Source organism: Gossypium raimondii, chromosome 6, assembly GCF_025698545.1.
Source record: "Gossypium raimondii isolate GPD5lz chromosome 6, ASM2569854v1, whole genome shotgun sequence".
NCBI classification, from domain to species: domain Eukaryota; kingdom Viridiplantae; phylum Streptophyta; class Magnoliopsida; order Malvales; family Malvaceae; genus Gossypium; species Gossypium raimondii.
The window spans coordinates 55839823-55904069 of NC_068570.1; the positions used below are offsets into that span (position 1 = coordinate 55839823).

General features: G+C 32.3%; 4 protein-coding genes and 1 pseudogene across 7 annotated transcripts; 1 reads left to right on the forward strand and 4 right to left on the reverse strand.

Annotated features, from left to right (window-relative positions):
• Nucleotides 1-13372: 13372 nt before the first annotated feature.
• On the reverse strand, nucleotides 13373-17081 carry LOC105784717 (serine/threonine-protein kinase ATM). Its single transcript, XM_012610644.2, has 2 exons — nucleotides 16891-17081; nucleotides 13373-16777 (listed from the first exon to the last, which is right to left on the reverse strand). Exon 2 carries the CDS (start codon nucleotides 16755-16757, stop codon nucleotides 13653-13655), a length of 3105 nt encoding a protein of 1034 aa, XP_012466098.1. The 5' UTR covers nucleotides 16758-16777; nucleotides 16891-17081; the 3' UTR covers nucleotides 13373-13652.
• A 2511-nt stretch (nucleotides 17082-19592) lies between these two features.
• On the reverse strand, nucleotides 19593-22082 carry LOC105784713 (protein FIZZY-RELATED 2-like; annotated as a pseudogene).
• An 8710-nt stretch (nucleotides 22083-30792) lies between these two features.
• LOC105784718 (uncharacterized) lies at nucleotides 30793-35140 on the forward strand. Of its 3 annotated transcripts, none has more exons than XR_001130653.2 (7): nucleotides 30793-30948; nucleotides 31437-33128; nucleotides 33306-33456; nucleotides 33548-33692; nucleotides 33789-34034; nucleotides 34293-34700; nucleotides 34781-35140. XR_001130653.2 is itself a non-coding variant. In XM_012610646.2 (7 exons), the coding sequence occupies exons 3-7, from the start codon at nucleotides 31460-31462 to the stop codon at nucleotides 34551-34553; spliced, it is 2472 nt and encodes an 823-aa protein (XP_012466100.1). In that variant the 5' UTR covers nucleotides 30817-30948; nucleotides 31214-31245; nucleotides 31437-31459; the 3' UTR covers nucleotides 34554-35140. The 3 variants fall into 3 exon arrangements, 2 of the variants coding, with proteins under 2 accessions (XP_012466099.1, XP_012466100.1); XM_012610646.2 differs by adding an exon at nucleotides 31214-31245 and having other exon boundaries at nucleotides 30817-30948; nucleotides 34293-35140; XM_012610645.2 differs by having other exon boundaries at nucleotides 34293-35140.
• Nucleotides 35141-36815: 1675 nt separating this feature from the next.
• Nucleotides 36816-44856, reverse strand: LOC105784719 (mitochondrial arginine transporter BAC2). Of its 2 annotated transcripts, XM_012610647.2 has the most exons (8): nucleotides 44727-44856; nucleotides 43293-43389; nucleotides 42911-43033; nucleotides 42715-42790; nucleotides 41475-41570; nucleotides 39851-40367; nucleotides 37862-37997; nucleotides 36816-37315 (listed from the first exon to the last, which is right to left on the reverse strand). In XM_012610647.2, the coding sequence occupies exons 3-8, from the start codon at nucleotides 43025-43027 to the stop codon at nucleotides 37118-37120; spliced, it is 1140 nt and encodes a 379-aa protein (XP_012466101.1). In that variant the 5' UTR covers nucleotides 43028-43033; nucleotides 43293-43389; nucleotides 44727-44856; the 3' UTR covers nucleotides 36816-37117. The 2 variants fall into 2 exon arrangements, with proteins under 2 accessions (XP_012466101.1, XP_012466102.1); XM_012610648.2 differs by lacking the exon at nucleotides 43293-43389 and having other exon boundaries at nucleotides 44727-44850.
• A 1639-nt stretch (nucleotides 44857-46495) lies between these two features.
• LOC105784716 (putative disease resistance RPP13-like protein 1) lies at nucleotides 46496-52305 on the reverse strand. Its single transcript, XM_012610643.2, has 3 exons — nucleotides 52151-52305; nucleotides 47055-51516; nucleotides 46496-46982 (listed from the first exon to the last, which is right to left on the reverse strand). The coding sequence occupies exon 2, from the start codon at nucleotides 51501-51503 to the stop codon at nucleotides 47127-47129; it is 4377 nt and encodes a 1458-aa protein (XP_012466097.1). The 5' UTR covers nucleotides 51504-51516; nucleotides 52151-52305; the 3' UTR covers nucleotides 46496-46982; nucleotides 47055-47126.
• Between the last annotated feature and the right edge of the window lie 11942 nt (nucleotides 52306-64247).

The window sequence follows — 64247 nt, forward strand, 5'->3', positions numbered from 1 at the left end:
GATAAGAGTACATCATCAATAGAAGCTCATATGAGCTAGTCCTCTCGAATACGGCAATAGAAGCTCGAAAGCTGAACAGGAAGCTCGTAAGAGCTGAACAGAAGCTCGTAAGAGTTGATCCACCCGGTCACGCCAAACAGAAAGTAAAACACAAGAGTTCGCATCAAATGCTGAACCCTGATTTACTTGGATAAAATGCATATATCTCCCTCTAATACCATCATACACCAAATTACAAATGTACTCAAATCTCGCGTTTAATTCAAATCGAATATCCAATCCAATATTATAATTCCAACAATAATTCATTTCCAACAATAGAATAAATGAATAATACTATTCATCAATTTATAAAAATTTTAAATTTTAACCGTACAACTTACCTAGATTGAATTGTAGTAATTGTAGAAGTCCAAGGACTATTCTGCTATTTTTTCTTTTCACAGTATCTATGGGATCTTGATCTAAAATATAAAATTATTTATTTATAAGCATATATTCCATTTCCAATTCATTTTACAATTAATACCCTTTTATTTTTGAATTTACACAATTACCTCAAACTTTTACAATTTTTGCAATTTAATCCCTTAATTAGTTAATATATCAAATTAACTAATTTTCTCAATCAATAATCTATCCAAATACTCTAGGCCTTCATAAAGCCCTAATAAACCCAAAATTAACTATCAAACCCTAATATTTTAAACTTTTCACAATTTAATCTTACAATCAATATTTAACAAAATCACTATAAAATCATCACACAACATAATCAAAGCTCTAAATCCATGTTATTCATAAAAAATCTAATATTTATCAATGTAAACTTACAAAATTTTTAATAAAATCAAAAACGAAGGTATGGTTTAGTTGGACCTAATTGCAACAATATCAAAAACATAAAATTTACAAGAAACGGGTAAGAATTGAACTCACATGAAGCAAAAATGTGAAGCTTAAAGAGCTCTCTCCTATGTAAGTTTAAGCCAAAATTGAAGACGAATTCCATAAAAACTTTTAGAATTTCAATTTGTATATTTTATTTTCACCTAAATTACTATTCTGCCATTCAATGGCTTTATTTTATTAATTTCTCTTCATATGCCACCTCATCACTTTAATTTAGGTATATTTATTACTTAAGTCCTTCTTTATTTATTAATCAAGCCATTTAATCACTTGATTATTATAATTAGCAAGTTTTACACCTTTTCAATTTAGTCCTTTTAATTAATTAACTATCGAAACGTTACAATTTTTCAGCAAAACTTTAATACTAACTTAATGACACTCTGTAAATATTTTTAAAAAATATTTATGGCTCAGTTTATAGAAACGTGGTCCCGATACCTCACTTTCTAAAACCACTTGACTTAGGGTCTTACCACTCGAACTTAATAAATTATTATAAAACATAAATTACCAATTCAAAAACCTTTTTAAAATCATATTTGACCTGTAAATATTTAATAATAATATTTATGAACTTACTCACTGAATTTGGTGGTCTCGAACCACTGTTTCCGACACCATTGAAAAGTTTAGGCTGTTATAGTTCTAATAATGATGATAAGCTAACTGATTAGATGCCCTATCATCTTGGCAGATTTATACTTTACAACTAGCCCTAAGTTGCTAGTTCACCTTGTTTTAGTCTTCTGAAAATTTTAAATTAGTAGATAGTTTCTAACGAACCATATCCTTCTTTACTTCTGGAAGGCCTGTCTATCGAAGGTAGCCCTTGGAGGACCTCTTCTTCTGTTAACCCCTGTGGTTTGTCCTGCGATCACCTAGTCCTGGTCAAACATCCTTTCTCACTATAGACGTCTTGCAATATGCTTCTAACGCAATGGTTCCATCCCAACACGACAGATGAAATGTATGGGTCTTCGAGTGCCACCACATCATCGTGAACTCAAACACACCTTAAAGCCAGCATATTGTTTCCTTCAAACACAAATAGGTCTTTTCGGGTCAAAAAATTTCAACTCTCAACAAAAAAAAAATTTATAAGAGAATTTTTAATGGTTGAAGGGTGGTGGCCGAGAAAGTTTAGGGAGTAGTAGGAGCAACCCCCCTCCCATTTATTTAAGAAACTGGGTAGGCAAGAATTGAAAAAAAAATGTAGTAGGTAAATATGAAATTATCTCGGGATTCCTAGGTTTTGGAAAGTTTCCATTGGTGGGGGTGGAGGTTGAATATAAGAGGGGGAAATGCGCCCTACAGAATGCGTTTTCAGCTAAGGTGGTAGAAATGTTCACTGAAAGTGTGCCCTATAGGACGCGTTTTCAGCAAATATGGCTACCACGCAGAATGAAAGCACATCCTACAGGGTGCGCTTTTAGTGAACATTTTTGCCACCTCAACTGAAAACACGTAACACGTCTGATAACAATCTAGAATAATATATTTTTATGTATTAATTATGTATTTATTCTGAGTATGATCCGACTAATTTAAGCTATTTATGACCTTTTATCTCATAGGGACTAAATTTGAGGTAAAAGTAAAATTAAGGGCCAAAAGTGTGAATTTAGAGATAAAATGGGCCAATGTCCCACACAAAGAAAAGTTGGTGCCAAAAGTGCAAGCATGGAGGACACAAGGGTTGAAATGCAAAAAGAAGAGATTTTGTTCTATCAAACTCTATTTTAATTATATTAGGATATTTAATATTAAGATAATTATTAAGGATTATCTAATTTTAAGATTTTATTTTATTTATCTTTATTTATCTTCAATTAAATGTATTTATCTTTTGGGGGTTTAAGTAAGATTAGACTATCTCCCCTAGCACTATAAATAAGGGGTGAGTAACTCAAAAGAGATGGATCTTTTTCTGTAAACACTCTCTCCCCAAAATTCTAAGCTTTTGTTTTTCTCATACTTCCTTTCAATAAAATTTCTATTTCTATTTTATTTATTTTATTTTCCACCACAACCATGAGCCACTAAACCCATCTAGCCGAAGGTTGTCGATATTCCCCAAAAAGGGTTTTTAAGGCTTAGAGTCCTTACTTAGCCTCCTCGCTGAGTATTCATCGTTTCTCTACACTACGGGGCTGACGCTTCTGTATATATCCCTTAAGAAGTAAGCTTTTCAACGTATGCAAAGGCGGCCGCTTTGTATGTTTTGGGAAGGTTGCGCAGTCGATTCGTTAGCCTACTACGTCAAATGTTGGCGAGTCCAAGAAATAAAATGGCATGGGATTCGCAATTGAGAAGCGTTGATCTAGCATAAGACGATCCCACAGAAGTGATTGTTGGCTAGAGTCAGGTTCCACTAAATTGTAAGTCTAAATCCTTGGAGCTGGTGGTCGTATGCGTCCTCTTCCACTGTAACTGGCTTATTCGGTTTGGGAAGGATTATCTAAAAGTCGAGGATTGAACCCAAGGTAGAACGAGACAATTGGAGGCTGGAACATCCCATAAGACTTTTCTTTCTCTCAACTCTATTTTTAATTTCTCAAATTTTCGATTTAATATTCTTAGTTTTTATTTTTTTTGTTTCCAGATCCAAACCTTTAATTATGTTATTTTCTTATTTTTTTGGGAACACAGATTTTCTCGGGCAAGATTCTATCTGGGATTTCAAGGAACAAGACATTGTGCAAATCCAGTCTTTGAGGACTTGACCCTACTTCCGTTTTACTAGTCTTTTTTATTATTTATTAGAGATAGGATATTTTTGGTGCTTTTACCGACCGCAACAAATTTTGGCGCCGTTGCCGGGGACTGGCAACGTACTAATATTATTTTTTTATTTTTTATGACCGGATCTGCTCTAGGTACTCTTGCATTCGATTCAGAAATTGAGAAGACTACTAAAGCCAATCGCAGGGAGACAAAGTTACAAAAAAAGTAGTCAACGGTGGTTGGAACTCAAAGTAACCCACCGCCAGAAATCGAAGTCGACGACCAAGCTGAGTCCAGGGTTAACGAAAACCCTACTCGAACACTTGAAAGTGAAAAGTAAAAGTCGACTCACCAGAAGAAGTGCTTTATGCTAGGGTTAACGAAAACCCGAATCTAGCACACCAACCAATGGCTCAAACGATTCGGCAACTGGTCGAAGCTCCAATAGAACAATCGCCATTTTGCATCGCGTATCCTACTGTGGATACCAATTTTAGTTGAAGTCAGGTTTAATCCAGTTACTGCAAATTTTTCGTGGGTTGCAAAAATGAAAATCCCCACAAGCATCTAAAAGAGTTTCATATGGTTTATCTTAGCATGAAACCACAGGGGGTAACTGAGGATCAGATTAAATTGCGTGCTTTCCCTTTCTCCCTAGCAGATTCCGCTAAGGAATGGTTATTTTATTTACACCCTGGATCTATTACAACTTGGGCTGATCTATCTCGTTTGTTTCTGAACAAGTTTTTTCCAGCTTCTTGAGCAGTTGAGCTAAGAAGAGAGATCGTTGGAATAAGGTAAAAAGAAGCTGAGTCCCTTTACAATTATTGGGAGTGGTTTAAGAAGTTGTATGCAAGTTGCCCACAACATGATATAACGGAGCAATCTCTCCTCCAATACTTTTACGAAGGTTTGAAGCCCATCGAGATGAATATGGTAGACGCCACTAGTGGAGGAGCATTGGTCAACATGATTCCCCAACAAGCGAGAGTTTTGATCTCCACGATGGCTGCAAATTCTCAGCAGTTTCGAGCCAATACTGAACCCCCTAGAAGGGTTCACCAGCTAAATAATTCAAACTTAAAGGATAAAGTTGATAGACTTACTAATATGATGAACTCTTTTATTGCAAAAAAAGCGAAGATAGCCCGGTTATGCGAAATATGTGCTACACCTGATCATGCAACTGATGCATGTCCCAGTTTGTATGATGATACCATGGCTCATATGGATGCTGTGGGAAATTTCCCTGGACTGCCACAAAGGCAATACGACTCCTATGCTAATACCTACAACCCAGGGTGGAGGGACCATCCTAACTTAAGTTATGGGGTCAATCCACGAAATAACCAGCCATACCAAAAATCGGTTTCCGCAATAGACGCAAGGTTCAGGTAATTTTCTAGAAACCATGGTCAATAAGTTAGCAACTAATATTCTTGATTTTCAACAGCAAACTCTTAATTTCCAAAAAGAGACGAAGGATTTCCAATAAAAAACTAATACGTCTATCAGAGAGTTGACCACATCGATCGAGAAATTGACCTCTCAAGGGAAACTGTCATCACAAACAGAACCAAACTCTAGAAAAAAATGCGAATGCAGTGACGTTGCGAAGCGAAAAGGTACTGAAACTGATTCCTGACAGGAATCTTGGCCAAGAAATCTGTAACAGCCTAATTTTCAGTGGTGTTGGAAACAGTGATTTGAGATCACTAAATCTGACTAGTGAGTCTTAAAAATTAATAAATTAATAATTATGGGTCAAGTGTGAATTTAGAAGAATTTTTGAATGAGTGAATTTTGTGATTTAGTGAATTTTTGCGATTTAAATAGAATTTAATAGGCAAATTGGGTCTAAAACGAGGTTTCGAGACCTCAAATTCATAAGCAAGCCATAAATATTTTTAAAAATATTTATGGAGTGTCATTGAATTAGTATAAAAGTTTCGTTAGGAAATTATAACGTTTGGATAGTCAATTAATTAAAAAGGACTAAATTGAGAATAGTGCAAAATTTGTTAAAATTGTGATTAAATAGCTTAAGTGACTAATAAGGAGGGATTTAAAAGGAAATTAGGCTTAAATTTTATGGGCTGGACAGTTGGGGTAAGAAAAATCAGCCAAAAAGTAGGGAGAAATAAGGGCAAAATTGGAAACTTTACAAATTAAATAAATAAAACAAAGACAAAAGTGAAAAATCTAGAGATCTCTTCATAATTTATCAGAAAAAATGCCATAGGAGGTCTGAAACAAGCTGGTTTCTCATATTTTTATACCATGTGAGTTCAATTCTTGCTTTTTCTTTGAAATTTTTATGTTTTGTGACTTTTACAACTAGGTCCAACTATTGAATTCATTAGTTTTTGATTCCATGGTAATTTTGCAAGTTACCATGAATAAGTTCTGGAATTTTATGATGAATTATTATAGATTTTAAGTTCTAATTTCATTATATTATGATTTTATTAAGTGATTTTAATAGAAAATGATTTTTGGGACCTAATTGTGAAAAAGTTAGGAAATGGGGTTTTGTACTGAAATTATGAATATAAAAGGCTGATTAGTAGTCTAAAATGGTTGGATAAGGTGTTAATTGATAAAAATTAGATCAATTGAAGGGTTGATTAAGTAGGGACCAAATTGTAAAAATTGTAAATTTTGGGGGTAAAAGTGTAATTTCAAAAATTGGAAGGCATAAATTATGAAGTAAATTAGTATTGAATTAAATGCTAATGAATGGAAAATTTTATATTATAGATCGGGAATCCGAAGATAAACGCGGAAAAGTATCGAACTAGTTTCTGAACTTTTACAACTCCTGCAAATTGGCTCAGGTAAGTTCATATGGCTGAATTTTTATGATTAATTGTTAATGTGGAAATGATATATTGTGTAAATTCGTATATTGTTGCTGAATTATGATTATGGTAAAAATGAGAATAAGATGAGATTGTTAGTTCAAATTAAGGGATACGCAGGATTGAGTACACATGTTTGGCAACCAATGACGAATTGACGGATAAGTCCATGGTGAATTCATGGAAAAATGTGAAAAGTAGGTATGGTGTTTCAGTAAAGAAAACCATACCGAGTTGTGAAAAGTAGGTATGGTGTTTCAGTAAAGAAAACCATACTGAGTTGTGAAAAGTAGGTATGGTATTTCAATGAAGAAAACCATACTGAGTTATAGCAATGTGAAATGTTCAAGCAAATCGTGGCACCGGGCAAATGATGTACTCAAACCCGTAAGACGACCATTAATTTGACAGGTATTTGTAAGTGCAATTGAGGCTAAATGTCGGAATATAAGTTGACAACTGATATCGAGCTCGATTGGATAGATTCACCGTTTGAGATTGTGGTCGACATGAAATGTGAATTTTTAATTGTCTACTAATATTGTTAGTGAAATTGTGGTAAGATTTTATTATGAGCCTATGAACTTACTAAGCTTCCTATAAGCTTACTTGTGTGTTTACTGTTTCTTGTAGATTGACGTAAATATACGTTCGGAGGATTGGATCTACATCAAGAATCACACTATCCAGATTTACTCTGGTAGATTTTGTTAAACAACTTTTTTTGGATTTATATGGCATGTATGGGGAATGGAAGTAAAAAGTAATAGAATGAATGTCTAAGTATGAAAAGTAAATTTGAATATTATAGTTGTGTTAGACATTGAAATATACATGTTTTTAGTTTGAAATGGTTGTTTGGTTGAACTTCATTAGTATTTAAACGAAGTAGATGAAATACTAGAATCGGTTGTGATTTGAAATTTGCAGGGAAGGTTAGATAATTATAAAGGGGTTATATTGAATTTTTTTTTTAAATTTGCAATGGAACAGTTTTGGATAGATTCATTGATGTAACTTTGAAAAATCATAAAAATGGTGGAATTTGAATTAGAAGCTGAGTGAGATACTAAATTAAATCTGAATGAGTCTAATTTCACATGAAAGAAATATAGTACGAAAAAAAGTTATATATTTTTAGATATTTGAATTTTAGTGAGACAGGGTGAGAATGATTTTGAGGTCCCCTGTTCTGATTTTAGAAATTCATTAAAAATTTCACAGAAGGAATTATGAGTTATAATTTATATGTATAGATTCCTTGATGAGTCTATTTTCAGGAGAAATAAGTGGAAACACCATATGAAGTCTGTACAAAGAGATAATTGAATTTTAGTGACAAGAGGTCAGGATGGTCAGTCACTGAAACATGGGAGACTTTAACTAATAAACTGTACTAATTGGATAAACCAAAAATTCTGAAAAATTTATGGTGAAAATATATATGAGTCTAGTTTCAGGAAAAATTTATGGATCTAAATTTCGAGTCTTGTAATTCGAGTTATAATTAAATAAGTGACTACTACGCAGGTGGACAGATTTGCTATAAATAGTGAAACAAATTTTCAAGCCAAGTTTTTATGCTCCAAATTAGTAAGATAAGCTAAGTAATGCCTCATGCTCGACTCCGAAACGGTCTCGGGTAAGGGGTGTTACAAAATCGCCCAGGAAAAACCTGAGAAAGACGAACAGGTCCGACCGAAGCCTCCATTGCCTAAAATTCAACATCTATTTCCAGAACAATTCAACTAGTGTCGAAGAGGTAAAGAGGACAAGGAAATCCTTTAAACATTTAGGAATGTCGAGATTAACATTCCACTGTTGGATGCCATCAAGCAAATACCACGGTATGCTAAATTTCTTAAAGAGCTTTGCACCAACAAGCGAAAATTAACTGGTAATGAAAGGTTGAATGTTATTGAGAATGTATCCGTAGTGTTACAGTGGAAATTACTAGTAAAATGTAGGGATAGGGGCATGTTTGCAATACCATGCAAAATAGGTCATCTGGGAATTAAGAAGGCTATGTGTGATCTAGGGACTTCTATAAATGTAATGTCATATTCTATTTATGAATCACTTAACGCGGGTTTTTTAACAAAAATAGGTGTTATCATTCAATTGGCGGATAGAAATATTGTGCATCCAGAAGGAGTCCTTGAGGATGTTCTGGTAAAAGTTAACGAGCTTATTTTTCCTACAGATTTTTATGTGATCAAAATGGAGGAGGATAGCACTCCTGGATCTTCAGATCTCCTGTTAGGTCGGCCATTTCTTAGTACAACTAATACTAAAATCGACGTTTGAAGTGGAACTCTCACGATGGAGTTTGATGGGGAGATCGTAAAGTTTAATATCTACAACGCCATTAGCCATCCAAGCGAAATCTTGAGTGTAAATCGTATCGACATAATTGAATCTTTAGTGGAAGAAAATTTTGAGTCAATTTATGGAGATAATTATGAACTTGATAAATTTGAATTTGTTAATGAGTTATTATCTCCAAATACTAAACTGTTACCTTCTGTTATACAGGCACCAGAGTTGGAGTTAGAACCCGCAGGAAGACAAGGAAATTAAACATCCAAAAGTTAGAAGAAATTCGCAATGATGCCTACGAGAATGCTCGTATTTATAAAGATAAGACAAAGTTGTTTCACGATAAGAGAATAGCTCAGAAGCATTTTTCGGTAGGACAAAAAGTTTTACTTTATAACTCCGTGTTAAAGTTATTCCCAGGTCGATCACAATGGCAATGACCTTTTATTGTTACTGAAGTGTTCACACATGGAGCGATTGAAATAGAGAGTGAAGATTCTGGAAAGTTGTTCGTAGTCAATGGCCAGCGGTTGAAGCCATTTTATGAGAATTTTCAAGCCCACACGGTTGAGAAAATCCATTTGGAACCACCATATAACCAATAAAGGCATCGAGCTAACGACGTTAAACAAGCACTTGCTGGGAGGCAACCCAATTTTTATTTTTATTTTTATTTTTATTTTTATTTTTATTTTATTTTCTTTACTTTATTTATTACTTTATTTTATTTTATTATTTATTACTTATTTGGATATTAATAAAAAATTTTTCTTTTGCTTAGATAAAACAAAGCGAAAATGCGAAGAAAACCGTTGAGCAACGCTTAGAGCGCATTGAGGCCCGACTTGAAACCTTTGGCCAACAACTGACCAAGCTCACTGCCATCATATATGATCGACAGTAACAACACGGGGAGTTTTTCTAAACTTTTATACCTAGTTATTTCTTTTCGTTGAGGACAATGTGCTTTCAGTAGGGAGGAGGTACTCTTCGTTATTACTGTAATTTTTTACTGTGATTATTTTTGGCTAGTGTTACTGCTTGAGGCTCCATTTTGTCCATATTTATTTAGAATCTCCTTCCTCTTTTCATGCCCAAGATTTTTACCAATAATTGCCTACTGTTTGACCTACAAGCATGATTCTTGTTTTCTGAGGAAATTACGGATTTTCCATAATTGATGCCATCTCCACTGTTTTATTCTTATTAGGCTAAAAATAATTATGATTCATAAAGTTAACTTTATCTTGCTTTTCGTAAAATTAATCAAGTTTAATACAAAGTGGACACTTAATATGTTTGCATGCTAAAATATGTTCATGACTATTAAGGTAATTACTGAAACTTATTTTTGACACTTGATTGTTTTTTGTCTCTAAAGTCCTCATAAAAAAAAGTTATTATTAAAATGTCGTTTAATGTTTCCGTGGTTATGAGTGCAGTTTAAAAATATGACTGACTGAGTAACCGGGGTAGGGTACTTGGGTTGTCATCCTATTTCACGTCAAAAGGTTGTGTGACGTGTTAGGTAAAACTTCGCTAACCGGAATTAATTTTTAAGAACATGTTGGGCTGAGTAACCAGGGTGAGGTGCTTGGTTGTCATCTCTCTTCGCGTCAAAAGATTCGATGTGTTCTTAAGAAAAAATTATAATAAATTAAGAGTCTGCCGGGCTGAGTAACCGGGATGGGGTGCTTGGTTGTCATCTCTCTTCGCGTAAAAAAGCTCAGTATATTCCTAAAGCATAAAAAATATAAATAATAAATAAATAAAAATCAAAATAAATTAAAAAGAAAAAGAATATAATTTGGGGACTAAAGGAGGAAACAAATAGGGTGTCTTGGTAGGTTTGGTAATTTACCTAATTGTCATTAAATAATTCAAATCGATTCTATTTTTTGTGTGTATTAATTGGAAAACTTTTTCTATTTTACTTAAAGCAAGCTTAGGGTTCTCTTTATTTTTCATATGTATTTTTTACTGATTTTTATAAAACTTTGGAGTGGTATTTCTTTTATGGTAAAATCTAACTTTCACAGTAGATAGGAACTATACTTGAGGGCAAACATGGGTTAAGTAGGGGGAATTTGATAACACTCTAGAATAACATGCTATAGGGTGCGTTTTCCCCTCCTATTTTCAACCCCGCCCCAACCCTTGAAAACTTTCCAAAACTCGAGAATCTTGGGATAATTTTTCAGACATTCTGGGAATCCGATATAATTTCATATTTGTTTGTTACATTTTTTTTATTTTAAACGCTTCTAACAAAACGCGTTTTTTAAAAAAACCACTCAAACTTATCATGTACAATCTTTTCGAACCATCTGAAGTTATGTTTGATAGGTGAAGGTAGTATTTGGTATAAAACGAGTGCCCATTCTGTTCGAGACCTTCCATAATGAAATTTCGAGTAGACTATCAGTATAAGGAAATTTGCATAAGGATAATATTGTTTACATTAAAGAGCTTAATTTCAAAAATTGACCCAACACACTAAATTAGATTAAATAATTACGTGGTTGTTGTTATCGGATAATTAGTACTCTTCTTTTCTATCTAATGTTTTCATTTTAAACATGTGAAACAGGTTATTTGGTTGAAAATGAGTGGACGAGTTAAAGTCATTTTTATTACGACGGTGAAATTTGTAACACCGGTATTGGTGTCGTTTTTGCATTAGCCTAAACAATAGAATTGGTTTTCAATCGAATCATACAATTACCGAAGCTCGAGTCAAGAATTAGGAGGAAAGTAGGGAGTTCAAGCCGGAGGAGAATTCGAGTTTGAAATATAGATATCTAGCGTTAGTGGACCCCATTATTTATACCATGCCCATGACTGTAAAAGGAGTATGCAACCACCAATTTTAATTTTTTTTATGGTTCTGTCACCTAGCACATCACTCAGTATAACGTGGCCAACACAACTAATCGTCAACTGAGTCGGCTTGCTTCTTGCAAGTCGACGAGCTGTAATAGCCACCTTAAATGTACCAAATTTAGAAGTTTATTGGACATTAGAACACTCCCGATTAACCTCAGGATGAATGCTCGGGCGTGTTGTTCTCTTTCAAGGGCACTTGAGGTGTCGTCGAGATAATCGAAATTATCTTCCAACCATTTAATCTTTATTCGGCTACCAGAAAACTTGTCTAGCACCTTGCCTAATAGTTGCTCACAAATACCACTCCAACCGCCAATGATCACTAATCTTGTAACGACTGACCTATCCACTGGTAAACCGAGTTGTAAAGCTACGTCCTCGAGTGTGATTGTACGCTCACTGCATGGAAGATGAAATGTGCGTACCTTGGGTCTCCTTCTTTCCACCAACGTGTTAATAAGTGTGAGACTCAAGCTACACCCCCTAGCATACGAGACACGTGCAAAAATCCCACCTTTTGCAAGTATCAATTACATGCAATGCCCTCGATGATAGATTGTGTATATATGTCTCTAAAATCTGATCTTCAGCCTAAATATAATAAAAACTAAAAAAAATTGTAAATTTAATAATGTTAACAACTTAATAATGAATTAGATTAAAATTAAAAAAGTTAAGAATATTTTCTTACCATTTGCAATTGGACATCAGAAATGTGGTTACCATCAAAACGAATAAGAGTATTTACTATTATAGAAATCAATTAAAATGAATAAACTAGAAATTTAAAACAATAAGAATTTTAGAGAAATTTAATGAAAAATTGAGATGAGAGAATTCCGAATTGAGATAATTGAGAAAATTGGATTTGGATGCAAAATGGAGAAAATGGTTTGGTTTATATAGCAAATAAACTAGTAGTTTTGTAGTCATTGGAGTTTTTGACCGTTGGGAATTTTACCATTGCAAAAATGTGCTCTGTAGGACGCGCTTTCAGCCACATAAACAGAAAATGCATCCAACAGGACGTGATCTCTCCAGAATCGGCCTATTTCCCTAAATGTCCCAAAAACGGCCTAAAAATCTTCTTTTTTTAATATTTTTATAAAATTTAGCCGAAACTTGTCATTGCTTAAAAAAGCCATTTAAAACTATATGAAAATAAATTAAAATATTTACTCTTTTAAATTAAGAAAATCTTCTAAATCGGTTATAGTGTGAATTAAAAATCTCATAACTTAGTATATTAATTAAAACATAATTGCATGTATATTTTATAAAAAAACTTAAAATATACATCATAAAAAATTTGAAAATATCAATTAACCTAAAAACCAATGTTGTCTAGACTAATCGGTTGGATTCAAATCAACTAGATATCTATTTGGTGAGGTATAAAACCAATTGTCCCGTGAATTAGACTAAAATACAGATTGAACCTATTTTTAATAATTTGAACAGATCGAACCAAGAATAAATAGTCTAATCAATTCAAGTACTGATCTAATTTCTAAAATATTAAAAGAAGCACAGAAGCAGTAAGAAAAGTTGAACGTGAAATGGTCCCGAATGGCAAAACAAGCACCAATATTTCCCTGCATACACACATTCAGCTTTGCCAGGCAAAACAAACATCAAGGTTTTTTTTATGTGAAAATGGCACCAAGTTGAAGTTGAAGTTCAAGGTTTGTTATTAAGAACAACCATCATTTCAAAGAGAGACAAAAGTTATTGAAAGAAACTAAGAAGAGATGCACATCATTGCCACCGCTTAATGCTCTCCCCACATACAAATTAACCACAAACATTCTCAGCTCCTTTAAGAGCTAACAGAGAGAGAGCACTACAGATAGGTAGCTACCTTGAAGACAAATGAGTCTCTACTTTTAGGAAACTACATCACAGAACATACATAGAAGAAGCAGCCTCCCCAAGTTACACTTCTAACTAGGAAGAGGATCCAGGACAATGGCTGACCTTCTTCAGTAGTCCTTTTATCTCGCTCTCCAGCTTTGCCTTCATCTCCGGAGACAGATTATCCCCCGATTTCTCAAGCATTGATGTCATCATCTCTAGATTCTTCTTTATAACGTCAATGGGAGGTGCGTCACTGAGGCGAGGCATTGCACCGGTAAGCTTTGCAGGCAGCCGGAATCCCTCCATGTGTTGATGAGTGGTTAGAATATTGTTATTCTGAAGCTGATAATTCGTAAGGGTTGCACCGAAAGGATTGCTCTCCTCTAAACTCCGCAATGCTTTTGCAGCATCTTCGTTACGCATAAAAACAACATGGGCATTACTAGAATCTTTAAGTATCTGAACCTCTGATTCCTTCAAGGGCCCAAACCTGGAAAATGTGGCAACCAAAACTTCTTTTGAAGGCATGGAAGCACCAGGGGTGAATGTCAAGAGGAGAGTGGTTGCAAGGAGTTTTCCACTTGTCCCTGCTCCATTATAATCTATAATCATACTCGGAGTGCCTAAACTAATCTCGCCTTTCCTCCTCCTCCGCCTCTTCCGTGCAGGTTTTCCTGTAGGTGGGACACTGTTTGCCTCCTGTGAATCTTTTGTCGATGTGTTGGGTTCCGTGCTAGTTCCATTTAGGTCTGGTATGTTTGAAGTGAGCACAGGGTTCGGACTGCTGGATGGCGCTCTTGGCTTCCTTCCTCTCTTCTTCCGACCTGATTTGCTTTCAGATAGAAATGAAACCATGTTTGGACTTGTCAGAGGTGCAATAGGTCCACTAGAATCAGGCAGGCTATCATTCAACCATTCTCTGTTACTTTGTTCAGCAATTGTTTCAACAGAATGTGGGCCAGTCCCTTGAAAATCTAACATAAACGATCTGGAGCTCGCATTATCTAATAAGCCTGGATTTATAGCACCATTTCCATTTAAATCAGGTATGTTAGTAGCTTCTTTGGTCTCCTGATGCGTTTGTTTCCCATTAGGTGCTTCAGAGGCCATTGCCTGCGACTCTTTTGCTGATAAGTTACATGCCGCTAAGTTAATATTCCCATCTAACATGCCAGAAGGAGATTTAGCGTTTGATGTTGCAGAGTTTGTAAGCTTCTTTTTCTTCTGCATTTTATTCCTAGGAGAAGTGAGGGGCGAGGAAGTAGGCTTCGTTTGATGTGGATCATTCCCCAACAAGCAAAGATCAGTAACGATAGCCTCTTTCTGATTAGCCATATTCTTGCAGTGCATCTCATAAATGGACTCATCATGATATGACGAGATTCTGAATCTAGAAAAGAACCACTCAGTCAGACCAAAGGTTTTACTTTCGGTTTGAAACAGGCAATCAACAGCTAGCAAATGTAACTCAGAAAGCAGATCAGCAGAAGATGTATTGCTGAGCTCCGGATAAGCAGTTACATCATTTCCCTTTATAAATTTCCTATACCATGTTTTCTGGAACCTCTTTGCACTTCTTTTGTCAGATGAAGGAGACCCGATAAATTCCTTAACCTCCTCATGAGAAACTTTCGAAGTTTTAGAATCTTCCGTTACAGGTAAAACTTTACCTTCCAAGTTAACATAAGGATATGATAAATACCTGCTCTTCTTTCGTTCCCTCAACTCATAGCCCGTTTCATTTCTTAATTCACTGTCATCATCACCATTTTCCACAGAAAGACATGTTCCCTGATCAGGCCCTTCAAACAGAGTGCTGCTATTACTCAGCTCATAATGAACTTTCCTCTTTCTCTTCCTCGAAGTCAAAGCCTGGTTGCTTGAGAAAACCCCTTCTCCAGCAATGATGTCTTCACAGCTCCCCGGTAAAGCCCCCCAGTTCTCACCTGACACCCTCGCTGTAACCCCATTAGGATTGTGCTGTAACATCTCATTCTTCATTACATCGGATTGTTCCAGCAAGAACTTATATGAGATGCTGTTTCCTTCAGCTAAACCAGCATTGTTATCCCTTTCACCCATTGAAGCGCTGCCTGCATTGTCTGCATCATATGTCGTTTCCCACAGTTGCTGCAAGGGCAACTGGCAATGTCCTATGGAACAGTAAAATGCTGACAAATAGTTCTGTAGGGCAACGAATTCAAGCATATCAGGCTTTGAAACAACCTGTGCAAAACTCTTGAGTTGACAAAGAAACTTTACAGGCTCAAACTGAGTAGCAGAAAACTCCCCCAGTCGACCAGATTTGCGCTCGGGCATGGAAGCTCCTTCCTTAGTCGAAGAACCATAAGATAAGAACTTATCTTCTTTCAAAATGCATGAACATGTCATCTCCATCTTCAGGCACTTACCAAAATCCTCCACAGCCTTCTCAACTGCACCAAGAAAGCTACGAGCTTTATTCCGTCCAATCATTTGACGGAAGTTCAAATGGAAAGGCTTCAACTGAGATGAGCAGCACCAAGCAACACGGCTACTACCAAAGTACCCAACCAGCAACCAGTTTTTCTCCTCACCAGCCAAAGCATACTCCGGCACTTTTGAAGGATCAAAGATCTTTCCTGGCCACCAACTCTGACTTTTGGTTCTTATCCAAACAATATCACCGACATAAAACTTATATTCCTGCCCATCAACCATTAACTCCTCCTTACCCGTCATTAACCCAGTACTGTTTACTTCATTTAAAGTACTCGAAAAGTCTACATAAAGCGAAATGTTGTCTCCGGAAACTTGTACACTCTTAACTAAACCAACTCCATTAATCCCCGTTCGATCATCTTCCTTAGTCCCCTCATCCTTAATAGGTTCTACAACTGCATTATCCCCAATTCCAGTGTCCACTCTCACTTCCAACCTCTCCTGTTGATCCTCTTTAACATTATCAACTCCATCACCCACTAAATAACCTTCTTCAGTCTCAATGATATTGACACCATTCTCTTTTACATCCATGGCTAAGCTATCTCCACCAAAAGCATTACCATTTTCTTGAAGCTGAACATCCAAAATGGAGCCTAACCCATTACTACTTTCAATCAAAGTGAGCAAATCAGGAGGTTCATAAGCTTCCTCTAGGAGATCCAAATCTGGGTTTTTTGCTTCTAGGGTTTCTGGGGTTTTAGGGTTCTCCATTATCACTATTCTCTAAGTATCTGATAAAGAAAATAATTCAAAAGCCATTCATGCAAATAAAAATTACTAAAACATATTAAATATATAAAAAAAAAAAGGAAAAACCCAGAATTAAAACAGAGATTATAAGTACCTGGGAAGTCAAAAAGGAACATCTGGGCATTCATACTGAGAGCTGAGTTGACGACGAGTCAAAATGATTCATTTAGCCGAGTTGAAAAAGAAGCTTTGGGCTTTTCTTTTGTGTGGAGTGGGGAAAGGGAGATTTAGAAAATTTAAAAAAAAATTAAAAAAAGAAAGAGAACAAAAAAATAATTGAGAAAGAGAAAGTACATTATGAAATTACTGTCTCAAATACAGAAAAAAAGACAAAAAAGAACAGATTTTAATTGTTTTATAAGCCATTTCTGATTTTAAAGATTTTTCCTTCTTCTCTTGAAAAGGAAACAAAACAAAGCTTTTAAAGTCGGGTTTCAATTATTTGTGGATACCTATTTCATAATTCAATCCATCTCACGAGTTGGTCTCACGAGTTAACATCTAGTAAGTAGAAAAATAATTTATTTTACCAAAATAAATGATCGATTAACTTAAAAGGTTTAAAAAAAATTTAATTATGGATTCTCCAAGTTGATTTTATATACTTTCATATAATTTTTTCACTCGCAAAATGAATGTCATATCATCTAATTTTATATAAATTATTAAAAATTTATATATTCCTCATTTTAATTCTTTAAATACTTCAAATTATATATTTATATAAATATTAATAAATTTTCTTATAGGTTTTAGTGTATTTCGTTGCATTATATTTTTAAAATAATTTATATTTATATAAATTTTATATATAGCATTAAATGAATTTTAATATATATATATATACGATTGGTCAAATGTTTTATGAGTCTATGTACCTAAGTAGTTATGTTGTAAGCTGTTTTAAAAGAAAATTATAATAAGCTTTTACTTATTCAGCAGATTACAAATAAATAATAAAATTTTTGGTATAAGTTTCATAATTTTTGTTTTTATTCATATTTTATGGCATTTTTAATTTTCGTTTTGCATTTTTTATATTTTCATATAATTTTGGGTACATGTCCTTTTTTTGGCATCCTCTCATAATTTTTAATATTTTTAAATGATCCCAAATATATATTTTAGTGTAAAATATTAATTTGTATATTAAGAATTTTTAATGAGATTTTGTTGAATGGACTTTTTGGTAATTTTAAATTATTAATTGTACGTATTAATATTATGAGAGAGTATCGAAAAACATGAAAGAGTATACAAAGGAATACAAAAAAATAAGAGAATAACAAAAAATTTATAAGATAAGTAAGAAAAATACGGAGGAAATACCAAAAATTATGAGGGATTGTCAGAAACATACATTTTTATACAAAAATTGATTTCTTATGCCAAAACTTAATTTGAAAGCATATAAAAAAATCCTGAAGACATATAAAAATTATAAGATGAGTAGTAAAAAACATGTGAGGTAAGGCGAATACCAAAAAAACACGAGAAAATATAAAAGAAATGAGGGATTATCAAAACGAAATATTGATTCGCCTTATAAAATGATTTTTTTTACAGTAAAAACTTAATTTTTAAAATATACCAGAAATTGTGAAAATATGTCAAAATTACGAGAAATTAGCAAAAATTATAGGGGAATAGTAAAAAATATTGAAGGACATTTTCTTCCAAATTACCCTTTATTCCATCTGCTATTACAAGAGAATTTTCCTACCTTCCGTGCTTCAAAACAACCCAACATCATTGGTGGTCAACAAAAGTGGGTCAACGTCAAAGATATTTAATAAAAACATTGTTTTTTAGTAGTTCTTGTATTATTTTATTAATTTTATTTTTTCAAGCTATCCACTTTACTTAACATCAATTAACATTTTTTTATTCATAAAAAACTAACATTTTTCTAAAATAAAATAAAATAAAATAAAATATATATTGTACTTTTTATCCATATCTTTGTTACTTTCCTTAATCTAATTAAATTCTAATATTTTGATTTTTGACAATTAATTTTTTATTTTAAATTCTTGTTATGAAAGATTATTATCCATAATGGAACAAATATTAAATTTATGCATAAATTTTGTGTGCAATTTGATATATAAATTTTTATTTGGTGTAATTATATACATGAAAATTGTGTTGCTGTTCTTTGTATACATGAAATTTTGATTTTAGTTCAATTGTAAACGTTTAAATAAACAAAAATATATTAATTGAGTCTTAACTCGATTGGCATGGATATTATTGTCAATACAGAAGGACATGAGTTCGAGTAGAGGTGTTCATGGGCCGGGCCCATAAAAAATTTCGGCCTGCATACTAGGCCTTGGCCCGACCCGGCCCAAAATATGGGCCTGAAATTTTGTCCAGGCCCGGCCCGAGAAAAAATCTTAGGCCCGAGCCCAGCCCGGCCCGTTTTTAAAATAAAACCAATTTTTAAAAAAAAGTTAAAAATATTTTTAAAATATTTTAAAATATAAAAAATATTTTTTATTATATATTCGGGCCGGGCCGGGCCGGGCCCGGGTCAAAAAAGTCGTGCCCGAGGCCCAGCCTGTTTTTTAAACGGGCCTCATTTTTTTGCCCAAACCCATATTTCGGGCCTATATTTTTACCCGAACCCTCCCATATTTCAGGCAGGCCGTCGGGCCGGGCCGGGCCCCCCGGCCCATGAACACCTCTAAGTTCGAGTGCACTGAAACGTATTACCCTACTATTTATGAGTTAAGAATGAGCTATGGGTAATTATAAGCCGACAGATAGGACCAGAATATTGCCACCATCTCTTCATGAAATGTATGCCATTACCTGAGATTTAGAGGCAGGGAACAACTTCCAAAAGCAAAGTGTCTCATCCCCATATCCCGTAACTATTTTCTGCAAGGAAAAAAATAAAAGAAAAGGTCATTTCACCGTGAAGCGTGGGAAAGCAACCTACCTGTTCATCCGGAGAGATTGCGAGATAAAGAACTCGAGTTGTGTGGCCCGTTAGAGTAGCCAACTGCATTCATTACAATAAAATTTTAGAAAGGAACAAAAGTAGATGATGAGCAACTATTATCAAATATACACTATTTTTAAACTTCGCATACCTTTGACATGGTAGGGTATCTCCAAACAATTATATTGTCCTGGGAAGATCCATGAGTACTCACAAGTTCATTGACATTCTTAGACCACACAAGATTGCTTATCTGTCATGCATTAAATGGACATTATAACTGTAAACTCTAGTATTAAGCACTTCGGCACAAAAATGAACTAGTGGCATATCTGTTTGGTGTTGTGTAAGGACAAATTAAAGGGGCATGATATGATAAAGACCAAAAAAAAATGATCACCTGACTGCCAGTGTCCATGCAGCTCAAGTGTGTGTTAGTGGCTGTATCCCAGAATCGAATGCAACGATCAGTTGCACCACCTCCAGATGCAAGAAGGCCATGCCGATGGGGAGACCATGCAATTGCTTTTGCAGAAGCGGTATGCTCACAGTGTTTCAGGACAGGTTGAGCTGAATGTTGATTCCAAACATGAAGCTGCATATGGTCGACAGTTTCCCCATTCAATCAGTTCAAAATTTGAACAATATAATAAGTATAGGAATAAATTAGACGGGAAAAAACATGTATTACATACTCTGTTCTCATTACCGCCTGATGCTTGTTCACGTTCATCGTAAGACCACTTCAGTCCACAAACCTACAAATAGCCACCGGAGATTCAGACTCGAGAGTTCGGGAATACGCACATAAAAATGAATGAACACAAAAAAAGTAGCACCACCATTCCCAAAATAACTAATGACAAACATTGGACGATGAATTCATGACAAACAAGAGAAGTGGCAACTATGAAATAAAAGGAGATGCATGTCAGAAAATTCCTAGCGTTTGAAAAAGTAACAAATATCCTGTTGTAATAGTATTTGTATAAATGCATATTTACACAACTGTCAGGGCAAAATATATATATATTTCTGAGCATGCTAAATCAAACAGAAGAGTCTCACCTCTTTCTTGTGTCCAACAAGCTTACTGGCAAAATCATCCCGAGCACGCATATCTCTATGAAGAATGCTCTTGTCATGACTACCAGAAGATAATAGAGAAGAGCTCCAAGCTAACACCCCAACACGTGATCGATGCCCTTCCATTGTTCTACAATGCGGCAGTTGGATGCATCCCATATCTACAAACCAAGTGATAGGTATTAACTCACTGCATTATCCTATGAGCAAAACACTGGAAGTGAAATATAGACAGAGGTTAGAAGACTCAATGCAAAGGCAATAGTGGAGCAAGATAATCTTTCAAGAAAAAAATATCCTATAACCAAACCTGAACTTGGCCAGTTGTTAGTTCCAACAGCAAGGTGAGTTCCACATTGAGCCCAACCAACTGAACAAATACTATCACGAATCCCCAAATCACACAACTTGCTAACCTTGATACTACAAGCATTCCAAAAATAAACACAACTTTCCAACCCCACAGCCAAGACATTGTTAGGTGACCAATCCACCAAATTCAAATAGAAATCATCTTCCAATCCAGGTGCATCCGAAACCTACAAAAAAAATATAGGAATAAATGTTAACCCAAAATTTTTTTATTAAAAAGACCCTACTAAATTTCGAATTTCAACCCAGTTTACCATAAAACCAGAAAGGCCTCACCTTGTAAGGTGAGGTGGGAACCTTCGTGGGAGCTTTAACAGGACTATGGCTAATGCCAGGGCCCGACTCGTCATACCCTAAACATTGAAGCGAATGTAAAGACCGTTTAGTTTCAGTTTTGTACCGGAAAACATTGCGGGAAGCCGGAGTACCCGGCGTATCGGGCCCAAACAGCGTGGCGCGTAGAAGGCTTTGATGAGCAATAGAACGGTTTTCTTTCCTTGGTCTGACGCGGGAGAATTGGAGATGTCGAAAACTGCGAAATTTGAGCCGGATCTGCTGGGGATAAACCTATCAGAGTAAATTGTACGCGACGGAGAGTTGTTGTAGTTGGAGCCGATCATGCGATTGATCGGCATAGTCGGAGTCGTAAGGTTTCCTGGATGGAGGATGTTGAGAATGTCACCACCAACTTTTCTTTTCTAGTGCAGCCAAAGAGAAGGGCGGGCTCGACCTGCAATTAAACAGGTCCTTCGGCTTTTGTACGAGAGTTCAAATCCGATGCGAAGCTGTTGAAGATGAAGAATACGAAGGTGGCGACGGATAAGCGGAGGGAAAATCACTAGGAGTGGATCACCTCTTTTTCACAGATTGCTTCATCTTCAAGCTCATATTAGTAGAATTCTATCAAGAAGAAATTACAATAGAAACTGTTCACCGGAATGATCAATATATCCGTTATTACGCCGACTTTGTAAACCGAGGCATATATATATACCTATATAAGGAAAATCCCGCCATGATGTTCTTTTTTTAATTTTTAAGCGGTTAAATTGAATATTCAATATCTATATTTTAATTTTTTATATAATTTAGTTTATTTATTTTTATAATATTAATAATGGGTCTAAATAATTAATATTGATAATTTTATTAAAATATTATATAATTATAAAATGCTTTTTTTAACAATTCGATTATATTTTTTTACATAATGTCTAGAATAGGAAGATAATATATTTCATTGCACTTGAACCCACATATTCTTGCATTGACAACAATACACATATCAATTAAGTTAAGACTCAATCGACATATAATTATAAAATAATTTAATTTTTAATATAATTTGGTCCCTTTGTTTTATAATATCATTAATTAATCTAAATAATTAATATTGTTAATTATTTCAGTCAAATTACTCTCATCAATTTTTCTTAAGAAAACTATTTTAATCGAGAAAAATTTATTTTACCATGACGGGTTTGAATTAGTGCTTTTTTTTTTTAAAATCCTAATAAGTAGTTTCAATGTTATTATCAATTTTCTTAAGAAAACTATTTGAGCAAAGAAAACAATTCCATTACCTTTAATCCCGAGGCTTCATGTAACACCTCTTAACCCCAAATCGTTACCAAAATAGGGTTATAGAGCATCATCGGACCTATCAGACAATTTATAATTAATATACAAATAACTATCAAACATAATATAAAATAAGCTTCAATTCCCTTAAATAGACCCTGAAGGCCCAAAATATTAGTTAGGAGTGATTTGGGACTAATTCGGGCGCTTGTGACTTCTTTTTTTTTTTTTTGTGCGACTTAATATAACCCATTATAAATGTCTAACATTCCCTGCAAATTCAAATCGAAACTAATCCAAACAAAATCACAATCAATCCAAGTACATTTAAATACACCTAAATTATATCTATAACTTGACTTAACCATGTAATCGAATCACATTATAAAATCATATAAAATTTTACTATTTAACTTTATGCATTTTTCTTTCCAGGTTTATTACCCAAGCTTACAAAATTTGTCATACCATTTTATTAAACTTAGTACCAAAACACCAAATATCATTCATTACAACCAAAATTATATAACATTTTAAAGTGACCATTGCAACACCTATGTACATGCCACTTTCATTTAAGGAAGAAAACATCACCAAAATTTTGTGCTGAAGTCGGGATCGTTCAGATGCTGGACCGGGACTCTCGATTTCTACTGACCTGCGCACAAAAACAACCGTACGCTAAGTATGGGTATACTCAGTGGTATTACCATAATTCAAATAATAATAATAATGGAATATAATTATCAAGCATATATATATTATCCAATTTTTCAAATATCAATTCATTCTTAAACTTTCATTAATTAACGATAACAATATATTTTTTTTATCTATTCTTCAACTCCATTCATATATCATATGTCTCAATTTCAATCACTGCATGAACATTAAGTTCATGCCTTTCATTTCCAATCTCAATCTCAATTTCAATTCACAATTCAACTTCCTCGCATTTTCAATAGTACAATCAATTAAATTCATTTAATCTTTCACTATTAACAAACCCGGACCTTAGCGGATACACGGATTCCAACCAAACACACCAGTACGGCACATTGTGCCTAAAACGGTACTCAGTGCCTGATCAATATACGACACATAAGCACCTGAAACGGCACACGAAGTGCCTGAAATACGACACATAAAGTGTCTGATTGACAAAGCCGATAAATCCCATACTCTTCCAAATCCTATTGCATGCCAACTATATCTAACTCAGCCCGACTAGTTAATAGGGTCTCCAAATTCACATTTCAATTCAATTTCACTTTTTCACTTTCAATCGCAATTCGATTAAAAATTCACTTTTCCATTTTTAGGTCAATATTCGATTCACTTCCACACATATATTCATCATTCAATTGAATTTCTTTCAACTTAATAATAATAATTATATCTATTTCACTTACCATACATATAAATTTAAATATAGCATTCAATAATAAATAATTTGAATTATAGTAATACAAACCCGAATTTTCTCATTTTAGTCCTCGACAACCTTCTCTTTTCCTTTCTGTGCCGATGTCCCTGGTTCTTTGCTAACTACGAAAATTAAAATAATTTACACTATTAATACAATACTAATTTATATTAAATAATTGAATTTCTATTCAATTTCTACCTTAATTTCAATTTGGTCTTAATTAAATTGACTTACTTTTCTATCTCAATTCATACTCTAGTTCTACTCAATTTCCTACCAAATTCAACTTAACTATCTAATGTTCATGAATAAACCCTAATTTCAAATTTCTTTCAATTTAATCCTTCTAACACAAAACTTATAGCTTACTTTACAATTTAATCCTTTTATCAATTCTAACTAGAAATTCTATCAATCAAACCCTAATTCAACAATTTGTTCAACATGAATCATGTTAAAAAATCTAAAAACTTTCAAAATTTTAACTTAAATTCAACAAACTTTGTTCTAAGACTTCTAAAACATCAAAATTAAAAGAAAAGGACTTAATTGACTTACCAAATTAAAGCTTAAAGCCTCAAACCCTAGTTTTTCTTTTTCTTTTTATTTTTCTCCTTTCTCCTGCTCTGTTTCGAAATGCTCTCTGCCTCTTTCTCCTTTCTTTTTCTTTTTTATCGTTTTATTTCTTTTCTTTATATTATAATAATATAATTTATGAATAATTATTTAATTAATAAATATCTTTTAATTATAATACAAGTGTATCTACATATTTTACTACATTTGTACAACTTTATCACCCTACATTTGGCACCATTTGATTTATTTATTTTATATTTAATTAATTAATATCTATAAATATCTTTATACTTAAATTTTAAGTAATCATATATTTATTTTACAAGTGTATAAATATATGCATGACACATGTATAATTTTACACCTGCATTTACCTTCTCTTAATTTATTCCATAATATAATAATATAAATAATAATAGTAATAGTAATTAATAATTATAACAATAAATATCTATTTCATAACGAATATATGTATTACAAATGTAAACGTATGTATTTTACATTTGTACATTATCATCGCCATCCACTTGTCATAATTTCAATTAATTTATCATATAAAAATCTTATAATATAATTATTTTAAATTAATTTAACATAATTTATATCTAAATAATTAATTTTATAATTAAAATATAACATAAAAATCTAGATTTTATTACATATATGCCGCCTCATTTTTTGTTAATGGCTTAATTCCCATTTTAATCCTTTTTATTTTCTATTAATCTATAATTCAAGTTTTACCCTTTACTCAATTGAGTCCTTTTTGCTATTTACCCTAAATTAAGCTAATTCACCTAATTAAATCCTAATTAAACACACTACTAAGCTCATAAATATTCCTAATAATTATTTACGAACCCACTTTGCTAAGGCGGGGGTCCGACAATGTACTTTTTCGATGCCCATGAATTTTGGGTCATTATACTTCACAATTACACCTTTCGACTCAGCCATCACCATTAAATATTAAATTTTAAATTTTAAAGAATACACATTTAACTATGTATCAATTTTAGACATTATCAGGGTGTTAAAACTTTTCTTGCGCGTAACTAACTCTTGAATTCAATTTCTTTTCTAGATTACAACACAAATCTAAAATTAACTTTCTTTAAAAAAAATTTAAAAAAAATCCTCTCAAAAGGATAATTTTATAGGTAACTGATCACACCTAGTAAAAAAAATCAGTGGCAACTTTTCATTCTTTAAATGAAACATCATATTTTTCAAAACCAAAGTTTTGATTCTTTTAAAATTTTGACAAGCTAGCTTTTAATTTCAATTGAAAATTGGTTGCGACATTTGCTCCTCCAATTGTTCCGACAAGTGGTATTAGAGCTTCAATTCAAAAAAAAGCCTACTTAAGATGATGCGTCTCAACATGACATGTTGAGTTAGAGATTTGTGGTTCTGTAAAAGGGAGAAAAAAGACACCTCGAGAGAGAGCTCGAAGGATGTGATGTCTTCTATGGAGACACGGTTTGCTAAGGTAGAGCAAGCCTTGTCAAATGTCCTAAGTTAGGCGGAGGATGTAATGACTCGAAAGTCAATAAAGTCGAAAAATATGGTTTCAGGATCCTGTTTCCGTAAACTAAGCCCATAAATATTAAATAAAAATATTTACAAAGTTATTATATAGGTACATTGAAGTTTGGATAGATAATTTTACCGAATTAGTGATTACTTATGGTATAAGGATTAAACTGTAAAAGTGGTAAAAGTTCAATTGCTATAGATTTTAATTAAAAAATGGACTAAAGACTAAAAGGGAAATTATGCCACCTTAGAAATGATGCAGTTGATGGTTGGATGTTAAAATTTTTTAATATTATAAAAATTTATAATTAAATTAAATATGTAAAATAAATTATAATGAAAGTATAATATGGTGGAAGGAAAGAGAACATTGTTTCTCCATCCTTCAATTCCGAATATATCAAGAAGGACAAGAAGAATAAACGGCCTTAAGTGTTTCGATCCTTGAAGCTTCAATTGGTTAGTTCGATTTAGTTATTTTTTTGTAATTATTATGTTTTTGAAATCATGGAAGCTCAATCTAGATAGGTCATGTATCAATTTGTAAAATTGTTAAAGTTTTAGAAAGTTACCATTGTTAATTTCTTAAAGTTTTAGGTATTAAGTTGATAAATTTTAAGCTTAGAGGAGAAAATGACTAAATTATAAAGTTAATCGATAGTTTTGTACATTAGAGACTAAACTGAATAAATTATAAAATTGCATGTAGAAATGAAAAATAGGAGGTTCCTAATGGATTATAATGAAATCGGAATTCAATTTGGATTTTTAAATTTAAAGTTATGTTAGTAACAGTTTTAGAGACTAAATTGAATAAAATATAAAATTCATATAAATTGACAATTGATTTTGAATTTCGTTGATTATTGATGATATTGTATGTTTACGATATTTGTAGCTAACGTCGACCCGGATTCCTTGAGAGCAAAAGGAAAAGCTAAAGTCGTCGACAAATAGCTCGGAATTCCCAATCCTAAACCCTAAACTCTAAATCTAAAATCTTGAACCATAATCTTGAACCAATAACCTTGAATCCTTAAACCCTAAACATTAAATCCCATAACCCCTAAACCAAAATCTCTAAACCTTAAATTTAGAATCTCGAACCTTGTACCCAAAACCTAGAAGACCAAACTTTAAACTTGAACTCATACCCTTGAAATCAAAATCATAAACTCTAATCCCTAAATCTAAAATCTCAAATCTTGAACCCAAAACCTAAAAAACCCAAACCTTAAACTCAAACTAATATCTTTAACCTTTAAACCAAATCATAAACCCCATAACCGTAAACCTTAAATCTAGAATCTCAAACCCTGAACTCAAAACATAAAAGTCCAAAACCTAAACTCAACCTCATAACCTTGAACCCAAACCCCATAGCAATGAACCCTAAACCCTAAATTTAAAATATCGAGTCTTGAATCCTAAACATTAAATTCAAACCCATAACCTTAAACTCAAACCTTAAACTCCAAGCTTGTAACTCGTAACCCCGGACCCTTGAACCTTAAACTTAAACCTTGAACCTTGAACATAAAACACGAACATTGAACCTTAAATCCCAAACTCAAACCCTAAACTTCAATGTTCAAGTTTCAAGGTTTAAAGTTCAAGGTTTGAGTTCAAGATTTAGGATTTTGGGTTCGAGGTTCAGGGTAAAATAATTATCAAAATTATGTGTTAATAACATGGAAAAAATTGCACAAAAATTACTATTTTTTTAAAAAAATTGATTGCACAAAAATAAAAATATTAACTTATGAAAAAAATAATTAAAATTTGCAAAAGAAGAAAAGATGTTTGTTTATAATTTTATAAAATTAATTATTTTAAGTAATTTAATTAAAATTAAATTAAGTTAGAGGAAATATTATATTAAGATGAGTGATAATAATATTTTATTATCTTTAAAATTTTATGACGTGTCACTATTTTATTAATGCCTAAAACTATACTTTTATATCATCTTAAGATAATTTATTCTCATAAACTATTGACAATACCTAAGCTTACTTAACCAGAAGAAGTGACCAAGTATAACTCTAAAATTTAAAAAATATCTTTAAAAGGATGGAAAGAATCTTAAAAGAAAGAAAAAGAGCTCCGCTTTCAAACTTTTATAATAAAAAAAAAACTCTAGAAAGATAATTTTTTTAAAAAAAAAGTAAATAAATATCGAAATTTCTTATACGAAAGCAGAATTTACAGAGAAAGAGGAAAGAAAAGCGAGAGAGAAAGAAGAGAAACTCATATTTGACTTCAGTAGTTACTTGGTTTTTCATAGCTTTTTCACCGATTGGTTTAAAAGGACCAATCGGAGAAGGTAGTTACAATAGACTACCAAACCATTACTAATGATATGCACAATATCACTTAAGCCTTTACACCCAATAAAACTCACGTCCCATTATATTCATCCCAAAATTCACCCTTTCTTTTACTAACCAAAACTCACTGTTTCACTGAGTTGTCCATTCTCGGCTCAAAAAATGGATATATAATTTTACTCAAGCCTAACCCGAATAAAAATACTAAAACTGGAATTCGGCCCAATTCACCTGCATTTAAAAATATAATACATCAAATGAATTAAAAACATTAAAATAAATATTTCCTAACAAATAGAAAAAAAAAGAATACTTAAATAAAACTAAAAAAATACAACTTAACAAATAAATACATCTAAAATAATAGTAAATTTAATAATAAAATAAGAGTTATATAATATATAAATAATAACAGTAAAATAGTAACAATATAATAGTGAAATTGTAACAAAACAATAAAAAAGGTAAAAAGTAGCAGCACTTTTTCTTTTTTCTACAAATTCGGGTAAGACTGGGCTCGGACTAAAAAATTTATTCAATGCCTGACCCATTAGAAAATAGACTTTATTTCTTTTATCTAAATCTATTTTTTAAATTTATATTTTTATTCAAATAGTAATAAACTTGGTCCTGCAGCAATTTCTTGATAATCCAAATGATTGGATTAAGCTAATTAATTAAACATGGTATCCACGCACGACAAAAGACATACATACACAAATCAAACCGATCATTCTTGTTGTGTCATGTCGTAGGCTTCAGCACAACACAACATAAATAGTGAAGTTCTCACTTCAATGTGGTCAACATTATGGTTGACTTTCAAAAATAAACATAAAACAAGAAAAAATTTGTTTTGTATTATCAATTTTTAATAGTTTTATGTTATATTAGTTGTTTTATTTTAAATTTCAGAATTTTAATTTAGATTTGATTTCTTTTCGAATGAAAATATTGATGTGACATAAAATTATTGAAAAAGTAATATAAATAACATGACGTCCACTGTTTCATATAATATTTTCCTTTATCGATGTGTATTATTTTGTGTTCTTAGTTGGAATTGTTGTTTATAATAAAATTCATAACTTTTCAAGTTTATTTCTGAATTTAAAAAAAATACTTTTATTGTTCATAAAACATTTAATTTAAACACCAATAAAATTAAATACAACTTTAAATTTCTTAATAAATAAACAAACACCAACGAAAAGTGTGAACATTCAAACAACAATTTCTTTTCAAATACTTTTCACCAAATATAATGAAAGATACAAAATTATTTTTAATTATCTTTTACTCCATAATATTTACTTTTAAGGCATTGAATGGGTTGAAATTACTATAACCTGTGCTGTTATTAGACTTGTTCATGGTTAGGTCACCCGATCTGTGGTCTGAAAATTTTCCCGAAAAGTATAAGAGTTTAGATAAAAATATAGGCTTAAAAATGAGTTTGGACAAAAATATAAAACTCGTTTTCTAAACAGGATGTGCCTCGGGTAAGTTTTTTTTGGCTCAAGTCTAGCTCAATTTTTACTGTTTTGCCACTATTTTTTATTGTTTTGCTATCATTTCGCTATTATATTGTTAATCTTTTATTGTTATTATTTAGATATTGTATAACTCTTATTTTATTATTTATTTTTTTATTATTTTAGAGGTATTTGTTTGCTAAGTTACATTTATCTCAGTGTTCTTTAAGTTTTTTTTATTTGGAAATATGTATTTTAATATTTTTAGTATATTTGATGTATTATATTTTTATATAAAAATTTTAACATAGGCAGGGCGGGCTGGATAGGTTTTAATATTTTTATTTGAGCCAAGTTTTGGTAAAATTTTAGACTCATTTTTCAGGTTGAGTAGAGCCTAAGACTAAAAAATGGATCTAAAATTTTTACTTGACCCGACCCATGACAACTCCAGTCATAATTCAATTGTAAAATTATTAAACCTTTATATTATTTTATAAAAGAATAAATATTATTTTTGAAAAATTTATATTTTTTTTTATAAATTTAAAAAACTTGGAACTAATAATAAAAATAATAATATTTGAAACACAAAATTTATAATTTCAACTAAAATTAAATTTATTACCTAATTTTTTCATGTTTATTAATGAATTAAGATTTTAAAACAGCCAAGGTGTTGTTATCCAGAAAATCATGAAGTTATTACTAGCAGCTGCAGAAATATAAACAGGGTTACCGCCTTGAATCAACGTTTTCTTTTTATCAAATATTTGAACCAAGGATTGGAATTTCCATTCTCAAGCTCATTGTAAGTAATCAAAAACTCCTTTTAACTTTGATTCTTTCTTTGGGTTTCTTTTAAAAGCTAATTCTCAGTCAATTGAACTTGGAAACTGGATTTCCAATTACTGCTTGAAAATTTGATCATATGTTGACTTCCCACGGTTCGGTTTTTGCAATTCGACTTGTCTTTGACTTGGGTTGGTTTATTATTTGGCTATTAATCATTATTAAGGGATATTGATTGAAGAACTGATAGTGAGAGTGTCCTTTTGAACCCTTGTTTATTGCAGCTTGGGAATGAATAGTTGATAAAAATGGAAAGGTAATTTTGAATTTCGAATTACTGCTTGAAAATTTGATCAAAATTTGACTTTCCCAGATTTTGATTTTGCAAATGGACATGTGGACTTGTGTTGGTTAATTATTTTTGGAATTTTAGATTAGTAATAATGATGTTGAGAATTGAGATTGTCCTTTTGACACCTAGTTGTATTGCTGTTTATGTTTCTGCAGTTTGGCAATGAATATTTGATAAAATGGCAAGACAAACTAATACCCTTTTTCTTGAACAATGGTTGAGGACTAATATTGGTGGTATTAGCTACTCTGTTTCTGGACATTCTTCGCTGTCGACTTCTTCTTCGTCTGCTCGTGCCATAATTCAAGCTTGGTCTGAGATTCGGGATTCGCTTCAGAACCAAACATTTAATCCCCTCATCCTCCAATCATTGAAAACCCTCCTTAACTCACAAGCTTCTCTCCATGTTGCTGATCCTCAAGCCAAACTTCTTTTATCTGTACTCTCATCCCGAAGTTACGATCTTCCTTCCGAATCATATCCTATCTTGCTCAGGCTTCTTTATATTTGGGTGAGGAAGTCTTTCAGGCCATCCACTGTGCTTATTGATTCAGCTGTTGATGTCCTTTCTCATGTATTTGCTACTGAATTTGGTTTGAAGAAAAGTCCTTCCTTTCTTGCTGAAGGTATTCTTATTTTAGGGGCCATTTCATTTGTGCCTTCTGTGTCTGAAAGCTCGAAAATAGCATGCTCGGAGTTGCTTTGTAGGCTGTTGGAAGAAGATTATGAATTGGTTAGACTAGGAGAAGAAATTATCCCGGATGTGCTGGCTGGGATTGGATATGCATTGTCTTCTTCTGTGGATGTTCATTTTGTTAGAGTTTGGGATTCTTTGTTGGGAATGTGGGGAAAGGAAGATGGGCCTCGTAGTACAGTTCCTACTGCTCTAATGATCTTGCATTTGGTTGAATGGGTTGTTTCTGGTTGCATAAAATCACGTTCTCTTAAGAAAATTGAAGCTTTCTCACAGCAGATATTAGGGACTTCGAAGGCGAGCTATGTTCCATTTGCTCTTGTTATGGTTGCAGCAGGAGTTTTGAGAGCTAGTAGACAAGCAGCCAATGGCCAAGGGTTAGAGTTTGTTTCCAGACTACGGATTTCTGCAGAGAATCAAATAGCCTTTGTAGCACAACAGTTGGTTTCTGAAACTAAAGGCTTTATAAACTCAGATAATGATCCTGCGAACAGTCTTCTTCGACAATGTTTATCATTAGCCTTGGCTAGAAGTGGTGCAGTCTCTTTCACTGCCCCTGTGCTTCTGTGCCTTGCATCAGCATTGTTAAGGGAAATCTTTCCCTTAAGCCACTTATATATGCAGATTCTTCAGTTTATCCATAGTAGTGGGTCTGAATTTGATACCAACGAGATTAAAAGACATCTGGACAGTACACTTTTTAAGGAAGCAGGTGTCATAACTGGTGTCTTCTGCAACCAGTATGTCTCAGCAGATGAGGAGAGCAAAAGTTTAGTGGAGAGTCTTATATGGGACTACTGTCGGGATGTCTACTCTGGTCACCGACAGGTTGCTTTGTTGCTTCGCGAAAGAAACAATGAGCTACTAGTTGATTTGGAGAAAATTGCGGAATCTGCTTTTCTTATGGTTGTGGTTTTTGCTTTGGCTGTAACAAAGCAGAGACTAAATTCAAACTTCTCTCAAGAAATACAGAGGGAGAAATCAGTCCAGATATTAGTTTCCTTCTCTTGCTTAGAGTATTTCCGACGTATGCGTTTGCCAGAATATATGGATACAATACGAAGAGTTGTTGCATGTGTTCAGGAAAACGAGTCTGCATGCATCTCTTTCGTGGAATCCATGCCCACCTACGTTGACTTGACCACTTGGCAAGGTGATATTTTCTTCCCCCTCCTTTTGGCCATGGGAAGCTGATGTTTACATATTGTTTTCATTGAGTGCTAGGTTTAGATGCTCAAGTAATTTTGCAGCAGTTTAAAGATCTGGATGTCTTTCATGTTGTTGTTCCATAAATTGTTAGTTTTACATGGACTTGAATTTTGTCTTGTAGACTTTTCATCCAAGCAGAAAATGGGGTATGAATGGTCCAAAGATGAGGTACAAACTGCTCGTGTTTTATTTTATGTCCGGGTTATTCCAACTTGCATTGAACGATTGCCGGCTCACGTGTTTAGGAGGGTGGTCACTCCAGCTATGTTCCTGTATCCTAAAATACATGGTTACTTTACTTGAAAAATTTACAATTCATATTAAACTCTATAAACTTTGGTTGCTGATAACAATGGTTATTAGATACATGGGACATCCAAACGGAAAAGTAGCTCGAGCCTCACATTCAATGTTTGTAGCATTCATGTCTTCAGGAAAAGACTTCAAGGATGAACGAGTGTCACTGAAGGAGCAACTTGTTTTTTATTACATGCAAAGATCTTTAGAGGTACCTAAAACTTATCGAAGCAGACAGTAGTAATACCCAAAACATGTTATCAAACTTGTGGGACTAAATTAATATTCTTCATTGTTATGAATATAGGGATACCCCGACATTACTCCTTTTGAGGGCATGGCTTCAGGAGTTGCGGCCTTAGTTCGACATCTTCCTGCTGGTAGCCCAGCAACATTTTATTGCATTCACAGTCTTGTTAATAAAGCTAATAACCTCCTCAGTGATGCGAATGCTTTAAAGGCCGATGACTGGAAAAACTGGCAAGGAGGGCCAGAGCCTTGTAAAAAAATCCTCGAGCTGCTTTCACATCTTATTTCTCTCGTCGATATACAGGTAAATACTATTTCATCTATATGGAGCATAAGAAGCAACTTTCACATTCACAGTTACAATCTATGTTGTCTGACTTATTTTTTTGAAGTTTTTTGTCCAACAGTCAATATCTGATAAATTCTCAGATATAGGTACAGAGAAAAAAACTTGAAAAAATAAAGCATATCCGTATTTGACATACACTCATATATCAGACAATCACACTGGAGTCTGAGCAACAAAGTACTAGATGGTATTAACATTTACTCATTTGTGTAGGTATTACCGACTCTAATGAAGTCGCTAGCACAGTTAATTATCCAACTGCCAAAAACAGGCCAGACCATGGTTCTTAATGAGTTATACGCCCAGGTCGCTGAATCAGATGATGTCACTCGGAAACCAACTTTAGTTTCATGGTTGCAGTCATTATCTTACCTTAGCTCTCAAGCTAAAATGGAGGTTTTTACCTCAAAAGAGAGGGAAGGCAAAGAAAACTCTGCTTCCTCGGGGACTGTAGAGCCCCAAGCACGTTTGTGAGACATTCTGATGCTGTTCTTCCAACTAATGACACGGCTAATTCTTTGATAGACGGCCAGAACATGTGCAGGGTTGCCGAAACCGATAAGCTCACATGCAAACCAACTCTGGTTTCATGGAGTCATCGTCTTACTTTTGTAATGAAAGGTAGAAGTGGAGATCTGAACTGCAAATGGAGAAGAAATTAAAACAATGCTATATTGATCAATTCTTTAATTTTCTGGTAGGTGCCATTGTCCCACGGATATCTGAAAATAGATACGAAGATATGATCCTTCAAGGACTTCTCAAATATTTGAATAGGTACGAAGATATGATATCAGAGACATCCATATCTTACACTAATAGTCTAGTCCTAGTAACTTAGAATAAATGTTTTTTGTTCCTTGTTTGCATCATGATGTTAGCCAAGACTGGTATGGACTGACTATGGAGTACATGGCTTTGAAATGGAATACATATACTGATATTAGCACTTTCGTTCCAGAGTGCGCATTTTGTAATTAAGAATCTGAGCTTGAAGGGTCAAGGATTTTTGTTTTTATTGTTTAATGAAATCATAAAATTTTGGAAATAATTAAAATCAACCTGTGTCTTTGGTCTCTTAGACAATAAAAATTGATGTATTTTTTGTAGTTTCAATATTGAGAGTTTTGACATTTACTTAGACTAATTCAAAATGGATATATTTATAATTTTGTTCTTTTCGTTTATTGATAACAACTCTATTTAGTAATTAGATGATTTCATATTCGTTGTGAATGTACGAACTTCTTTTATTTTTATAACATAACTACAAAAGCATAACTTTCAAACCTTGATATTTTATAAATTTAGTTTGATGGAATTCTTAGAAGAGTACAATCATCACATATTTGGTGAACATTCTTGTCATTAACAGTGTTACTAAAGGTTCAATCAAATTCTTGGGAATGGTTGAAGGTAAAGTTTTAGAAGAGTCAATTCTCCTTAAGAAAAGGAACATAGTTTTCGTATTTTTACAAGTGATTCTACTGTCAAAATTTTAAATTATTAAAATTGTCTATAGTAATACTTTATCCTTAACACCTTTAACTCATAATTGCTCAGTTCAGTAGACCCTGATTTAGAAGAAGACAAATCTTTAACATCATCAATTAAAACGGTGGATAATTGCTTGTAAAAGTCTTTAAAAGAAAAGGATAAATAATGAAAATTCCTAATATATTTACAAAAGTCTTAAAAAAAAATGAAGATTCTCAGAAAATATATTCCAAAACAAAATGAATAGTGGGACTTTTGCAAAGTTTCTTAAATGATTGTATGCAAGAGCATCTAAAATTGCAATAATGTAGGTAATATTACCCTCAAGTCGACATGTGTGATTTGTATTTTGTGCGAAATAATAATAGGATATCCTTTACGTTAGTGGGGGAGGAGGGGATAAGATGGGAGCTATCGGAAGGGGAATGAATAAAGTTGAATATTGATGCAATTATGAGAGTTGGCTCGTTTGTTACCGTGGTGGGGGGAGTGGTTAGGGACAATAGGGGATGTTGGTTTTGGGGTTCTCCCGTAAGTTAGGAAAGTGTTAACAGTTGAGTTGGGGGGGGGGATTTTGAGGGAATTAAATTATCATGGGACAAGTAAGTTAAAAAGATTATCTTAGAGATGGACTGTATAGAGGTAACTAACTTGTTAAATAGTCAGACTTGAGATCAAAACATGTCAAGGAGAAAGTGAGGGATTTATTGGAGCGGCTTGAGAAATTTCTTTTGATACATATATCAAGATAGAAGAACAAAGTTGCGAATGATATGACCAAACTTGTTATGAGAATAAATATGAAATAAAGTCTTTAACGAACCTTGCTGAACAATGCATGGCATTGTCATGACTGAGGCTCCCAATCCAATGACAAAATAAAGACGAACAAGTTACTATTTTACTTTGAATTTTTCCTTTTGAAGAAAAAAAAAAAGGGATATCCTTTGTATCTATATGGTTTTATACCACATTTATTACTTAAGCTTAGGTCAGTACGATAATCCGTTTTACTATTAAAAAAACACTATATTTACATCTTAAATAATTTAAGATTATACAGCAGAATTATTACAAGAAATAGGAAAATTTGATGTTGCTTTATTAAATAAAAATAAGCATACTTTGGACAAGTTAACATTAATGAATTTCTTTTGATCCAATGACGTTAGTAAAAGACTAATTGATATAACTCATGAGAAAGATAAATTGCAATGTTAAAGCTGGCATTTCCAAATATAAAGAAAATCAAAACTTTCTTTTTCAAAATGTGGTCAGTTGAGAGTTTTAAGAGCATGTTATCTTGACTCACAGTATGTGAGGAATGCTGATATGTATCGAACTTGGATATGCTTGAGGATCATAACCCCATATGTCCGAATACATGTTGAACATGTGTACCTAAGGGAATATGAAGAGAGTCCAGGTGATGGAGGTTTAAGAAACTATCTGCAAACCACCATTTCCTACTTGACTTTGACCCTTCCCACTTGTCCTTTTCTTCCCTTTCAAATTCTTTACTGATGCAGAGCAGTCGAGAATCAATTACTGGAAACAAGATGAGTAATGGAGAAGTAATAACTTCCCACAATTGCAAATGATGCAATTCCACTACGAGCCATCCGTAACCAAATGCCACGAAATAAGATATTTCTATCTGCAGGGTGGATGCCGGTGAGTTTCTCGAATCTTTTCCCTGGTGTTTTCCACTTGAGAAGCTTTCTCTCCATTGAAACGAACTGCATGGAAAAAGTGGATATATGAAGGCAATCTGACATATGAGCTAGTCAAATCAAAATACCATGAATATAGCATTGATTGTAACTATGGTATTCTGACTCTTCATTTTTCTTGAAACTCTCGTGTTTGAGATATGGTTATAGGGATATGACCTCCAATAATCTCCCAACTACATGGAAAAACTCAAAAAATCTGACCAATCTATCTTGGACACATACCCGCTCATATCCGAGTCTGGGTAAACATAGTATTTTAACATAGTGTCTCACTTCATACTTGCTTTTTTTCTTAAAATTTTTTTTCTTGAGTTACATGAAGACTAAACAATCACAATATAATGAGTTCTGAGTAGAATATAGGGTACATACAAGGGAATTAAAAGAAGAAATAAACCGTAAAGGGTAAATTGACAAAGATGAAAATAGGAACACCTTGCACGCTAACTGATTATATGGAAAGCTGACAGCAAAGGTTAAATTGGATGAACAAAGCCAACATGCTAAAGCAGTCATCAGACGTGAAATGATGCCAAGTAAAAGAAATACCTTGGGCAACACTATGCATTGTGATCGACTTTTGGCAGTGTCAAAACCATGAGATGCTGCAGCAGCAACTGACCCTGAAAATCCTGCTGCAAGACTAACAGCTAAAGGGGAGAGTGGACAGATTTCTTCATCATACCTGAGGGAGAACAACAAAAGGATTTTGAACTTCAGCCACATAAATCACCATCAAAATCCTACTTAAAAGTTCAGGCAATGCTGAAACTAATAGCTGATGATTAGACATAAATCCATATAATGATATTCCATCTAAATTCTTGATATCATGTTCATTTTATAAAACCACAGCATAGTGGAACGGTCAAACAACCAGCAAACCTTGTGAGACTACAAACATGAAAAACCATGTCACAAGAACCTCTGATTACAGAAATTCCATATGATTGATATTTCATATCTTGATTTCATGTTAGTCTTTTATACAACCACAACAAAGCACAATGGACCAACAACCGGTATACAACCACAACCAAGCACAAAGGACCAACAACCAGCAAATGTTGTGAGACTACAAACAAGGAAAAGCATGTCATAAGAACTTATGATTATATACATTATCATACAAACCTAAGATAATCTTCAAACTTAACCATAAATTACATGGAAATTATAGGACTAGCTCTCACTAAAAGGTTACAAAAAGCTAAGCACCCAGATGAGCTTTAACTTTAAGTTTAAATGATCTTTATTTTAAAGGAACAAAAATATTATATTTCTGGTTCGCAATAAAATCTGATTCAGATTCTGTCTAATTTAAAAATCATGATCTTAGACCCAAGAAGTATGCTTTTATCACATGGTCACCTTTCTATCACAAAGGCCAACAAAAATTCTCCAAAAAGAAAAGCATAGGTAAAAGGGGATATCCAATATATTGGCAAATAAAATGCGACAAGCAGTATAAGAAAAAGAATCGAAGTCTTGACTTTATTTAAGCATATGCAGATAGAGACAAAGTTATAGATACATTAACAATAGCATGGATTCAAGGGAACACTCCAATTGTTAGAACTTGGTCCTTCCAAAGAGAGAGTTAACAGGTTTAAACCTTAGGGAGAAGGGGTGAGATTGAAGGGATCAGAAAGGACTACCTTCATGGGATAGCATCAAGAACCAATGGTATACTATAAATGCAAAAAGGCATATAAACTAAACCACAACTGGAACAAGTAAAGGCAAGGAAACCTAAGACATTTTCCGAAGTTTTTTCCTTCTTTAAGTCTGTTGACAAAACAGACACACATGATAGAGAAACAAAGGTTTGTTCTTCATAAACCTATGAAGATAACGAATACTAAGAGAAGTTTGATAAATACACGCAAAATCCCTGAACCTCAATCATGAGTTTGACAAGCTTGATGAACTTTAGTATCTAAAGTTGCCTAGAAGGAACATCAATAACAAGACTCATAGACAATGCTTAATAACTTCCCTCAAAGAACACCCCTGAGCATCAAAAAACATTTTCTTTTTGTTTTCAATTTTCTTTAATAATTTCTTTACCTTACAAGCACTGGATTTTTGCATTATCACATTAACACAGTAAAAGTACATTAAATCAAGGTTCGAAGTTCCCCATGAGACAACAGTAAACTTAAACCAAGAATTAGCTATATTCCATTCAGGATCCTTCTCTCTATTCTCCTTGACATTAAGTGTAAAACATAGTCGAAACCAATGTTGCTTTGACTCTTCATTTTGAGTGGAGTACCTACGTCCAACACATTTGGACATGGGTATGAGGATATAACCCTCCAAATACATGGAAAAACATTAAAAAAAAAATTTAACATATTCCTACTGGACACATCAATATCTGGAACTCACACCCGATTCTAAGTAACATAGGTTAGAACGATGTTGCAGGTTTATAATAAACTAAATAAGAAGTTGCATGCATTTAATCAACCAAAGATACCCAACAGGGAAACTCTATGCACCAAATAGCAAGGAAAAAGCTCAAAAAAGCACCTGGGTGGGGGATCCATCCCAGCTGCCTTCCAATTAAGCATAACTTGGTGCAAAAGTTCCCAAGTAGAGAAAAAAATGCCACCAAATACAGAGTCTCGAGCTACTCCTGAACGAAGGCCTCTCCATAATGCACCCCATCCTTCCAACGAAATAATTTCAGATGGTCTCCGAACATCATAAACTGGTGGTGGCCTTCCAGACCCAGTCATCATCCAAGGGTACTCTTGTATGGCACTGACCATATTAGAGTGCTTGCTGTTTAAGATGGACAACATACCTACAGCATTGTTCAATGCCTTCATATCCGGAGTATATCCACGTAATAATTTGGAGACTGCTGGCATAACAGCTTTATTTTCTGATGCCGATGATGCTGTTGTAATACGAGAAGCAGAAGTAACCTGTGCACGGAGTTTTATAAGTTCAAACGGCGTGCCTGTTAGTGACTCGACAGCACCAGCTGCCATTCCTGCCATAAGGGCCTCAGAAACATACACAAAATTGTCTTCTCGACCATCTGCAGAACAGCCATATAAACATAATGCAGTGAAATTTGTGGATGTAATGGGAAAAGAAAAAGCTCATTAAAATTATTTTCTTATATTATGCCATTTACATGAAAATCTTCAAATAGTGAGGAGGAAGTTACTGGGGAAGAAGCAATCACTGATAGCAAACACATCATTGCAGCTACTACAGTCATCAGAAAATGAATCACCTGACTATAACCATTAGGTTTCTTATATACTACGTCTGAAAAACCTTCTCCTTATTGGACTTCAACAAAAAACTAAAACAAAACTTCGACTCACATTAAAATTTCAATTTTTTTAATAAAATTGATGTATCAAGGATTTTAACGTCAAAAGGTTAAAAAAGATTCACGAATGTGAAACTTACAAAAAAGAATGTCTTAGGTTTTCATAAAAAAAGAAAGAGGGCATGGTTTTGAGAGCTCTAAAAAAGGGAAAGATGGATTAAAAAAAACGGGACTGAGGGAGTAAAATCCACAAATACTTTAAGATTATTATTTAGAAATGGTATAAGAATCAAGATTTTTAGCCCCATTACAATACAGATACTGAATTGAATCCCATTCTCAAGTACAATGAAGAGATGATGATATTAAAAAATTAATTTTCAAACATCTGTGACCATTTTACGACACATGTTTACACATAACTAGCAAATTGGACACCAGAAAGGGAATAAGGAAATAAGAATATCTGTGCTAGATATACAGCTAGGTCGTAGGAGTGATAACAGTACAATTCAGTTGGTTTTGGAAAAAGTCAAAAGCAAAACACTACTCGAAAAAATTGAGATAAGAGTCCTACGTTTCTGAATATGGCACTGTATTATCATGAACCAAATTAAGATGGAATAACTTTCTGATTTACTTGCAATTTGATACAATAACAGGTTGACATTCTACAACAATCAACACCATAATAGCTCCCAAGATGTCTCTTCTGTAACAGGCATAAATATAAGAATATGGCTTTCATGGTTTTTTAACACCCAAATAGTGGGAGAAAACAAAGCAACAAACATGTTATATCAAGAATACAACATTCAGGGTAAAATGACTTCTAAAACAGAATTAAGTGAATGACAAGAATACCTTTATAGAAGGCTGTTAAAACTTCATATATTCCAAAGCGAGCTGCCATACCAAAAGTTCTCCCCCAGGCACACCACTCAAAGCCACTGTACAAACCTATATATTTCAAAATAAAGCAAAACTCAAAGTCTTCCTAAAAGTTTGGATACTTGTAGCCCCCAATAAAAATCAATGCTAAAATGAGAAAGCAAGGAAGGACCAAAAGAAAGTGTTGAGGAGAGAGGAACTGCAAATTTTAGTTTCTATAGTTGAATATTCAAAATTCTGAGTGGTATCAATCAAAAACAGGAAGATTGTCCATCTTCCAAATTTTGACTGTCCCAAGACTCCATCCACTCCGTTTTCAATACTTCAAACTCTTTTTTTTCTATTTGATATTATTTTCTGGAAAAGAAAACAAAAAGAATGGAAAAAAAAATTGCAAGAGAGCTTCAATCAAACAATCCGTCTTTTTTGTGCCTATTGCATTTTAAAAAAAGGGCTGGTACCAAAGCAAACCATAGCTCTAACAGGTTTTGTTCCTTTCCAAAGGCATTATAGCAAACAACTGCTAATCATTCAACTCTAATCTTTTAACTAAACAAGTTAGATTCTTTGTGCTCCATGCTTTCCCAAATTACAGCTAAACCTTTCAACCATGTCAACTTTGTCTTCATTGTACATACCATTAGTTTAAATATCAAGGCATTGGCTGCAACAAAATCCATTTTGCTGCTACCGTACATTATCCTCCACAGTTTTGCTTCCATAAAAAAGAACAGAGCATTAACTTTGCGCATAAGCTTTTCTCTCCATCTATCTTCCACCATTTTCTCTCGTGGCACTAAAAGCCTTGGTCAAACATGACATATTGCCAAATATATAAATTACAGGCAACTGATTTATGATGTTATTTCAAATCAGCAAAGAACATTTCTTCATTTTCAATTCTTAGTGTACTTGAAAGCAACTAGGATAAGAAGGATAAAGTATTCAACAAAACTTTAACATTTGTTAACCACCCCTTAATGTAAAAACTAAACACAGAAAAAGTAAATCACATCAAGTTCTGAAAATGACAATTCACATTTCCATTCCACGAAATATACAATCATTGTATTTACTGTAAGTTAAAAATTCTAACAGCCACGCAACATTCATAAGTTTTGCCTAAATAACATTTTTACTTAAAGGTGGAAGACCAGTATTTTTTAGAACAATAAGTAAATAAAAGAGAAGAAAGAGAAGGTTAAGGACTTACCTGAATACCCTGAAAAAGCTCGAACTCGTTTTATAACCTGAGAGGCATTTAATTGTTTAGCAGAACCTGAACCAACCTGCTCACCTCAAATTTTAAGCATATTGGAAATAAATAGAGTATTATCTTTTCTTGAACTAGAAAAAGGGTCATTAAAATGAAAAGGAAAGAAAAAAAAAAGGGGGAAGAAAAGGGGAACCTGAATTAGTGATTTGATAGTATCAAGAGGATAAGTAAGAGCAGTGCCAAAAACCACAGAACCTGAAGCAGCAATTGCATGAGTTGCAAACAAATGGTTCTGCAACAATTCATCCATTTCAACCTGGAAATTACAATGATTTAATATTTTTTATTCATAATTCAAAACAAAAGAATATAATTCACAGCAAATGCACATTATCTGTTTGATAAAATGATTGAAGGAATGATGAACCATGGCAAATAAAATACTACTTCAGAGCAAAAGAAGTTAATTCATAGCAACTCAAGCATGCATGTTAACTGTTTGATAAAATGATTGACAAAATGATGAACTAACCAAAAATAAAATTCTAATTCACCACCCAGTGAAAGGAACATACTTGAGCCTGTGGAGCTTAATTCACACTTTCTTAATTATATTTAAGTTGGTCAATGGTGTTCTCAACAAATAACAGCAAAATTGTAATACTTCTATACCTGCAAGTTTGAAGAAATAATGAAAGCAAAAGCATGAGAGAGAGCAAAGGTTAAAAAAAGAAAACAGGCAAGCTAGAAATAAAACTAACGAAATCATAACCTTATTAACAACAAGGTCAATATACCAAATGGTACTGGACTTTGGCTTCTATATTCAATTTGCTACCCAAAATTTGTTTTGCAAATAGATAACTAATTTTAGATCCCCTTAAAAAAATTGGCTTTTTTTCATTGGCATAATAATAAATTTAGCCCTCCAATATTTACATTTTCTATCAATTTGGTCATAATTCTAAACAATTCAAGTTATTCAACAAATGTATCCCTAAACGTTTACAAGATTTGACAATTTAGTCCTAATTCAAAAATTCAAAAATTTAAAAATAGAAAATTACTAAAAATGTTTTTATTCAATAAAAAAAATCGTAGGTAGCAACTAGTAGGCTTAATTTAAAAAAAAAAAAAAAAAAAGGAAGAAATTCTCCATATAGCTGATGCTCCTTTCTCCCTTTGGGAGATGATACTTTCTGTAGGCTTAATTTAAGAAACTATCGGTGTTGTCTAGAAGTCTCAACATATCTGCCAAGAAGCACCTAGACAATGAAATTCACTAATATAGTTGGTGCTCCTTTCTCCCTTTGGGAGATGATACTTTTCTGTAATTTTTCACACAAATTGAAGAATGCTTGCACAATACGTTTAACTTTTTTAATCTTTAAATTGATAGATGGTATTGGTAGTGATAGCGTTACAAAGGGAAGTTTCTTGAATTAAAATAGCTCTACAACTTCAATGAATCTGCTTAAGGAAAGAGGTAAACTAAAAGTAAGGATACTTCTCTTTAGACTCTCGTAAAAGGCACAATACTACCATAAAATCATCTCCATAGAAATTTGTCCATACATATTACCTACACACTCTTATAACTACCGAAAAGAGCTGAATTATAACCTTCTGGAGAATCAATCTTATATTAATTACCAGCTGCAACTCAAAGAATTGACTGATATTTGACCATATTAACACAAAGGATTTTGACATAGCAAATGCAAGTACTAGAAAATCTCGAAGCAAATATAAGTAGAAAGAGACATGGCTATCTATTTCGCAGCGACTTCAAAGAAGAACAAAAAAATAAGTAAAAAGAGGAATGACAAATTCTACTATGCAAGCTAACAAATTTAAATGGTCTAAATGATGATCCAAAAACAAATTTATGGTAATTATCCAATGAATTGAATAAAGAGAAAATAGAATTTGTTGAAGGCAATCACAACCCAAAATTTCTACCCTAAGAATCAAATAAAAAAGAACAAGTGCTAGAAACAGGAACTTACTTGAAGGAGATATTTGAAAGAGAAAGAAACGACAAGGGAGGCCTTGGAGGCGGAATTTGAACCCAAAAATTCGGAGGCCAAGCCAACTCTGGACTACGGAGTACGGAGCGAGTAAGGGAACTGATTTTTTGTAATATTTTAATATTTTAATATTAAACCGTTATTTAATATTTTAATATTTTTATTTTATCTATTTTTTTTATTTTTTAAGAATTAAATTAAATTGATAAATTTTGTTAACGGTGAGGACTAAATTTATTAAAATTTTAGAATTAAGATCAATTTGATATAATATATAAATATTAAAGGGCTAATATGTCAATAATTAAAAATCCCGTAAAACTTTCATTATTAAAGGACCAAAATATCAAATTCCAAAACTATCAGTGACCAACTCGAAAAGTTTTTAATTAGTGACCAAAATATCATAGTTAGCAGTGAAGTTTTAGTCTTAGAAAAAAGTTTAATATATTTTCGCCTCTAAACTTATCCGCTTGTATTTATTTGGTACCAGGGGTGAATTTAGGGGTTGGTAGAGCCCAACCCTCTTAAAATTTTTTATTTTGGTCTTTTAAAATTTTTAAAAATTTAAATTAATAAAGGTAAAATTACACTTTAATCTCCTTAAAAATGATAAAATTTTGATTTAATCTGTAAAAATTACAATTTAATTTCGAGCCCCGTAAAAAATTTTTTTAACTTCGCCCCTATTGGTACTTAATTCTTTTTGTTGTATCTAAATAGTACCTAAACTTCAATTCGGTAATATATTTTGGAACCTTTGCAGTAAAATTCGATGATATGGCACTAGTAACCAACAAAAAGATGGCAAGTGACAAGTCATAATAAAAAATATTTTTTAAAAAATATATAAAATTATAAAAATTATTTTACAGCGATTCGTAATAAGTGTAATTATATTAATAAATTTAATGATTAAATTGTTAAAATATCAATTATAAATAAACACTGATGTAAGTAATCTCCCCTATTTTTATAAAAATTAATTCTACAATATTTTAAATATATAAAATAAATACTACCATATCAACACTTTATAAAACCTTAAGGAATTAAAATTCATTACATAATAAAAAAATAGTAAAAAGTAAATATTATAAATTTACTAAAGCATTATTGGTTATTTATATACATTTATATCTAAAATTAATATATATACATTTATTTATTATTTGTTTATTACTTTTAATATTATTGGTTAGTATATTTAATTATATGTTCAAGAATATGTACATTTCATTTAACTTAAATAAATAAATATAATTTTAAATAAACAAACACGAAAACAATTTTAAAGTTTTTCTTTTAAAACATGAATTGAATATAAAGTTAAAAAAAAAGAATATAAATAAAGATTCATTTGTTCAAGTTTGTTTTATTTCCGGCCCCTAAGATAGTGTTGGGTGGTCAAGTTTGAATTTTGATGATGAAATGGTTTGACAACGGCTCTATTTTAATTTATTTCCAGCCCTTAAAAGAACACATTTGATCAGTAGATAGAGTCAACGGTGGGCGAATGGCATTGGAGTTAATTCAGGAGCGAAGTCAAAAAATTTGTTGGGTTCGGAATTAAGTTATATGTTTTATGGGAGAGTTAAAATGTAATTTCACTTTTTTTTTGAAAGATAATTTTACTATTTTAATAGTTTATATATTTATAATTTTTTAAAAAATTTAATCAAAATTTTATCATTTTCGAGGTCAAAGTGCTATTTTACTTTGTACTAATTTAAAATTAAATCAAATACTATTCTCTAAATATCCTTCAAATATATGAAAATATTGTACATGAGTTCAAGTAAGATAAATTTATACATATTTGATTTACATGAATGTAAGTTGTAATATTTAAACATCCATGAACAAAGAGGTCTTCTCTTTGTTTGCAAATAAAACCTTGATGATCAAGTAAGGCTAGAAAGTTTAGTAAGAAAATATTTCTATGGATCTTATAGAAAGATAATTCAAACTTTCAGTGTGGCAGATCATCGAGCTGGTAAGCTATTGTCTCTTTGACTAGCTACCGACACAAGCCGTCCTTCGGTCGGATTCCTCCCCTTGTTCCTCAATGTACAGGGTTTTAGCAGTCATTTCCAGCTGTTGTTCCATTTCCAATGGTAGGTTCCCACACATTATTCAACCGTCTACTATCGGAAACTTCACTTCCTGACTGAGTTGCATGTATTAAGCATGCTGCCAGTGTAATGTTCTCCAACAGCAACCAGAGAGTACAACCTGAAAAGGAACTGAAGCTAAAATAGACCGAATCCGGAAAAAAAAAATTCAGAATCTGAAAACAGTGTATACCTGAAATGATCCAAACCCGAATCTGTACAATAAACACTCATGCCACGTCCAAATATAGGACCCTATTGATCTTTAACCTATCCAAAGGCACGGAATGTGCGCTATCAAACGCCGAGAGTCTTTGTTCTCCAAGCACCAATGTTGTAAAACTGGACACTCATCAATCCTGAGTGATCCAAGTGAAGGAGGCAGGCCTTCTTTCGGCAATGTCTGAAGTTGATAGCAACGAGAAATGTCCAAGACTTGAAGAGATGACAGGTTTTTCAAGAGCTTTTGAGGTAAAGATTTTAGATCAGCTACATTTCTAATGTAAAGTTCAATCAATGAAGAAGGAAGAACATTCTCTGGAGGACATATCCAATGGATCCATAAATGGTGAAGATTGATAAGCCTGTCTAAGCCCCATTCGGACATCGGTTGTTTCAGGTTCTCACAATCAATGAAAAGAAGTGATAGATTCAGAGGCAAACCACCATCAGGAATGACCAAGATATTTGGACAACTCTTTACTTTCAGCTCTTTAAGTGACTTGAGCTTGTACATTGCTTGAGGAAGGGACTTAAGATTCTTACATCTGTTTATCCTTAGAAACTTGAGATTAGGCAGTAACAGTTGAGATTCTGGAAAGGATTCTAAACCGTGGCAACCGCTTATTACCAATGTACTCAAGCGAGTTAAGCTGTTGAAGCAGTCAAGAGGCAAGGCCTTTAGATTGGTACAATGTGAAATTTCAATGGTTTCAAGCGCCTTGCTATTTTGCAACATCCTGTCTGGAAATAAGTCTAATCTTCTACAATTGAACACAACGAGATTCTTAAGGGTTTTCGGAAGTTGTCCATTTGGGAAGAACATCAAAGATGGAAGTCCTTGCATTCTAAGACCCTCCAAATGCAATGTATTGTCGTTGTCGCACATCAATCCCTCTGGTAAAGCTTGAAGGAGCTCACAATCTTCGATAAGCAACGTCTTGAGCGATGGAGGAAATCTGCCTCTTGGGAAGGATTCGAGAGAAGGGCAGTTTCCAACGGTTACCTCTTCAAGATGCAGGATGCCATCATCATCATCATCACCATTAGACATTATTCCTTGGGGTAGAGCTTGAAGGAGCTCGCAATCTTTGATGACTAACTTCTTGAGAGTAGGTGGTAATTTTCCACTTGGAAAATATTTGAGAGAAGGGCAATGTATTATCTCCAACTTTTCGAGATGCATGATGTTGCCATTGTTTCCACCATCTATCTTCATAATCCCATCCAATGATTTGAGCTCTTTGCACCCTATTATTCTCAATATTCTTAGACATGAGATGTTAAATAACTCATTAGGTAGCCTTCTAAGGTTGTTGCAACCAAGTAACTCCAAAGCTTCAAGATTGTGTGATGGAACAAGTTGATGAGCTTCCCTTGCCAAGGGATCAAACATGGGACACTTTTTTATCACAATACGGTTAAGGCAAACAAGGTTGTCTGTATTGCTTCTATCCTCCCACAAAGATGTCAGTTCAGTGCATTCTTCGATCCTCACATCTTCAAGTGCTATCATGTCTTGTTTGAACGTGTTTGGCAAACAAGCAAGATGAGAAATGTTGGTAATTTTCAATGTCCTAAGACACTTGAGATGAACCATGCTTCGGAAAATCATCTCGTTACACTCCTCCAAATTCAGGTTTCTAAGAGATGGAAGACTTACAAATGAATATGTTAACTGTGGGCATTTGCAGATCTCAAGTTTTATGAGTGATGGAAGATTGGTTGGCAATTTGGATACCAACTTAGGACAATTGTAAATTTGGAGTTCATGAAGTCGTTCGAATTGCCGAACCCTTTTAAGTTCAATGCCAACAAGTGAAGAAGACCAGTCTTCCCAAACTAACATATCTTCAAATCTTAGAATCTTTAGTGATGGAAAAGCCTCAATCGAAGAAGAACCACAGCCATAAAACTCAAAGCCCACTGTTTTTACTGCAACCATGCCTTTTACGATCAATGTTTTCAATGACAAGAGTTGTCCAAGCGACGGTAGGGAAGTGATTCTTGGACAATGATAAAGCTCCAAGTGTGTTACTTTAGAAAACAACGGATCACCTACCCATGAAGGGAATTCTTTAGCTCCATAGAACTTAATCGTTAACTTTTGCAGGTTTTGATGAGGTTTTAACCAGCTAAGAACTTCCATCTCACGTGTCTCGTTTCTCGAGTGATGAAAATCACAACTCCATTCTAGCTTCAATTCCTGGAGGCCCTTCTTTTCATTTAGATTAGCATGCCTTGCATCTTGTATATCCAACACATTATGCAACTGCAAAATAGATAACTGGTCTCTAAGATGTGATAGGCCATTCAATTCTCCTAGTCTCAATCCATCAACTTCCCCCACAACAAATTTAGGCAATGTCAACAGATTTCTCAGTTTACCTATCCCTGATGGCATCTCGTTTAAAGCCTTCGTGTGTGTGATATCGAGATGCCGAAGATCCATTAGATTCCCAATAGTTGCAGGCAACCAGCAGAGCTTATAGCACCTGTTTAAGATCAATGTTTGCAGGTAGAAAAGGGTTGTTATAGACTCCGGTAAACATTTTATCACGCAACGAGATAAATTGAGATATCTCAAATGCTTCAATTCCCCTATTGATTCTGGTAACTTCTTGATGTTATAGTCACAAAGGGATAATGACCTCAAATATCTCAATTTTGGCAGAAAATCATGGAGCACACTTTTAGATAAAAAGCTGCGAAAGGAATGCGAGAATGGAGAAAACGATAGGAATGTTCTCAAGCTCATCATGTGGCGAGACATTTTGAATCTTTGAGAAGTGTCGAAGTTCTGCTTAGTAAAAGACAAGTAACGGAACTTTTCAAAGCTTGCATTTGATATATTGACATGCTTGAACTTATCTGTAAAACTGTAGCAAGTTTCTCCTGCAACAAATTGAGCTAAGTCGTTGATAAGATCATGCATCACAAACCGCGATTCCTTGTTACTGGCCCTTTCGAAAAACGATCTTGATAACAAATCGAGGATATATTTGTGGCCTAAGTCTTCCATTTGCTCCATTCCTTTTGGCTGCTGCAGAAGAAGCCCCTCTGCCATCCACAGGAAAACTAATTCATCCTTGTCGAATTCATAGCCTTTGGGAAATATCGCACAATAAGCAAAGCATTGTTTCAAACGAGACGGGAGATGATGATAGCTCAATCTTAGAGCTGGAAGAATGTCATTCCCTTCATTTGGTAAATTCCATAGCTTGCTAGTCAATATGTCATTCCATTCATCGCAAGTTTGCTTACCATGCAGAAGTCCTCCAAGGGTTTTCACGGCCAAAGGTAATCCTTTACACCTTCTTACAATTGCTCGTCCGATTTCTTCAACACTCGGATGTGCACTGAAATCTCTCTTTCCTAATGCATGTTGAGCAAACAATGACAAGCAGTCATCATATGGTAATGCGTGCAGATGATAAGCCGCAACATTTCCCACCATCGATGCGACCTTGCAATGGCGAGTAGTGACTATTATTTTGCTTCCAGGTGCCCCTGCTTTGAAGGGTCTTCTTAGGAGATCCCATTGATGGTAACTTTCACTCCAAACATCATCCAAAACAAATAAAAACTTCTTCCCTGATAACTCCTCTGTCAACCTTACTTGAAGTGAATCTAGATCACTCGAACATTCATACGAATTCGACAAAACTTTCTCCAGTATTATTCTTGTCACCATCATAAGATCAAGCTGTTCCGAAACACAAACCCAAGCTTTGATTGCAAAACGATCGGCAACCCTTTCGTCATTATAAACAAGTTGAGCCAATGTGGTCTTGCCCATTCCTCCCATACCAACTATAGGCATTACAGATACTCCATTTTCATCACCCTTCAGCAGCCATTGAAGAATATCTTCTTTTTCAGTTTCCCTACCACACACATGATCTCCAATCAAAGAAGTAGTTAGTCTTTTCTCTTGTAACCTGCCGGATTTGGACATGTCTCCTCCAGCTATCTTTGTCAAATTCAAGCTGAGACCATTGATCTCCGATGAAATGCACTGTAATCTATCAGTAACATCCTTTATCTTGCTACTTATTCCATAATCCAGCATGGAATGGCTTCGTCTTGTACCAGCAAACCATGCACGGAACATGTTCGATGAATTGTTTGTTCGAGCTTCGTCAAACAGTAATGGGAATTCATCCAAAATATCTTCCATATCAAAAGCCAAAACTCTAACCTCAGAAACCCAGATTTTCACCAAGGGACTGGTTATTTGCTTCGTTTCTGCTTCCTCGAGTACTGCTTGGATTTTCAACAACAAATTCCTCCATTTCTTAAGCTCCAAGCCAACTTGATTCTGTTTTGCAAAGCTTAATAATTGTGTAGAATCCAACTTTGCGAACAACCATTCAAATGTAGCTGTTAAAAGTGCACCTCCAACGACAGACAAAGCATCCATTTGATTAACTTATCTGCAACAACAATCAATGAATATTCAGAGATGATTCAGTATATATGTATCTGTATATGTATGTTTTCTTTTTCTTATAACTTAAATTTTCGATATAATAATGTTCAGATTAAAATCACTGCTAAATATGTGCTTTGATGCCAAAATAACGTAACAAGGAGATAATGAAGTGTAATGAGGATGCTAAATGATGATCAAAATTTATAGCATATTTAAAAATAAAAATTTAACAAAGTGAACTGCAAAGTAGTGAAATTAAAATAAAAATACAGAGATTAAATTCTAAATGTACGAAAAAGTATAGGGACATAGAATGCATTTTAACCTAACAATTTTCCTTTTACTTTAAATATGACCTCTTTCTATTTATCCTTCTCACCAAACAAAAAATAAAAATAAAAATCCATCCTTCATATATTTCTTTCTTTCCAGTTTCCACAACTGTTCTTACTTTGATTTTCTTTCTTACCAAACAGAATGTAAAAGAATCAAACATTCAACCAGAAAAACAAAACGCATAAGAATAATCTTAGATAAACAAAATGTTAGATAAGCCATTTATGATTCACAAACCTACATTAAATATAGTATAAAATAAATAAATGTAATTAAATCAAGAGAATATAAAATCATACCTTGAAAAAGATTGAAGAAATGTAGAATTTGATGAGCAGAATACAAAACAAAAAAATGAGAGTCGTTTGAAAAGAGAGAGCAAAACTAGTTAAAGCTCGATATTTTCCCTTGACATTTCCACTAACCCAGCTAAGAAGTCATTGTGGACGGTAACTGGTCAATCACTCCATAATTTTCTTCAAACTTCCCTTAAATATTTTTTTTTAATTCCAAAAATTGAGTCTCTATTCTTTTGACTTCGCAGTCCAAGTTCAATTAATCCATTAAATTGAATTATGAGACATTTTTTACTGTTTAGAAATATACTTGTTTATGGGTCGGGTTATTTGTGCAGATTTGAAGGTTTGTCCGAAATTTGTGATGGTTTGGATAAAAATATTAAGCTAAAAAAATAAGTTTAGACAAAAAAAATTAAACCCTTTCAAAATATGAGTTGGGCTTGGATTTGAACATTCAAGGCTCCAGACCCAACCTGTTTTTAAATTTATAATACTTTATATTATATAATTTAGAACCCATTAAAAAAATAAATATATACTAAATTATAATACTACTCAAATGTAAATATTAAAATAATGTTAAGATAATTATATAAAAATATTCAATAAATAAAAAATTTATTAAATATTAAAAAATGTATAATATAAATAATTTTTTAAAAATTTTAAAAATAATATGGGTGGGCCTAAATAGGTTTGGGTTAGTTTTTTTTGTAAATATGAACGGATTTGGATAAAATTTTAAGCTCATATTTTGGGTTGAATCGGGCCTGAGCAAGTATAAAATATGTTAATATTATGCTTAGGCTTGGCCTCAACTCGATCCGACCCGACTCATGAGTACCTCTATTTAGAAGCTATGTAAGCAAAATATATACATCAACTCCTTCTCTCTCTCTCTCTCTCTCTCTCTCTAAAATCCTTATAAGGGGTGAAGTCAAAAATCTTTTTTTGGGTCAAAATTAAATTGTATATTTTTATGATAGTAAAAATATAATTTTATCATTTTAATAGTCTAAATCTTTATAATTTTTAGTAGATTAAATCTAATTTTTATCATTTTTGGATAATCAAAATATAATTTTACCATTACTAATTTAAAATTTTATAAAATATAAAATATTTAAATGAAAAATTTTTCATTTTAGAGCATCGAGTCCCTATCAACCCTAAATCCGCCCTACCTTATAGTATCAAATTGAACATTTTTAATTTTGATCTTCCACATGTAATATTAGCGACGTAAGTAAATTTTAATTTTAAAATGTCACTTAATCTGGACAATTTTACGGTGTTATCAATTAGTTTTCATTAGAATGGAGAAATTAAAAATAAAGCAATTAAATTCCAAATGTTGGAAAGCATAATTACCCCTTTTTCTCTTAATTAATGTCGGAGGTTTGGTACCAAAACGGGTAAATTATATTATTAGTAACTAAATTATGGGTAAATTTTTGTTTTAGTCACCTAACTAAAAAACTATTCAAGATTTTTCATTTAAGCCACTAAATTGTTAAAATCGATGTTATATGGATTTTTCTATTTGTACTGTATGCACCAATCAAAAACTATTTTCCCCTTCTCTTCTACGTTATAAATCTGTTAACTAAAATTTAAATTATTTTTTCTCTTATCTCCAACACTGACCGTCAAATCAATTTAGAACTAAGATCAAATTATAATTTTTCTTGTTAAATTATCAAAATGAAAATTTAACCATATTTACGTAACTAATTTACCGTAAATTTTAATATAAAACACATAAATTCAAATTTGATTGTTTCCAATAAAAAACCCTCATAATATTTAATCAATAATTTTAAATTTTAATTAATTACTTAAAAACAATAATTTTACTCATATAAATCTTGAAGAAAATAGTAACGTCTTTTATGGTGTAGACCTAATTACCTAAACTCTAATAAAAGTCTTCATCGAAGGCCAGCTGTTGTCTAGCAAATTTCCTCCCACCGACGTTGCACTGTCCTCCATAAGGGTTGGGTTAATTTTCAAATTCGATAGGTCCGATTCGATTCAGATCGGTTTGAATAAAATTATTTTTATTCTAATAATGAAATTAATATTTATATTTAAAAATACAAAATATGTTAAATTCTACCATTAGTCTCTATACTTTACAGAAGTTATGAATTTAGTCTTTGTATTTTTAGTATTTTTTGAATTTTAAAATTTCAGTCCTCACTCTATTATCACTGCTAAATTTATTAAGTTCTGCTATTTCTAAAATCTGATGCGATAAACATATTACTATATATGTAATGCCACGTCAGCTTTTAATTTTCACATATTACTCACTAAAAATATAACTTTTAATTTTTCACATATTAAATGAGCTATTCTGAATAACTTTTTAATTAGAATTGAGTCTTAGTATTGATGGCAAAAATTGAGGTTTTGGATCTTAAAGGCTTGAGTTTGAGTCTTATCATCCGTATTTGCGATGTATGGGTCTCTCTCTCTCCACCATGTATATATACTTTGTGTGGATTTTATTTAATTCTTTATTCACTGTATATTGTATTGATTGATTCTACGTATTGTTGTAGTTACACTTATACTTGTAATTGTACTATCTTGTATTAGTGAAACTTTCATGAATCGGGATTCATGTTGACCCAAAAATCTCTTAGCATTTCATTTATTTCTATATTATATATATTAAGTCTTTTATCGAGTTAGTATCTATGATCGACACTTTAACTCTCTATTATTATGAAATTCTGTATGCTTGCATTTTTGTAATCAAGATTATTTTATTTATTCCTTTATGTTTTGGGAATGTTACATTAATTCTTCTTGTCTCATTTTTAATTATATATATTTTTATAATTTTATCTTAAAATATTAGATGATTTACTTAAATTTTAAGCCTATTTCGCTTAATTTTATTCGTATTTTTTTCTTTAATTTAAAGTACTAATTTTTTGATTTAATACTTGAGTTCAATTTTGATTTTTATAATTAGATTTGTATGGTTTAGGTTTTAGTTTTTACAAATTCTTTACTTTACTTTAATTTAATTTTTTACAGATTAATTTATTTGTCATATAATTTTTATTTATTACTATTTTACATATTTATTTTTTAAAATGACTTACATACAACATATATCACAATGACTATAATGTATTGATTCATTTGTATTAAATTATAAAGATGTGTGGAACAGTGTTGAAATAAATTATTTTAATAGTGATGATTTAATTTTTTAAACATGTTGGTTTTTGTCAGATTCGATCATTGAGTCCGGTATCGATACCATTTTGGGACTCGATCTCGATGTTTGAAAAACTGATTGAAAAATACTAAGTATCGATACCTTCTCCTACTATATCGATACTTTAGTGTCAAATATGTCAAAATCTTCCATTTTAGTATCCACTTCATGCCCAAACCAAAATATACTAAAATGGTGCCTATAAGCACACTTAAAACTAGCATTAAACCCATTCAAAACATATACCAAACATTCATTTTACCATTTCCATAATCACCAAACTATTATGCATCAATTAGACATTTAAACATTTAAACATGTCATTTAAAGCTGTGAATTTATAAACTATTCAAACATACTTCACCATTTAATTCTACCTTTTTATCCAAACCATTATACAACCAAATTTGCTACTCATGTTTCATGTTTAGCTGAATATAATGCCAAACATATACACTTTTATGCTTAAACGTAACAATCTCATATTCAAGCATCAACCAAAGTTCAAATCAAACTATCATCCAAAATAAACACTAATATATTAACGTCTAAGTACATGCCACATAATCGAGATTAAAGCAAGCAAAAGTTTACAGAATTGATAATAGGATAGTGTGGGCTTCAAGGTGATCCGGTTGACGTATTCTGCAAATAAACAATCAACATAAACAGGAAAACAACTAAGTAAGCATTTTGAATGCTTAGTAAGTTTATACGTACTAAAAAAATAAACTTACTGTTAAGTATGACTCCTATTTTCAGTCAAATTTGAGAAATAATCTTTTGGTTAAACTCTGTTTATTTGTTTCAGTCATACACAGATTAGTTTAGATTATTTTATTATTATTTGACATATGAATTTAGCCTATAAATAGACTCTTTTACAACCTTAGTAAAGACACCCATTAGATATTAGAACTCATAACACATTTAGAGAATTTTGTGTTTACGTTTTGAGGGTTCTTTGTTTTCGGGTTTTTGGGGTTTAGTTTTATCTCTATCTTTTGTACTCTTCGTTCTTTTGTCATTATAGTAAAATTATCTTTGCCCGTGGTTTTTTATCCTCTTTGGAGGGGTTTTTTCACGTTAAATTTGTGTGCTCAATTTCTCAATTTATTCCGCTATTTTTGTTACTTGTTGCTTAATCGGGACGATCCTAACACTTACCTCGATTTACAATTAAACATATCAAACTAACTAACTCGACGTGATTTGCCTGACATAGCTTTTCACAATAATAAGATGATTTCATCACACAACTGAGTCATATACCAATTCAACATTTAATATGGTATTAAATTTAATACAATTCACATAGAATCCACAATTCAATTCTATATGCAATATCAAATCATCAAATTTCCATTTGAACCTCAAACTCATAACGTTTCATTGTCATTTCTCTTTTTCATTAATCATTTAACCAGATGAACTATAATAAACATATTTGGATACACACGTAACTATGCCACACTAGATTGCTTGTTAGAGCAGTAACTACACGACACTAGAGCACTGAAATGCAAAACCCGTAGGCAACATATAATTGTATAACAATACTTCCCTCCACCACATTAGAGTCTCCGTAAAGGCATATAACTCAGTAATTTGCAATAAATGTTAGATTCCAATATAATCAGTAATAACTTTGTACCATCACATATATCTCGTACCAGCGCGCAAATAACCTTCTTGGCATGTCAATGGTATCCTAGCCTTTAATACGTTCACTCGGGCACATTTAACACATATAACCATTTCTTTACGAATCAGTCTATGCCTCACCTTTTGTACCAAATTGTAAACAATTATAATTACATTTACATACAAACAAAATCATAATTCAACATATATACATTAAAACTACATATAACTACACCATAAGAACTTACTTGGCAAAAGCAACAACAACAACAAGACGCCGATGACTAATATATAATTTTTTTAATATTTTCAGTTGCTTTTATTTTTATTTTTAAATATACTTATTTCATATTTATGTTTAATATGTATCGAATATGGGTACAAAGATATAGTCTTTTAATTACCTAAAATTTAGAGAAACATAATTTTAATTGATTTATTTTATGTATTTGGAGCAAAACAATATGTTTAGAAGAATAACCAAGTTTTTACCATCAAAACACCAACACAACACAATTATTTTACATGTTTATTTTTAACACAATATGGTTAACACATTTAAAATTATTTATTTAACTTTTGACATGACACTACATGATTATGACACAAATAATTTATTCTAGAAGAAGATTTGTTATACTTCCTTCGTGTGTCATCAACAAACAAACTTCAGGTTGACGTATTCACACTAGGTGAACCCTTAATCAGGCGAGTCTAGTGAACCTTGGACACCAGTAGACTGGCAAACCTTTTCAAGACCATCCTCGCTAGATGCACGTGGTATGTCAAGTTCATTGATTATTCAATTGTTCTAAGAAGTTATATTACCACCATTGCAAAGGAACAAGATATAACTCTACTGTTAGTAAGCTCGTGACGCATGGACTCTCTTGTCTCCCATATATAAACTCACTACAACATCTGAGAAAGAGATTAAGACAGAAAACTACTTCTCTTTCCTCTTTATATTCTTCTTATTTAAACCTACCTCCTTAAACAGTTTTACGAAACTCTTCCTTCAATAGCTCATTGCCCTAACCAAAGGTGAACTACTACTATAACCACCGTCTTTTCCTCCTTACGAATCTCATTAAGTTCAACCAATCAATATTAATTGGGTTAGTCAAATAGATTTTAAAATTAACTGATTAAATGAGAAAAACTGTTCATCTCTAAAATGAAAAAAAAATACTCGACAAAGTAGGAAGATATGATTAGACCTATCGGCCCGAGGGCCTGCCCAAAAAGTGGGAGGGTTTAGATAAAAATAGACTCGAAAAATAGGCTTGGGAAAAAAATAATGCTCGTTTAGAAAACGAGTCTGGCCTTAAGTAAGGCTTTTGTGGCCTGAATCTGGCCCGAATTTGCAAAAAAAAAATCTTGTTTTTTTGTTTGTTTTCTTGTTGTTTTGTTGCTATTTTCTTGTTGTTTTCTCACTATTTTACTACAATTTCACTATTATGCTGCTACTATTATGTTGTTATTGTTTGGATATTATATAAGTCTTGTTTTATTGTTAATTTTGTTACTATTTTAGAGGCATTTGCTTGTTAAGTTGTACTTATCTTAGTATTATTTAAGTATACATATTTTTTAAATTTATTTTAAAGTGTTGGAAAATATTTATTTTAATATTTTAATATTTTTGATGTGTTATATTTTTAAAATATATATATGTAGAGGCTCAATTTAACCCGGGCCCAAATAGAAACCAAATATAAAAAAAATAAAAATGAAAAACAACAGAATCCATTAATAAATTCTAAGTCCAATTACAAATGACCCAAAATTAAAAAAAAAAACCTAATGGCGCAGTGGCCCAATAGCCTAAACTATTTTCAAAAAACTGAAAAAAACCTAGCCTCTGTGCCACTCCTCTCCTCGATCACACCACTCACGGCTCCTCGTCCCGAGGCCTGACATGCCTCTGTCGCCCTTGCACCAAAACGGCAAAGGCAGGGGTTCCATCCTCGTCGTTGACCCTCCACCGCTGCTTGCAAAAGAAAAAAACAAGGATGACAAAAAGAACAGTAGCAAACAATAGATGGTAGAAACAAAAGAAAAAGAAAATATGTATAATTGGCTATAAAAGCTTGATTCTAAATATATTTTTTTACACATAGAGAAACAAGCAATCAAACGAAAAAAAAAGAACAAAAAGCATTAAAAGATAAAAAAACAAAGGTGATTTCTCTTGTTTTTTGTTTTGTTTTTTTTTTAATTTTTGAAAAAAATAAATAAAAAGATAAAAATCGTTTTTTTACCTAAGTCGCTTCATCTCCCCTTGTTGTCAGAGGCCTTCTCCGGCATCAAATCCCGGAATCCATTAGGGTTTGGCCTAGGCTTCAACAGAGCAGGGCCCGAACGGCATGAAATGAGCCGAAGGTTCCTTTTTTTATTAATTTTTCTCGCGGATAGAAGGCATTGCCTTCATATCGGGGTTCAAAAGGGGTTAAAACTCTTTTTAATAAAAAAAGGAAAAAAGGAAGGAGAAAGGTACTTTTCTGGCCACCGGAGGTGACGGCCACCGTATCCGATGACAGGTGGCCACGGTGGACCACGGCGGGGCGATGACGGTCCTATGGCCCGACCCTGGGGCGTGTTTCAGAGAAAAAAATAGGAAAATGGAGTTTTAAAAAAAAAACACAGTTGAAATTTTTTTTTTTGAAATTTTTTACTTTTATAGGCTCCCAAAATGATGCCGTTTTGGGATTGGCCTCAGGAGCCGAAAACGACATCATTTTGAAATAGGACTCGACTCGAACTGCACAGGATCCACGTGTTTTTTATGTGGGGGTTCTATTTACGCATTTGGTCCTTCTGCTTTTGCAACTTGTTTCAATTTAGCCCTTTTCCTTTTTAATTATTTTATTTCTTTCCCTATAATTTTGAATTGCTTACAAATTAGTCCCCTGACTGAGAGCCAACCTTCTAGGGAATGACGCGTGTCCTAGAGTTTGGGATAATTTATCATTTAGTCCTTATTTCTTTTCGCGCATTTCATTTTGGTCCTTTATTCTGTTTCATTAGTTATCTTTTATTATTTACAATTTATACCCCCTAATTTCATTCTAATTTCAATTTAGTCCTTGGTTTATTTAAACTTCAACCTTTTTTACAAATTATTTTATTTATTTATTTATTTATTTATTTATTTATTACTTCTTTATTTTTTATATGCTTAAGAATTAAATTGTTTACATTCTTTTATTTGTGCCTTTTCGCTCATTTATTATTGTGGTTATTATTTTATTTTTGTTCTTGTTATTTTATTATTTCTTTTATCATTTCTGGCATTTTCATGCCATGTAAATTTATCTCTTTAATCATGCATTTTCCATTTTCATTGTTATTTTAAGTTACCTTATTTATTTTATTATTATGATATGATTATTAATATTATTATCATTATTATAATTACATTATTATAATATTCCTTTATTTTTTATTATTTATCATTCTAATATTCTACCCACATAGCCATTTTATATTATTTTATTATCACTATATCATATATTATGTTTAAACATATTTATCCATTTCATACCATGCCGAATAAATTAAATATACATAATTATAAGTGTCACATTAATTTTTATTCAATGTATAAAAAGAAGAATTTCAAAACCAAGGCAACATTCTTATTTAGAGATTCGAGAAATCATGCCTTAACTTACGAGGTTTGATTTTCTCTTTTAACCTAAATAATTGAACACCATTTTAAAACTAAAAACACGTGAAATTTAAACAATAATTAAATAAGGAGCAATTTTATTTTCAAGAATTCAAGATTTCATGTCCCAACTTACAGGACATGACCTTTTTATTTTGGTTATCTCGAAATAAGAGGGCTTCTTATATAAGTTTTGATTTAACTAAATAGTTTTAATTAAAAAAAAGTGGTGCAAAGAGGGATAGTAGTTTAATTTCTATTTTTAACTGCCGACATCAAAACATCAAGTAATCAACTAGGTACTAATTTATGAGGGTGCTAATCCCTCCTCATACGTAACCGACTCCTAAACCCATTTTCCGGATTTGTAAGATTGAATATTACCGTTTTAACAAATCTAACGTTTTATTAAAATAGTAGAATTTTGAGGTGATCCAATCACACCTAAGTAAAAAAAAGGTTAGTGACGACTCCCATTTTCGTTTTTTAAATAAAAAGTAGATTTCAAAAAAGGTTTCGACAATATACATAAATTAATACAAGCGAGCTGAGCTCAGCTCGAGTTTTATTTCGAACGAACTTGAATAAAATTTTAAATTTATTTTCGAGCCGAATCCATATCTATGAAACAAACCTAAAATTTTAATTAAACCCGACCAACAAGACCTCTAAATATGAAATATCCACGACAAAAGAAAAACAAAAAGTAATCGTTTACGCATCGTGTTACGTGTTAAAACTTAAGAAAAAAAAGGCAAGAGAAAACAAACAAAAAAGAATGTCATGGAACCATTTTCCAACAGATAGCATGTTGCTTGGTATAGCAAACTCTCCCGTGACTCATTATTTTTATTATTTTATATGTACCTTAAAATTTATATGAGCAATGTTTGGTGTGGCCTTTTATTTTCCGGGGTTTTTACAAAATTATTATAAAAAATAAAAATAATCAAAATATTATAACTTTTTTATTTATCAAAATATTATAAATTTTTTTATTTTTTATTTACCGATGGGTAATTAAATGAGATTAGCTTATTAAATTAAAATAGAGTTATTAAATGAGAATAGTTTATTAAATTAAAATAGAGTTATTACTTAATTAGAATTCTAAGTATCTTAATTATCACTTAACTAATATTAGATTTAATTAAAAAATTAATAGAAGACCAGGCATGCCTTATTGAAAACCGAAGTAATAATAAACCGATCACCATAAATGTAACCCAAATAGAAAAATAAATTATAATTATAAACTATTCTCATCAAATTTAGTAATTTTTTAAATAAACTATTCTCATCAAATTACCAAAATAATACATAAAATGCGAATTAGTTTATACTTTTTAAATAGCTTTACTTTAGGTAAAATATATTTACTTTAATAATAAAATAAAGGGCTTTTATGAGTAAAAATCATAGATTAAGAGCTTATTTAACTACAAAAATAGGTTAAGGGCTTGTTTAGTAAATAAAAAGTGAGTTAAAGGGAATAAAAAGAAAATAATAAATAAGGAGGGCTTAGAAGGCAATTAGCCACATTTCAATGCAATTTACTTTCAAAATTTAAAATGGTAAATTTGCATGTCAAGTCCTTAAAACTGCAGAAAGTTACATTTTAGTCCTTTGGCACCATTGGTGCCGCCAATCTCATTGGCACCTTTGGTGCCTCGAATGTGATTGGCCTGATCAGGCTGTGTCAGGTTTTTTTTCTGTTTTTTATTTTTTTTCGTATATTTTGGTAAATAAAAAAAAGTTATAATATTTTGGTAAATAAAAAAAATTATAATATTTTGGTTATTTTTTTTTTATAATAATTTTGTAAAAAAACCCTATTTTTTGATAATTTTAGATACAATAAAATAATATATATAAAAAATAACATAAATGTGTTTATAAATATATTAATATATAAATGTCAAGAGTTAAAATTTTAATTTCGCAATTCAAGCGGCTTTAGACGATTTCTTAATTTTATATTTGTTTAAGTTTGTTTAACTTTTGGAAAATAAGAATTCATAAGGAAAATTTTTTTAAGGTACCGAAAATAAAACGGAAGCAACTCAAAGACAAATAAACAACGAAAGAACAAGAAAATCCATAAGAAAGTAACACTCACTAGGCGTTTCAATAAGAGGGGGGAACTCTATTTATAGTTGAGCTCTTCTATATCTAATTGTACAATTTACTCTACATATCTAAATACAATGGAATGATTACAAATGAGAGGAATGACTCTATTCATAGTTGAGATCTTTTAGGTCCAACCGTACAATTTACTTAACATCAATGGTCGAGAATAAAGCCTATCCATAATTAAGATTATTAAGGGATTTACATGATCCACTAAGATTACAATCAAATCTTATCAGATTACATATATTATTTTTCATATTTACTTAGGTAGGGCTACAAAGGCTTCAAGTAGATAAACTTCTCTACATATTTCACATGTTCCACTATGTGCGCATTCATCAAAGACTTTGATCCACGGTGCGTGGCATAAACATAAATACCCAAAAAATTTTATTAATTACGAAAATACTCACTTTCAAAATCATGTAATTAAAAAACATGTTTTGAATAGTGAACCTCGATGTCACCATTGCCATTGACGACACCGAGATTTACTATTCAAAATGGGTCATTCTTATACATGATCTTATAAATGAGTCATTTTCATAAGTAATTAATTAATTTAGATTATTTAAAAAAAAAACCCAATTATATATAGTATTTTGGGGACATGGGAATAGGGATCTTTCATGAGAGTTGAAAAATAAATTTTTGGAGCGTGTGAGTCCCGTGAACTTAGTGGACCTACCCTTCAAGTTTTCTTCGATTATGACACTTAGGACAACCAGGCACAACTCCTTTTTTTATATATATATATATATATAAAAGTATTTTAGACTTATTTTAAAAATGAATTTCAGCTCACAAAAATCATATTTCACTTTTTCCTGATATACCAAAATATATGAATATTTTAAAAAATATATAAATAATTAAATATAATTAAAAAAATTACCGGTTTGTGAGAACATAGGGACAACATAAATATATTGATTTGAGAAAAAGATGGCAAATAATCCAAAGCTATTCTTAGAGGGAGGGAAGTCTGCCCCTACCCGTTATTCATCTCTTTCTTGGAAAAAATGTCATGTCCTGACCTAATCACACCATCTCATGACAAAACTCATATATATATATATATATATATATAATATTTTCCTATTTTATTTTTTAAAAATGATTATGTTTACTTTTATTGTATTATATATTTTTATTATGTTTACTTTTATTTTATTTTTAAATTTTGGAATCTTAAAATTATCACCATTCACGTGATGAAACAAGGAAATATAATATAAAAATTAAAATATACCAAAAATGATTCACTTGAATTGAATTAGGTTGAAATTGTACAATATATTAATTATATAAAAATATAGGAAAAATCTCAAAATTATATATTAACTTTAATTTAATGTGTAATTGTATACATGAATTTTGATTTGGTGTAATTATACACGTGAAAA

What these genes read in the sequence shown, in the direction of transcription:
- LOC105784717 (XM_012610644.2), bottom strand. Translation starts at nt 16,757, where the DNA reads ATGGAGAACCCTAAAACCCCAGAAACCCTAGAAGCAAAAAACCCAGAT.
- LOC105784718 (XM_012610645.2), top strand. Translation starts at nt 31,460, where the DNA reads ATGGCAAGACAAACTAATACCCTTTTTCTTGAACAATGGTTGAGGACT. An exon ending in GTCACTCCAGCTATGTTCCT is followed by an intron (nt 33,457 to 33,547) that starts GTATCCTAAAAT and finishes AATGGTTATTAG; the next exon opens with ATACATGGGACATCCAAACG. An exon ending in TTTCTCTCGTCGATATACAG is followed by an intron (nt 34,035 to 34,292) that starts GTAAATACTATT and finishes TCATTTGTGTAG; the next exon opens with GTATTACCGACTCTAATGAA.
- LOC105784719 (XM_012610647.2), bottom strand. Translation starts at nt 43,027, where the DNA reads ATGGATGAATTGTTGCAGAACCATTTGTTTGCAACTCATGCAATTGCT. An exon ending in CTATCAAATCACTAATTCAG is followed by an intron (nt 42,791 to 42,910) that starts GTTCCCCTTTTC and finishes TGAGGTGAGCAG; the next exon opens with GTTGGTTCAGGTTCTGCTAA. An exon ending in GGGATGGATCCCCCACCCAG is followed by an intron (nt 37,998 to 39,850) that starts GTGCTTTTTTGA and finishes GTTCTCCCTCAG; the next exon opens with GTATGATGAAGAAATCTGTC.
- LOC105784716 (XM_012610643.2), bottom strand. Translation starts at nt 51,503, where the DNA reads ATGGATGCTTTGTCTGTCGTTGGAGGTGCACTTTTAACAGCTACATTT.